The sequence below is a fragment of the Podarcis gaigeae genome, assembly GCF_964106915.1.
Source record: "Podarcis gaigeae genome assembly, chromosome: 5".
Lineage (NCBI taxonomy): Eukaryota > Metazoa > Chordata > Lepidosauria > Squamata > Lacertidae > Podarcis > Podarcis gaigeae.
The window spans coordinates 92,562,987-92,634,340 of NC_139681.1; the positions used below are offsets into that span (position 1 = coordinate 92,562,987).

General features: G+C 45.1%; 1 protein-coding gene and 1 long non-coding RNA gene across 4 annotated transcripts; both read left to right on the top strand.

Annotated features, from left to right (window-relative positions):
• The first annotated feature begins 1,247 nt into the window (after window positions 1-1,247).
• LOC310845114 lies at window positions 1,248-8,779 on the top strand. Its single transcript, XR_014564470.1, has 2 exons — window positions 1,248-1,455; window positions 8,569-8,779. It is a non-coding gene; the product is annotated as an uncharacterized lncRNA (long non-coding RNA).
• A 5,073-nt stretch (window positions 8,780-13,852) lies between these two features.
• Window positions 13,853-47,136, top strand: SENP5 (SUMO specific peptidase 5). Of its 3 annotated transcripts, none has more exons than XM_083739453.1 (10): window positions 13,853-13,908; window positions 26,857-28,370; window positions 30,150-30,255; window positions 30,398-30,545; window positions 33,630-33,677; window positions 34,299-34,376; window positions 40,857-40,994; window positions 41,738-41,821; window positions 46,057-46,107; window positions 46,242-47,136. In XM_083739453.1, exons 2-10 carry the CDS (start codon window positions 26,888-26,890, stop codon window positions 46,350-46,352), a joined length of 2,247 nt encoding a protein of 748 aa, XP_083595579.1. In that variant the 5' UTR covers window positions 13,853-13,908; window positions 26,857-26,887; the 3' UTR covers window positions 46,353-47,136. The 3 variants fall into 3 exon arrangements, 2 of the variants coding, with proteins under 2 accessions (XP_083595579.1, XP_083595578.1); XM_083739452.1 differs by having other exon boundaries at window positions 13,865-14,074; XR_014564339.1 differs by lacking the exons at window positions 46,057-46,107; window positions 46,242-47,136 and adding an exon at window positions 42,669-44,957 and having other exon boundaries at window positions 13,886-14,074; window positions 41,738-42,522.
• The last annotated feature ends 24,218 nt before the right edge of the window (window positions 47,137-71,354 follow it).

Below are 71,354 nucleotides of genomic sequence, written 5' to 3' on the forward strand. Positions count from 1 at the left end.
TGGCACGTTCGCAACCTGCAGTGTTCGCAACCCACAGTGCTGCATCTACGCACACGCGGATTGTGATTCGGTGCTTCTGTGCATGCACAAAGCACGATTTAACGCCTCTGCACATGCGCAACCACCAAAACCTGGAAGTAACCCGTTCCGGCACTTCCGGGTTTTGGCAGGTCGGTAACCCCCAAAAAACGCAACGTGAAGTGTCTGTAACCCGAGGTACGACTGTAGAGTTATTCATAGAAGCCACGACTGGTGTTTGGAACAAACTAGTTTGGTTTAACAAAGTTCACAGAATTAGTTCAAGAATCTCTGAACTACGATTGAAAGTAGGTCCCGTAAGTCCCATAATGTGAAATAAGTTCATTTTGCGGTTGAACTTTGAGCGGTTTCCGGTTCATCTTCAAGTTTACTTGCTTACATGTGGTGTGTTCCTCTTTTCATTTCACCTCACACCATCGAAGCCAACGTCTAGGGCCCTAGGGCCCTTCATCCCCCTCCCCCACAATAAAACATTTGAGGGGGCCACCCCCCCACAAGTTAATGGCCATTGCCATTCAAATGGTGTGTGTGTGTGCCACATCGTGTAATCCGATTATGTGGTGTGGAGGTTACCTGCCCCGCCAAATATTTTGTTCAAGTTGGCATCCCTGCCTCACACTGTTACCCTGGCAACCTTCTGTCTGCCCAGGCCCAAGAATTCCTCTCAAATGGGCCATCAACACCTTTTGACATGTTAATGCCTCTATCCCAGTTGAGGTTCTGGCTTGAAAAGGAAGCTTAGCTTGTATTTTTCCACTGGCCTCTAATCTTCCCTTCAATACTCCAAATACCGTATTTTTTGCTCTATAAGACTCACTTTTCCCCTCCTAAAAAGTAAGGGGAAATGTGTGTGCATCTTATGGAGCGAATGCAGGCTGCACACCTATCCCAGAAGCCAGAACAGCAAGAGGGATTGCTGCTTTCACTGCGCAGTGATCCCTCTTGCTGTCCTGGCTTCTGAGATTCAGAATATTTTTTTACTTGTTTTCCTCCTCCAAAAACTAGGTGCGTCTTGTGGTCTGGTGCGTCTTATAGAGCGAAAAAATACAGTAATCAAAATCCTACCATTTATTAATTTCTAGGGTTTAGAGGGGTGTCCCCCACTCAACTCACAACATGTTGGATCCCTCCGCCACCCTGTTGCATCACCTGGCTGGTGCCCCCCCCCCACATCCAGCACGTTTAAACTGCTCATTATGATGACGGATGTGTGTCTCTGTGGCTTCTGAATTCTGCACTGAGGCCTGCTAAGCTCCCTGGTCGGATCACACGGTGGTGGAGGCATCTAATGAACGGCCAGTGTGTCACTTCCGCCCCCGCCACCCGCTGCCGGCAAAACACAGAGCACACAATTAGAGATGGAATCGCCTTATTACCATGATAATCGGCTACAAAATAAAAGTGTTGGAGCAGAAGGTAATGTAATATCCAAGTGTTACGAGTCTCCAATTCAGGGACGCTATTAGGAGGAAATGGAATAATCTTCCGTTTTTTGAAAAAAATGAGGGCAGCTCGACTATGAAAGGGAAGGTCGTTTGGCTTCTTGCCACAGAGATGGATCGAGGGACATTTACTGCCACTACTTAACATTAATTTAGCTCCTGCCTTGGTCTTGAGAATGCAGGAAACAGAAGCAGGGCGGGGGAAAGAGCAACCTTCCCCTGGAGATAGGTAGCTGCTTATCACCAATAGTCTTCCTGCGTTCCATTCTCATCTTGTTTCGTCCCTTTTGCATTGCCTCCCTGGCCCAGATAACCAACTCCATGCATTTCTCTCGCACAAATAACCTCTCCTTCTATGAATTGTATGCTTGAGCATTTTACTCGGGCATTTCTTTGTTATTAATAGTCATTGAGTTTGCAGGATCATAGAAGGGCAGAGTTGGAAGGAACTACTTAAGTCATCTAGTCCAACCCCCTGAAATGCAGGAATCTTTTGCCCAGTGTGGTGCTCGAACCCGCGACCCTGAGATTAAGAGTCTCATGCTCTACCAACTGAGCTATCCCAGACCTGCATGTTTTCCTAATATGTATTATGCCACGCAGTGGTTGATTGGGGGGGGGGGGGATGCTCGCAGCTTAATACTGGGCAGTAAATTGAGTGCTGGCACCAGATTTATTTTTATTTATTTTTAAAAAATCATGGTGTATTAGATTTCTTACCTGCTGATGGGCATCTGTGGGCGGGGGCTCATTCAAGGAACCTGCTTCTATTCACACAGACTTGCTTTATATAATGTATATCGGAAGGTTGGCAGTTTGAATCCCTATGACGGGGTGAGCTCCCGTTGCTCTGTCTCAGCTTCTGCCAACTTAGCAGTTTGAAAGCACACCAGTGCAAGTAGATAAATAGGTACCACTGTGGCAAGAAGGTAAACAGAGTTTCTGTGCACTCTGGTTTCCATTATGGTGTTCTGTTGCACCAGAAGCGGTTTAGTCATGCTGGTCACATGACCTGGAAAGTTGTCTGTGGACAAACGCCGGCTCCCTCGGCATGAAAGCAAGTTGAGTGCCACACCCGACAGTTGCCTTTGACTGGAACTAACCGTCCAGAGGTCCTTTACCTTTTCCTGTAATATTACACCAAGATAATATATGCAAATGACTTTAAATACCCTCCAATGTTCTGTGAACCACTCTGAGATCTTATGATGAAGGGCAATGAATGAATGAATAAATGAATGCTATATACATGCTAGCTATTATAATCATAATAATCATTTTCTTCCTACACAGGAGTGCTTTCTGTGCAGCAATTTTATCACCTTTACAGCACCCTCTAATTATTTCCAGCCTACTCCAGCTATACCTCTCTTTGGGGCATTAAAGCAGCCTTCTTGGTTTAGGGTAGGGTTCCCCAAACTTGGGTCTCCAGATTATTTTGGACTACAACTCCCATCCTCCCTAGCTAGCAGGACCAGTGGTTAGAGATGATGGGAACTGTAGTCCCCCAAACAGCTGGAGACCCAAGTTTGGGAAATCCTGGTTTACAACATCCACCAACCCATCACCGGTGATCCAGCTCAACAGCTGTTCGGCAAACAGTAAATCCCTTCCTTACTTTATTTGGTAAAGCCAGGCACTAATTCATCCTTTTCAAGGGCAAGGTACAAAGAAAGATCAGAAGCCCTCTTGCAGTCCCCATGTTTACAGGTATGAATCCAAACTATTGGCCTGGTTTACACATAACACTTAGCCCTGGTTTATTAAACCCCGACCGGCAGCTAAACTCTGGCCTCTCTAATACTAACAAACCTTGATCTGTAGCTATGGTTTGTTGTTGGCTAACACATCTTGGTTTGTTTATGGCTTGGTGTTGCGTGTGAACCCTTCCTTAACCATGGCTATCCTATTCCAGAGGTTGGCCAATCTACAAAGGTACAAGGCGAGAGCTGCTGAAAATTGAAACAAACTTTGAAGAAACAAACCATGGTTTCTTTTGTCATCTGTGGGATGGCTCCTGATTAACTTGTTTGTAAAACAAACCACAGCTTAGCATTACGTGCAAGCCAGACCATGGCTTTCCTCTGCAGATTGTTACGAAATGCACCATCCTTTAACAAGCCCCCACCCGCAAGAAAAAAGAAAATAATGCTATGCTATGCCATGCCATAACATAACATTACAGCATCCGCAAAAATGGCAGCTGTCCCTTAGAGATGCATGATCCACACAGTGCATTTCAAACCATCCCCGTAAAATGTTTTGCTACACTAAAGGTGGCAGATGCAGTCCTTTAGGGTGAGTTCATATTTCTCTCTCAGCGGCGCGACCATACATCACAGTGTCTCTGTTCATTTGGGTCCCCGCTTTGAGAATGAGTCATCTTCCTCAGAAGCACTCTGTCGGCAAAGAGAGAGAGAAGGAAAGAGGGAGGCAGAGAGAGAGAAGAGAAGTGAGTTTTATTAACCACCAGAGAATCCACTTTTAGGAGCACACTTTTAATCCCAGGCTCAAGAGCCGGCTATTAATACACTTCAGCAAGGAAGAAACAATTCTCAGAACTGCTGGATGGTGAAGCGATGGCTGCTGTATCTACCTAATCCATGGCACACACACACACACAGAGAGAGAAGATTTTATCTGGGGGAGAAGCTCAGCGACAGAAGCAGCGAAATGAGAACACTCTTTCCAATTTAAGGTTGTTTACCCCCCCATCGCGTTACACCTTCCAAGGGCTGTCTTATGAAGCCATTAGTCCATCTAGCTCATGGGTAGGCAAACTAAGGCCCAGGGGCCAGATCCGGCTCAATCACCTCCTAAATCTGCCCCACGGACAGTCTGGGAATCAGTGTGTTTTTACATGAGTAGATTGTGCCCTTTTATTTAAAATGCATCTCTGGGTTATTTGTGGGGCCTGCCTGGTGTTTTTGCATGAGTAGAATGTGTGCTTTTATTTAAAATGAATCTCTGGGTTATTTGTGGGGCACAGGAATTGGTTCATTCCCCCCCCCCCCAATATAGTCCGGGCCCCCCACAAGGTCTGAGGGACAGTGGACCGGCCCCTTGCTGCAAAAGTTTGCTGACCCCTGATCTAGCTGGCTGGTGGCAGCTCTCTGGGGTTTCAAACAAGAGTCTTCTTCAGCCCTTTGCACATGCAAAGCAGATGCTAGTTTATTGGGAATAGGATTTTCTCAAGGCCGGCTCTTTCATCAGGCAGAGTGAGGCAGCCATCTCAGGTGGCAAATGCTAGGGGGTGGGCAGCAGAGGCAGCTGTTTTTCCATAACCCCCTGGCCAAAGCATTCAGTTAAAGGCCAGACTGTGTGTGCCACGAAGCCTGGTCTGCCCCTTTAAAACTGGCCCGCTCCCCTCAGGTGCAGTGAAGGAGACTATTCCATTGACTGCCCTGACGTAAGAGTCAATGGCCAGTCCAGTCAGCTTCTGAAGGAGTGAGGACCAAGGGTCCACCTGGGAGAGCCAGACTGAAGCCATTTTATAAGAAGCAAGCTAAAAGCTAAAAACTATTTCTCTCCTCTGCCTGCACACAGCATTTTTGTAAATGCAGCAAGTGTGGTCAGAGCACTTCACACCTGCTCTAGTCGTTGACCCAATTCCAGTAAACACACCGAGAATAGAGCGAACAACAGGAAGATGTAGCCCACCACAAAAATAAGGTGAGAACACGGATGTCCAATGTGGTTTTACAAGGAATTGCAAATAGGTCAAGAGGATTATAAGCTTACAGCGCCACCTAGTGGATAATGCAGCTTGGAACCGAAGGGCCACCATCAATTCTTTAATTGGTTGAGCTTCAATGAATATGCATAAAGGGGAATGTTTAAGGGGGGTGGGTGAAGGGGCTGAACTTTGCTTTGCCCAAGGGGATAAAAACTGTCTGCCCCTGGTGTTCGGGGGCATTCTCTCATTTTTGCTGAATGTACCCACTTTGCTTTGCTTGTCTGACAAATAAACCAAAGTCAATAAAACTTCTTTTAAAAATATTGCTGCCTGGATTTTTTTCCATTCTGGTCTGGATTCTGAAGTCTCCAACACTTCTATGCCTGCCATGGGAGAGTGAAGCGCCATCTTTGCTTCAGGTGGCAAAATGCCATGAGCCAGCCCTGGTTTCCTCCTGCTCTCCTTCAGAATTGTCTTAGGCTGGGTAACATTACTGCTTACTCTGGCTCCAGGATACTCCCACCTCTGGTGCATGAAGCCATGTACTCAAGATGTCACCCACTGTCCAAATCTATCTATTTTTGAGAAACGCCACTGCATGATGTGTTCCCCTTCAAACCAGCTTCCATCCGATTTGAAAAACGAAAGCCACATTCACTTCGCGGTCGTTGAGGTGTGTACATTTGAGGCATTCGTTTTGCAAGTATAGATGACAGCACATGTGCAGGTGGGAGCGTCGTGAATAGGAGTGTGGGATGTGTGTGCGTGCAACCAAACAAGTAAGGCACATTGCGTGAAAACACTCCCAAACCCTCTCTGGGCTGGCTCCCACCCCTGGACAAAAGACTCACCCTCATTTCAGAAAATCTCAAAGTTTTATTTAAAAATTTAGTACGTGATCTTGGCCTCAGCTCAAGGTTCAGGTTACACAGTTCAAAGGTGCAGGGACAGAGAATAAGATACATGACCAGGAGTAAGTGAAGACCGTGTCCCAACACATGACCCGTGCCTCCTGTTCGACTTAAAGGAATGGGGTAGGGTACATCATTTGTGTGGGTCCTGTCCCAAGAGACAAGACTGTGCTTGCAGTCATGTGCCCTCCCCCCCCAGGATGTGTGTATCTGTTTGTGCCTGTGATGACAACAATGTGCCCTTGGCAATGAGACTCAAGTCCAACCCTGTGAATTGGTCTGTGAGCATTTAGAAAAGGATGCTGTGACTACTAGGACCCAGCATGGTCTTCTCAAAAAGAGTAACAGAGTTAAAAACAGAGTAATAAGCTGGGTAGATCAGGGGAATGCTGTGGACATAGTATATCTTGATTTCAGTAAGGCTTTTGACAAAACCCCCCCATGATTTTCTTGTGGAGAATCTGGTAACATGTGGGCTGGATGAAGTAACTGTGGATTTGTAGCTGGGTGACTGACTGAATCCCATTGTGCAAATGGAAATTGTTTTACTTGCACCATTATTTAGTGGAATATTGTCCATAGTGTAGATGTGACCCCATGGACCTCTATATCACCTCCTGCAAGGAGCAAGCAGCGGGGAAACACATGACCTGTTCTGGAAGGAATCTCTATGAACTAGCTCCTTTGGCAACAGATTGCCTGTACGTGGCCATAACAGAGCCAGACATGTTTGGCCTCTTTAGCAGTCTCTTTTTGCAGCCAGAATCACAGGGTAGTGGATAGCTCAGTCGGTAGAGCATGAGACTCTTAACCTCAGGTTCATGGGTTCAAGCCCCACGTTGGGGGAAAGATTCCTGCATTTCAGGGGGTTGGGATAGATGATCCTTGCAGTCGCTTCCAACTCTATGATTCTATTATCTATACTCTGGTTGGAGGGGACCCCCCAAACCCACTTAGCCCAACCCCAACCTCATCACGAGATATCCTTTTAACAGCTCCGCATTTCCATTTAGATGAGGTTTATTCCCCAGGCTGCTCCTTCTGCCACTGCCGTAGTTCACCTTGTCTTTGAGATCAGTTTGCAGATATATACTGGGCCGCCGATGCATCCTGCGCACATAAAATAACTCCCAAATTCTGTGCTCAAAGGAGAAGGGTGGAGAGATGCCAAGCAGTTTATATTTGGAGAAAAAGAATATCCACAAGCTTGAAAACCACACAGACGAGGTTAGGATCAGGAATGTTGATTTCTCAAAGAGAATTAGAGTCAGAGAGCTTGGCTGGAGCAGACCTGGGCTTCCAGAAGCAGGATCACTGAGATGGTGTGGGGCAGGGCAGCGGTCCTGTGGTTTGGGTGCACCAGCAGGAATCCTGGATGGGCTCTGTTGGCATTCCTGCGACGCTGCTAGGGGGGACCAGGATCATGATGATGCCTCGTCTCACCAGCCTTTCTTGGTTCTTGGGTATGTCCATTGCAGATGTCCCAGCTAGCAGCAGAAAGAGGCAGTGTCCCATCCCAAATGACTACCCAGAGAGCAAGAGATGATGGGGGCAGCAGGAATCTGATGCTGGTCACTGCCGCACCCTTCCTTTCTTCTTCAGGGCTGGGCATGGGTTTGTTTCCCCATGCTCATTTTATTACTTTTGGTTTTAAATGCCGTACCATCTTTTTCTACAACAAAACAGTGCTTATCCCCAAGTAAATATGTTCAACATCAGGGCAGCAGAAGCAGCCATGATAGTGCTATGATTCGAGGGAGTTTCAAATGCAAAACTGCACATGCTCAGAGTATTTATTTTGCATTTTCTTTCTTTCTAACATACCAAGGAATGTTGAAGTAGAAGAGAAATGTTAATTGTGCACTTTGCAACTGAGGCCAGGGTCTAAAACGACCTAGCTGCAGTGCTGGAGTCAGAGAGCCTTTCCTCACCCCAGACACCTGCATGAAATATCTGCGTTCATTAGAAAATAAAGGACAGCGTTTGGCATCCTTCCTGCATGTTTACCGGGACCCTGAGGAGACACAGAGGCAGCTTGAGATCACAGGGAACAACTCTTATCTGATCTTTCCCTGCAAACACTCGATAATAGACAGCCCTTGAAATTTCTCAGTTGTGCTCTGAGGCAAGAATCAAACTGGATACCGCTGGGGTTTCCTTTGTAGAATAATAATAATGCTTTAAAAGGTCAAATGCATATGTGAGAATTCCCCAAGAAAGTCAAGAGTGGCAAAAGATGAATGGCGTTAATCTAACGGCAGAGGAGTAAATCTCCTGTTTCGTGATGTTGATATTGCTATTGATGCTAGGATAACATTTCATCTGAAAGTCATTTTATTATCATTTGGGGGGGGGATTGCGCTGCTGGGTATTTTTTCTTTCTTTCTTCTCTTTTTCCTTTTTGCTGTTGTTTGATACGTCTGTTTTGTGTGTGTCTGTGTGCCTGAAAGATGGAACTGTCCTAAGTGTTTGTACCTTTTCTTTTATGATCCAAATAAAGTACAAGAACAGAGCAACAGCCGCAAGAGCCCAGAAGATGGCACTGGAGTCGTGTCTTTCTTCCTCAACTTCTCTGGGAAACTGATTCCAGCGATAGCATTTTATGAATGTTAATTGCTTAGCAGCACAGTGCAGGACCTGTATAGATTGGGCATCTTCTCCAACTGATCTATCCACCTGTTTGAGGAGATAATAAAAGGCCCTAACAATAAGCATGTTTCAAGGCATCATGCATGGTTTTCTTAACATGCTGCTCAAACATCAGTTTTGCTCTCAGTTTCTTAACCTGCAAATCAGCACAGAATGTGCTTCCAATGTCTTTGTTGGTGTTTGCTCACTTCTTCGGCTGAGCCTAAAATCCTATAGATTCCCAGCTCTGCTTGGGAGTTGCTGGGGAATGAACCTGGGACCTTTTGCATGAAAAAGAAATGCTCTACAACTGAGCCAAAGCAATTCTGAGTGTACATGTATGGAATTGCACTGCACGTGTTCATCTTCCACATGTTGAAATCATGCATTCAGGGGGCTGTAAAGAGCCCCCTAACAATGTGTACCTTGTAGCCATCTTTGTTTGAATTCATTTTTCTGCGCCCATCTCCCTTTATGTGCTTGTTATTTCAGCTCATGGTGCTGTTATTAAAGAGTTGACCAGATATATAATGCCAAGGACAGGGGCTTTCATTCATCATAAAAAACCTAAATTGTCTCGCTTTCTCCACTGGTGATGTGATGTGTGTGCAATGTATGGAGAACTATCATGAGGGTTGGACTGGAAGACATCTTTGGGGCATACCTGCAAGTGCCCTGAAAAAAAATCCCAGTTCCCCCAGCGAGAGCATGGCAGCCATTTTGGGCACTGTGATTTTGCAGTTTCGCACCAAGATCTCGCTCCAAAAAACGCTTTTTCGGGGGCGCAATCTCACACAGCACCCCAAACGTATGTGGTGCAAACAGATTTTTATTCTGAAAGTGCAGACCCTCCAAGTGTATCTATTTTCTAGGGATGTCCCTGATTTACAGAAGCCATTCCGGTTTCTGATTTGATCCCAGAATGTCCCGCTTTTCCTTAGGAGAAATGTTGGAGGGAATGGAGTTATCCAACCCCTGAGCCAACTGGAGGTAATCCTGTATAGGGATTTATTTATTTTTGTAGTGTTTAAGTCTTTATTATGTTTTTATATGTGTTGGAAGCTGCCCAGAGTGCTGGGGCAACCCAGTCAGATGTGTGGAGTATAAATAGAAAAATTATCATTATGGAATGGGATGTCCTTATTTTCATCGAGGAAATGTTGGAGGGCATGAAAGCGTGGCCCAGAGGAAAATAAGTTTGAGCACCATAGAAAGAGAGGCTGCTAAAGTGGTCAGACCAGTCTCTTTGTTGTTGTCATTTAGTCGTGTCTGACTCTTCGTGACCCCATGGACCAGAGCATGCCAGGCACTCCTGTCTTCCACTGCCTCCTGCAGTTCAGCCAAACTCATGTTAGTAACTTTGAGAACACTGTCCAACCATCTCGTCCTCTGTCGCCCCCTTCTCCTTGTGCCCTCCATCTTTCCCAGCATCAGGGTCTTTTCCAGGGAGTCTTCTCTTCTCATGAGGTGGCCAAAGTATTGGAGCCTCAGCTTCACGATCTGTCCTTCCAGTGAGCACTCAGGGCTGATTTCCTTCAGAATGGATAGGTTTGATCTTCTTGCAGTCCATGGGACTCTGAAGAGTCTCCTCCAGGACCATAATTTAAAAGCATCAATTCTTCAGCGATCAGCCTTCTTTATGGTCCAGCTCTTACTTCCATACATCACTACTGAGAAAACCATAGTTTTAACTATACGGACCTTTGTTGGCAAGGTGATGTCTCTGCTTTTTAAGATGTTCTCTTTGTTAAGCTAGCATTATATGTTAAGTATCTCTTGCAACGAGTAGATAGATCTGACTGGTTTGCCACAGAAACTACAAGATGGAGATGCTCAAAGAAGCCTTTGATGTCACTGGTGAGTGTAAGGAATCAATTGTCCATATCGTCTGGAGGACGGGGAAAAACAGAAGCCTGAATCTGTGCTGAAACCAACGGCCTCCCTAGAAACCTAACGGGAGAGCAATATCTGCTGAAGTCCTAATACAGTGAGCACTTATGTTCAGCCTATATCTATGAGCACATTAAACCATATATCATCAAGACACCACCATCTCCAGTGACCTTCATTCCAAGGAAACCACACTTGAGGTTAGTGCCGGCACCCCGAAATCTCTCGCCGCTTGGAGATTGGGGGTGTCCATCACAATACGATCTGAAAGATAAGAAATTGCCATGAGGCACTGTGATGTGATGAGCAGAAGGACTCTGATTGCCTGTTAGTGGCCTATTCAGCCTTGACCATGATAATGAAGTCACCTCCAATTGCACTAAGAGCCACAGATGAGAATTTCCTATGTCTTTTGTTATAACTGCAACTCACTTTGGAATGTCTCTGGTTGTGTGGAATGATGTATACAAATAGTGAATTAAGCTAATCCTGACCCCAGCGGGGTGGGGAGTTATGTGACCCCCCCCTTAATAATCAGTTTTTCTCCCCAGAGGAATCTTGGAAAACTAGTTCTGGGCAGAGGGGAAAGGATTTCAGACAAAGAATTCTCAGTACCCACATCGCCAAACTACAATTCCCAGAATTATTATTTTTTTTTGGGGGGGGGGGAGTTTTGGTACGAGGTTGATATAAAATTGTAGTGCACAAATCGATTTATTTATTAGGAAATGTATATCATACCTCTCCATTCCAAGAGCCCCCAACAGATACAAAATGTACAATGAAGCAAAACAAATACAGAGAAACCAAGAGTGCAAAAACAGAGCAACGCTAAAGCCACCTATTGCATTGAGGTGAAAATGAAAAGCAACTCAAGTACAAGATTAAATAAAACCAGAATGCAGGAGTAGGGAACCTGTGGCCTGTGCCTTCAGCGCCAGCTAGTAGCATGGCCAATGGTCAGGGATGATGGGAGTTGGTAGTCCAGCAACATCTGGGGAGGGAGCACAGGTTCCCCAACCCTGGCCTAAAGGTTAAAAAGGAGGGAGCTAATCCTTCCACAAGGTTGGTGCCACTATGAAGAAGGCCCTGTCTACGTCCCGGGCAATGTTGCAAGTTGAGGGCAGGCAGACTCTGTCATTGAAATTCTACTCAATATTGATCCAGAGCAGATTTCAACATATAGTTAGCAGATTAAAAACTTAAACATGTTGCAGGATTCAACCCAAAATAGACCAGATGAAATTAATATTCCATCCAGCAGAGCTTTTCTGGTACTGAAGGCAAATGAGCATAATGGACACAAATCCATTATGCCGCCCAGAGTGGCTGGGGAAACTCAGCCAGATGGGCGGGGTATAAATAATAAATTATTATTATTATTATTAATAATAATAAATTATTATTAAATCCAATACGTTCAGGATTGGCACTTTCTATAAGAAATCCAGCTGCAGCAGACTTCACTTAAACTTACAATAACTTATAATAAATCTAAACCTTAACACTAAGCATACTAGGTACAAAACACTACACTATTATTATAGTCAGCATGACCTTGGCAGAAGAGGTAACAGAACCAGTTTACATCAGCTGTACTCATCTTCCCAGAAGGAATAACCCAAACATCATGAACCCTGCTGCTTATTTCTTTCATGCAGAGAAGCTTCCAGAACCCGCTTGAAATAAGTAGAATAGGAAAGATCTCCACACATCAGAGCCATACTTTCTGCACTAAGAAATGCAAACTGACAGACTCGTGGTAAAAGATGGTCCTTCAAGAAAGCAGGAAGGTGGGATATAAATGCATTAAATTAATAATAACAATAATAACAATGATTGCCATGTCCTGGGCCCTGCTAAGCCTGTCAGCTTTTTATTTGCATGTTTGCGTTTGGATCTGCTGGATCATAATCCTTCCTGTTCCAGCATTCGAATCCAAGACACACACCATTGAGAGGGTGTCAGTGTTCATTCTTTCAAAGTGTACCCTTGTAGCTTCAAGTCTGTAGCACCAGCTGCTTTGTTTGGGGTGCAAAGGGGGCAGGCTTCCAAACTGGCGCTGGATCTGCTTGCCATGGTTGCAAGTCTCAACCCTCTCCCTACTTCTGGGCTCCATCCCACAAGGGGCACTTTCCTCTTATTATTATTTCTTGTGCAAGATGGCTTTTCTGAATGCTGAAAAGATTCTTAGCATGAACTGTCATCCTGACAGATGCCAATCATCAAAAGAAAACTGCCTCGCACATCAATCAGGAGGGAACAGATTTTGCCCTGCAAGCGCAGCTGCTTTGCAACCTTTGTCGTCATCATTTTGATTTCTCTGCAAGAGAAGGAGCTGGCCTGATCCAGTTTCTATTCACCATTGCTGGTTGAACCTTTTTTGACTCAGGGTTCCTTTTGAGGGCCTTAATTTCTTTAGAGGTGCAAACCCATTCCTGGAATGTATCACTTCGGGCAGCTGTTAGGGGATCGCATATCATAATGCTCCTTTATTAATAATAATAATAATAATAATAATAATAATAATAATACATTCCTGAGTAGACTGAAGGCAGCATCCATGGCTGACTGGCCTACCCTTCACTAGCATAGTGCAACAGCTTGCTAAGTCACTTGGACTCTAATAGTACCCAGGTAATTTTAATAATAATAATAATAAAAGTAATTATTAGCACGTTTAGTTGCCTGTTAATCCAGTCCTCCAGGCGACGCAGAGCAATCTAATTAACAAAAAAACTAAACACAAATTAGGTGGCAAAATATCAAGCCAGATTAAATGCACACCATCAGCACGAAAGTAATGACTAATTAGTCGAGATTAATTTAATGATTATTATCTTTAAATGACTAGAGATAATGGGCTTATCTCTAAATGCTTATTTTGCTTTGTTTGTTTTTTCTTTTAAGAAGTTATATTGATCTTTAAATCCACCGTCGTCCCTCCGCCCCCAGCAATTAATATGTAAATATGAAGGTGGGGTGGAAACCCACCCATCTCCTAGCAACGAGAAACCAACCGCGCACGCGCACGAGAACGGCCGAACCTTCCTCCCCGCTTGCTTCCCCCCAACGCATGCGCACTCCTCCTCCCTTTCCCGGACCAAAAAATGGTGGAGCCTAGCGGCTCATTCCTCCTCCTTCTCCCTTTCCCTTACCGCCCCTCCCCTTCAGTACCTTTCCTGCACGCATGCGCAAACAGGACCGGCAAAGAAGCCGCTCCTAATCCCCTCCCTCTCACTTCCTCCACCCCCGCCTCTCGATCCGGAAGCTCTCGTCGCGGGAGAGTGACGTGTAGAGGCGCTGGGCCGGCCGCTGCCGTGTAGGTTGTGGGAACCGGACCCACGTGAGGTGTCGCCGAGCGGCTGCCGTCGCCGTCGCGCTCGTGGAGTTGGGAGGAGGGGGGGCGGAAAGAGAGAGGGAGGCGGGTGTTTGCGGGGGGCGGGGAGAGGCCCCTTTTCGCGGCCGGGATGCGCCAAGCGACAAAGGTACGGGCGGCTCGAGGGGCGGGTGGGGGGCGGGGTCCGTGTGTTTTGTTTCCCCTTCTCTTCACGCCCCCCCTCCCCATGTTCTCCTCAGAGGTGAGGGGGCCGAGCAGGTTCGCAGGGGGTCGTGCCTGAGGGTGGGGGGAGGCTACCTGGCCTAGTCAGCCCCCCTGACCTGAGGGGCGGGGGGGGGGGCGGCCTCCTGCTGGAAACCTTTCGATTCCTTCCTCATAACGGTGGTGTCTTTTTGCGGGCGGGTGGGCTCCCCCCCTTTTTTTTTAGTTTGGAAAGAAGGTGGGCCAGACGACGTGATAAGTTTTTATGCATGGCCGGAAAAAGCTTTCCTTTCTCCCTCCCCCGTCACCGTGCCCCCCCCCCCCGAGTATGTGGAAGGGCTTTCTTTTGTCTTCTGACTGCACGCCCTTGGGTCACCACGTTTGTCGTTGCAAGGGACCACGAGGGCTATCCAGCCAAACCCGCTGCAATGCAGGAGTCTTTATCTTTTTGCCCAACGTGGGGCTGGATAGCTCCATCAGTAGAGCGTGAGGCTTTTGGTCGTGGGATCGAGCCCCGTGTTGGGTGAAAGATTCCTGCGTGGCAAGGGGTTGGGCTTGATGACCCTCGGGGTCACTTCCAACTCTCACGGTTTTATGGTTCTCTGATTCAAAGAGTCTCATGCTCTACCAGTTGAGATTGTTGTTATTATTACTTTCAATAATAATAATAGAAGAACCTGAGGCTATCCAGTCTCAAGATAAAAGAAAGCCCTTCTGCACACACAGGGGCATAGTTAACCCTGGGATTCACTTCTGTGGGAGGTAGTGGTGACCCGAACATGGCTTTAAAAGATGATAAGGCAGAGTCATGATGTGGTGGGATAAGCCTACTAGGCAACCATGGCTGTGTTCTACCTCCCTTTTCAGAGGCAGCATGTCCCTCAGTGACATTTGCCTCTGAAAGGGGGGGGAGTTGCTGTTGCAGCTGCGTGATGTCTTCAGGCGTCCCCATAGGGGCATCTGATTGGCTGCTGGGAGACCAGGATGCTGGGCTAGATGGACCATTAGCCAGATCCAGAAGGGCTCTTATGTGTGGGAACTGGCCTTCTTGGGGAGGGGTCAGGCTAGAGTAGAGAAGGTGGCTGCCTTGCTGCAAGGTCATCCTTCAAGAGCAGCCTTTCTCAAATTTGGGCCCCCAGATGTTGTTGGACTACAACTCTCATCATCCCTGACTACTGGTCCTGGTTGCTAGGGATGATGGGAGTTATAGTCCAACATCGTTGGGGCACCCAAGTTTGAGAAAGGATGTTCAAGAGGGTGCAGCACTTCTCTCTTTGCAAAGCAGTTGAGGTTTTCCCATGGGAAGGGGGCCGTTGAGATGTGTCCGGGAATTTGCTGTTGCTAAGCAAGTGGGTGCATTTCTTTAGTGCTACTCCTGGGACAAAAATGTTTTGTGATTTTGCTGGCTCTTCATTAGAGAGAATGGGAACAGTTAAAGGTGGAGCGGCAGCAGAAACTAATCATATGGTGAGAGGGAAAGATGTGGAAATAATGTTTATATCCTACCCATCAAAATATATGACATTCAAGAGAATATAATAATATAGATAATAAAAAATAACTACCCCCAAGTGTTGACAACCTACTTACTTATATTTGAGATGAGGGGAGATGGAAAGATGAATATGAAACGAGGGGTGACTATGAGGCAGTATGCTTACGTGTGCCTAGACACACCGACAGGTGAGAATGTGGATTAAGATGCTAAGTCAAAGGATTCACAGGGAAGGTGAACTTTCGGGAACATCCTGAAGAGAGAGCGAGTACTATGAGCATGCAGGGAGACTGATGCTATGAAGTAGTGTGTAGTGCATAGCAAGGACTATAGGGTCCATAGTTTTATAGGGTAAAGGAGTGTATGAAGGGATGTGGGACTGAATTCCTGTATTCTGGTTTTATTTTTTTTGCATGAGATAAGCGAAAAAGCTTTCCTGCATAGTTTCACCAAAGGCAGAGATGTTTTGCTCATGCACACTGCAAGGGAAACAGCTGAGTATGTCCTCAGATACTTGCAAACATTTATGTCCTCAGGTGTATTCAAGCATTTGTTCTTCATTCAAAGAAATGCTAGAAACAATACCTTTATCCCTAGCTCATAATACTAGTACTTGAGGTTATCAGTAGTATATTCAGGACAGACAATTAATTTTTCCACACATAATTTTATGCAATTGGGCTGCTACGAGCTACTGTGGTGACTGCTAGTTTAGATGGCTTTAAAGGGGGTTAGAGAGCCTTATTTTCTATAAATTGTATTTCTGGTTACTGGTCATGATGGCTGTATGAATTCATCAGATTCAGAGACACTCTGCCATTGAATACCACCTGTCGGGGAGTGGCAGTGTGAGAGGACTGTTGCCTCCATGCCCTAGTTGTGGACTTCAGAGGCATCTAGGTGGCTCCTTGGGAAATGGAATGCTAGAACAGTGTTAGAAACAGATATATGAAAGCTAGGAGCTAAACGGCACCTTAAACCTAGGTTAAGGGCACAGCAATGGAATGTCTAGGTGTGCTTTTTTATAAGAAGAATACAAAGCTGAAAATGAACTGCAACTATTATGTTCATTTTCACATGGTCTAGTCCTTCGCCTTCCCACCCCCCTGATATTCTTAAGAGGGTCTCTTCTCCAGTCTTCAGAGAGTAGGTGGAAGTGAGGAGGCAGAAAAAGGTCATCCTCTCCTTCCACTCTGCAGTTTAAATCTGAAATCTTAGGCACAGTACTGCATCCAAAGCTCAGAAACTGCTCACACTAATGAAATTCCCTGTCATAAAATGCTCCTAGAACAATGTGAGTTTCAAACACTCCACTGGAATACATGGGCCTTTGATCTAATCCAGCACAGCTTTTCTTATGTCCAAACTCGTTTATCTGAAGTTTGCATCAATGAAAGTTTACTCTGTGTAGAGTTGGAAAGGACCCAAAGGCTCATCTAGTTCACCCCCCTGCAATTCAGGAACCCTGCCTGCAGCCATCTGTGCATGGGCTCAAACCACCAACCTTCTACTTAAGAGCCAGCTGCACTGCCCCATTGTGCCACAAGTGGCTTGGTAATGTCTCTTTGACCATTCCCAGGGTAAAGAGCCTGGTCATAGGTGGGTAGAGCTGGGTTCTTATGCATGTTGTTTGTACTGAATATACACTAATACCTTCAAGAAGTATTTAGACATGAGCAGAGCAGGGAGCAATTATCTGTTGGCATTATATGCGATGTAAAAACAACAGTCATAATCTCAGTGACCCCTTTGTTCCTTAGTCTTGGTGGAATTCTAGAAAGTGTAGTGAGTTCAGTAGTTATAACCTAATTCATACTGAAGCAAAATGCAAATTCTACATAATATCTGTCATGCTTTCTTCAGAATTGGATAGAAACGCTACATTTGGCTAAAGTAGCGTATATTCAACTCATGTTTGTGTCATAATGTATAATTCCAAAAAGGCCTTACTCTTTTTGTAGCTTCTGTTGAGGAATTCTAACTTGGCTCAGAACACCTCTAAATCCTTGTTGATTCATTAAAAGCTTTTGTTGCTCAATGCAAGGTGTTTAATTGGCTTCATAATCTTTACTTGTGCAAGCTGTTCTATGCCTGGCCAGACTACTTGTCCGTGTTGCCCAATATTGTCTACTCTTGACTGGCGGTGGCTCTCCTTGGCATCCAGCAGAGGTCTTTCCATAATATCATATATATATTCATACATATATATATATGAATGAGACTTCTCTACAGTAATTTAACCTCTGCATTGCTGTGCTTTATTGTTTAAAAATGTTAAGAAGTTACTCGTGACTTCTTTATGAGTTACCATTGAGGTCTATGCAGATCAGAGATCTTTTAAAACAATAACAATAATAACAAATATTATGAAAAAGTAACTTCAGTTACTGTTTGGTAGCAGTTCTGTAGGTTGGACCTTGAAGTACTTATAAGCATTCTTAAATTTGTGAAGTGTGTATTATAATTCAGATGTGCTTTGTTTATTGATATGTCACAGCAAGCCTTTGAGTTTTAAGCAATTCTTGATTAAACTAGTGAGAACAGGAAGTTTCAAAGCAACATTTGCAAGATAATATGCAGAAATAATAACGGCATCAATAATGGAGTGCTTGTTGTTGTTTAGTCGTGTCCAACTCTTCGTGACCCCCTGGACCAGAGCATGCCAGGCACTTCTGTCTTCCACTGCCTCCCGTAGTTTAGTCAAACTCATGCTGGTAGCCTCGAGAACACCGTCCAACCATCTCATCCTCTGTCGTCCCCTTCTCCTTGTGCCCTCCATCTTTCCCAACATCAGGGTCTTTTCCAAGGAGTCTTCTCTTCTCATGAGGTAGCCAAAGTATTGGAGCCTCAGCTTCAGGATTTGTCCTTCCAGTGAGCACTCAGGGCTGATTTCCTTCAGAATGGATAGGTTTGATTTTCTTGCAATCCATGGGACTCTCAAGAGTCTCCTCCAGCACCATAATTCAAAAGCATCAATTCTTCGGCAATCAGCCGCCTTTATGGAGTGCTACTTCTTTTCAAGTGACCTGCAGTTCTGTGCATTCTTGGAAATATTTTTTTCTGAAATGGAGGAGTGGGTTCTTCTGAGTAAATTTGAATAGGATTGGGATGTATGGAAAGTACAGAAAATCAATTGATGGAAAGGAATGAGACATACAGAGTCCCTGCATTCCAGGATGCCCTAGGCCAATTTATACAGCTTATTGGAGGAGGGAGGAACAAGATTTGGGATCTTGCTAGTTTTAAGGTGTTTGGACAGTCTTGGCTCTGCTTTTCTGTATTTCCTTCCTTTTACAGGTCTCCTAGTTTCTTATTTGAAAAATCCAAAGGACAAGAGTTATATAGTTCTTTTGCAGACTATTATCGGTGTTGGTATGAGAACTTTACGCCTTTCAAGTCCATGTGCAGCGATGAACTACATGGCAGTGCGTCTGTGGTGGAGATGATGCAGGTGGGAAGAAGACAAAGCTGATGCAAGTTGTTCTTCCTGACTCCATAATCTGAGGCCTAACATGTAATTACAAGTCAGATTCATCTGACTTCAGGGATGTATCTAGTTTACACAATAAAGACTGCTGAAAGAGCCTGGCAAAATGAAATTATTTAGGTGTGAACAACTAGATCTTCAGCAATTTAGAACTTGCGCAGGAGTCCTATACTTTGATGATCATGCTTTTCAAGGTACAGGAGAAAGGTGTGTGAAACTGAGAAGGAAGAGATTGGGAGAATGGGGATAGTAGCTTCTATTGAGCATCCTTGAATGCAGCACCCAAGCGTATTGTATACCTGAGTAAACAAATCTTTTTTTGGGAAAAATATACTTTATATAAAATAACTTTTAGTGTTGAGAACTTGGTGCAGAAGGCAAGAGTGCATAGTTCTTCACCAGCAGAGATTGATTAAGCAAGAAGTGCACTACCAGTTTTGCAAAGTACAGTGGTGCCTCGCAAGACGAAATTAATTCGTTCCGCAAGTCTTTTCGTCTTGCGAGTTTTTCGTCTTGCGAAGCACGGTTTCCCATAGGAATGCATTGAAAATCAATCAATGCGTTCCTATGGAAACCGCCTTCAGACCAGGTCTGGGGACAGTCTGTCCCCCGACCTCTTCTGAAGGCCGACGGGGGGGCGAAAGTCTTTGCTTCCCCCCCCCGCCTTCCCGGGACAGTGGAGACTTCTCCGCTGTCCTGGGGCGATTTTAAAATGCTGGCGGGCGGCAGCGAAGCCTTCGCTGCTGCCCGCCAGCATTTTAAAAACCCCGGGACAGCGGAGGACTTCTCCGCTGTCCGGGGCGATCTTAAAATGCTGGCGGGCGGCAGCGCTGCCGCCCGCCAGCATTTTAAAATCCCCCGGGAAGGCAGGCAGGGGGGACAAAGACTTTTGCCCCCCGCCCGCCTTCAGAAGAGGTCCAGAGGGCTCTCCAAGCTGCGGATAGCAGCCTGCTGCCCCGCGTGAGGGGCAGACATTCGCAGCTTGGGGAGCCCTGCAAGACTTCCCCTGCAGGGCTCCCCAAGCGGCGAATGTCTGCCCCGCGCGAGGGGCGCTCTGCTTAAGAGCGCCCCTCACGCGGGGCAGCAGGCTGCTATCCGCAGCCTAGGCGGGAACTCTTCTGAAGGCTGGGGGGAGAAGGGCTTTTCTTCCCACCGCCAGCCTTCAGAACAGCCTTCTGAATGTTGGCGGTGGGGAGGAAAACCTTCCTCCCACCGCAAGTCTTCAAGACAGGTCTGGGAACAGAGGAGAAGCACTGCGCACCTTCCCCTCTGTTCCCGGACCTGTCCTGAAGGCTTGCGGTGGGAGGAGGGCTTCCTCCCCACCGCCAACATTCAGAATGCTGTTCTGAATGTTGGCGGTGGGGAGGAAAAACCCTCCTCCCACCGCAAGCCCCGGGAACAGAGGAGAAGCGCTGCGCACCTTCCCCTCTGTTCCCGGACCTGTCCTGAATGCTTGCGGTGGGAGGAGGGCTTTCCTCCCCACCGCCAACATTCAGAATGCTGTTCTGAATGTTGGCGGTGGGGAGGAAAAACCCTCCTCCCACCGCAAGCCCCGGGAACAGAGGAGAAGCGCTGCGCACCTTCCCCTCTGTTCCCGCACCTGTCCTGAAGGCTTGCGGTGGGAGGAGGGCTTTCCTCCCCACCGCCAACATTCAGAATGCTGTTCTGAATGTTGGCGGTGGGGAGGAAAAACCCTCCTCCCACCGCAAGCCCCGGGAACAGAGGAGAAGCCCTTCGCGCCTTGTCCTCTGTTCCCGGACCTCCCACCGCAAGCCTTAGGACAGGTCCAGGAACAGAGGAGAAGGCGCGCTGCGCTTCCCCGCTGTCCCCGGAGATTTCCCTATGGGCTTTCGTCTTGCGAAGCAAGCCCATAGGGAAATTCGTCTTGCGAAGCCGCTAAAAAATCGGAAAACCCTTTCGTCTTGCGGGTTTTTCGTTTAGCGAGGCATTCGTCTTGCGGGGCACCACTGTACCGTATTTTTCGCTCTGTAAGATGCACTTTTTCCCTTGTAAAAAGTAAGGAGAAATGTGTGTGCGTCTTATGGAGCAAATGCAGGCTGCACAGCTTTCCCAGAAGCCAGAAGTTCTGGCTTCTGGGATTCAGAATATTTTTTCTTTTGTTTTCCTCCTCCAAAAACTAGGTGCGTCTTATAGAGCTAAAAATATGGTAAGTTCACTGTGAATATCATGAAGATCTGAAGAAATTCTCTTGCTGATGCAGTGAACAAAATAATAAAGCAGTATGAGGAGTCTTCAGTTATTTAGGGTGGGATAATAACATGCAGCGCCCCTCTCACCCCAAAATGTTTGTGTTACTATAGAGTAGTCCTCCCCACCCTGGTTATATTCTGTATGTTAAAACCTCATTCCTCCTCTGTGAGCAGTGTTACATACTTGAATATGTTTTAGTATTTAAACCCATTTTGATATTTTTTTTTGATTGAATCGGGATTTCCCTATGGCAATGGTTATTGTAGAGGAAGGATGAAAAAAAATTCCCACCTGCGCTGCCAGTCAGAAATAATATTTTTTCAGTCCGTTTTGTGCTAGCAGTCTTATTTGTGCCAAGCGTTGCATGGGAATTATAAGACACCCCCCACCCCAAAATAAATCAGTGCAGTTTTGAAAGGTTTAGTTTACGTTACCACCATGATTCAAAGCTGTGTCCAAATATATCAGAGCATGTATAAAAACCTACCCATTGATCTTGGGAAGAATCATGCCAAATTTGGTTAAAAGATGTCCAAATTAGTAGCAAACAAAATTTCCCGAATATGTGTTAGATTATGTTGATTATCCTCTCCTGGAAGTTCTGCTGCACATATACTTGTTTCAATACTTTCTCATTTTCACGATGATTAAACTACTTTAAGTAGCAAAAACCGCTGATTAGCAACTGTTTTCTAGTCACATCTTTCCAGTTTGCCCCCTGGCACTGAGTAAGTTGTCCACTTCTGCTTTTGGAGTTTGCCTTTGTTGCTTTTGTCACTTGCCAATGATGCGGTCAGCCCTTAAATGTTGGTACTGTACTAGAATAAAATGTCTCGTTTGCAGTAATGTCTTGTGCAGCACATACAAGTCTCCTAAAAGCAAAACACTGATCTAGTTTTAACTTTTAAGTGTGTAAAATGAATTGATTTTGTGCAGTTCATGGTGTGTCAGCTAGAACTCCTGATGCTCTGCCCTTCTGTGGAAAGTATATTTAAGCTTTTATTGTCACGAAAGCTTCCAAAAAAGAAAAAGTGTGGACGAAACTCTAGGAAGGCTTCAGTAGCCTCTTTGAATGTTCGGAACTTTCCATGCATAAGAATTCTGCTGCTCACTGTCGTCTGAGCAGTGAAAACAGAGGCTAATGAGTTGAATTTTCTGTTCTGTTTGTGCTTCTATCTTCATGCTTTGTTGCAGTTTTTGATACTGGCATGGGAATGGGGGAAAGAGCAGCAGCAAGCCATTTTAATGTTAATAGTATGTGCATACTCAGAACCTTTTCCCCACCCCTAAGCAGAGTTAGACAAAACAATGCCCCTTTCCAGGTATTGTTCGACTCCAGTGCCTATTGTTCTTGGCCATTGGCTATACTGGCTGGACCTGATGGGAGTTGAGAATCTAAAGCAACCAGGCAGGCAGTGTTAGAAACCGGGATGGAAAAGCTGTTCACCACATGGCTCCTGGAACCTGGGTTATGGCTGCAAAAACAGAATGGCTAGTTGCCTCCCCCCCCCCCCAATGTAGCAGCACTCTCTATTTATTTTTTGTAAAGAATTTATTTGGTTCCTTTTGCAATTAGTGGTATTTGGAGGGTTGTAACCAGTCATAGCAAAACAGGTTATACAGAGAGGCATATATAGGACAGTAACACTCAGTGAAATTCATGACTGAGTGGGGATTTGAACCCGGGTCTTCTAGGTCCTAGTCCTACAGAGTCCAGTGTTAGAAACTTAAGATATATAAGGTAGGGGCCAAATGGCTCCTTGAACAAACGTTTCAGTCACCGAAACGGAATGCTTAGTCTTCTTTTGCAAATGATGGACAGATTGTGATTGATTCTCAGTTAAACATCTGGATAGTTCAGATGACAGCCTAGAGCTAGGTTAGGAACTTTGAGAACTCAAAGAAGAAAAGTCACTTAATCCAGGGACAGTCCACGCACATATATATTGGCCTATTCTTACCTCTCTTAATGGTGACACGGACCATTCATAACATAATAATATTCTTCACAACTGTGAGCAGGGCGGTGGGGTAATTGAAGACAAGCTACACTAATTAGCTATATTTTCTTCACTGCTCCTGCTCAGTGTGCACAGAAAAAGCGTTTTGGCTCCTGAAATTCATTCTGATTGTTCAGATAAAATATAACTTGATAGAATTCTACAGGATGGGGAAGAAGTGTGTGAAAACAGTCAGGATTCAATGATTTCCAGAAATGCACCTCCAGATGGTGGAGATGCCAGGCTCTTTTGTTGCCTATAAGAAGGCTATTATCATGCCTATGTACTGTCTTATGGTTCTTGTTCTCAGTTTGATTCTGCAGCAATATATAGTCGTGATGCCTATATGCTCCCTCCAGGTTCAGACAATATGCCTCTGAATACCAGCTGCTGGGGAACAGCTGTGAGAGAAGGCAGTTTTATCAACGTTCTACTTTTGGTTTTCCCACATGCTTCCCATATGCTTTTGGTTTCTCACTGTGGGAAGTGGGATGCTGAACTAGGCAGGTGTCTGGTCTGATCCAGTATGGCTCTTACATTCTGACATCTAATGCTCCTAATGCCACACCGACTCCGGAAGAGAGCCCTAGCTGCACCGATTTTTAAGAGCACATGTCAAGTGACGGATCACATTAAGTTTCATAGCATGGCAACCTTGAAAGGTAGCTTATTTGAGCCTGGGAAAATATATCTAGCTGAGAGGCAATAAGTTGCTTCTTGTGTATTCAGAAGGATATGTGGGGTGCTGAGCACCACTGCCTTTGCCCTTGGCTTTTCCTTCCTTCCTTCCTTCCTTCCTTCCTTCCTTCCTTCCTTCCTTCCTTCCTTCCTCTTGCTCTCAAGTGTGCAACAGAAACTATTTTTGATCCTCTCTTGCACTTTCATCAGCAGCTGCACATTTCGAAAAGTACTGGGTACTCTCCAAATGTACTTTTCATCTCACTTCAGAGATGCTTAAAGGATTACTTTTTCACCGTTTCTATTCAGCGAGCCACCTGCCTTCCTTCCAATCGAACCTCTTCAGCAAACAGGCATTGACAGTTCCTGAAAGCATGACTCTCATTCTTCCTGTAGTCTGTTAAGCTTCCCTCCCTTGCTTTTCCGTTACCTTCCCCTTATTTCCTTCCTTCAACTTTGTTCTGACTTTTGTTGTATTGAGCTATGCACTAATCAACATACACTTCTCAAGAGGTCCTCTTTACTGGTTGCCGATTGCTCCTGTGTCTAACTGTAACAGAATAAAACAAAAAAAATTCCTTCCAGTAGTGCTACTGGAAGGAATTTTTTTTGTTTTGACTATGGCAGACCAACACGGCTACCTATCTGTAACTGTAACAGAATAAGCTTTCATTGTTCATGCTCTTGCATTACACATCACCATGGCAGTGGGGTTGAACTGGAGGAGACTTGAAGGAAAGGTCTGTAAAGGACCCAGGCAGCATAAAGCCAAGGTAAAATAAAGTGGCCAAGAATGAACAATCTGGGTCACAGGGAAGGGCTTAAGTTTCCACTGTCACATCAAACTACTATCTACTTCCTGGCAGAACTACTAGTTCTGCTTTTGTCTCCTTTATGGTGGACAAAAGCATGACATAGTTCTTGGAAGAACAGTACTTGTCCAGGTGTTGGCATGTTTGGGGGATCTTTTCCAGGGTGTTATAGAGCCCTTTATGCATCCTGATCCCTCAGGTGACTTGCCCTGAAGTGAAGAGTCATTTCTCCTTGCCCAGACTCCCTGTGCAACTTGGAAGCCTGAACTTTCAGTAGTTCCAAATTTCACAGGGGACCCTACCTGTTTGCTCCATTTTGCAGATGTTTGCCTCCAATATATAAATGGAGACGAGGACTGCCAGGTGAGGCAGAGCTAGCTTGTTGCTCCGCACTCTCCCTTCCACAGATCTAAAGTTGCGGCGGTATCAGAACACACAAATAAGGGGCAAGTTAAGGAGCAAAGTGAACTGAAGGCGCTAAATGGGATTTTTCCAGCCTTGCTCACAATGTGTATTTGCAGTTTTATAGTGATCTTTTTTTAAAAAAAGATTGCGTTAAGTTTATATCTGCAAATTCTAAATACAGTTCTTCAATGAATCAACTTAATAGCTAAACCTGTGCACTAATAACTAATTAAATACAACAATTCTTGTAAATCTTCTTTAAATATACTAATTAATTACTTGAAAAGAGTAACAGAAATCCAATTCTTTTCAAAAGCACATTTTAATTTTAATTGGGCTATTTAAGCAGACTGTAACTTTCAATCTATCCCCTTTGCTCTGTAGTTGATGCTTCCTAATTTTGTTTATTTGTTAGCTCTTTTCTGAACCACCTGCATAGTTTAATTAAAAAAGCAAAAATGAGATCCAACACAATCTTATGTCCTGTTATTCTTATTACGGTCTCTCCCCCCCTTTTTTTCTTTGAAAATTGCCATGTCCACCACATATGACAATTTCTGTTCTTTTTTCTGACTGCTTCCTAATTCTGTTTAGCATACTTGGGTTGTCTTCTCTTTTTTATTATAATAATAATAATAATAATAATACCAGTTACAAATAGCCTGCAACACTGTGCAGTTTTTCACTATGCTGAAAAAAATAAGATAGTTCAAACTGGCTATGGGTGAGGTTATACACTACATAATAAGTATTTGGTGTTGCCTTTCACAACCTGGTACTCTCTAGAAGGTTTGGATCACAGCTCCCAGTTGTGCTGGCTCAGTCTGATGGAAGCTGTTCCCTCCAGATGGGGAAGGCTGGAATAATGCCTCAGGTGTTGGAAACACTTCACAATTTCTCAGTAACTCTGCAAGGTAGGCTAGCATTGCTGCCATATTGAGATGGGACCATGACCCTGAGCTTAGTGGCATTTTGAGGACATCTGCGCCTGGAATGAGAAACTGTCCTGTATTCCTAGCCACTGCTCTCCCACCAGATCTTCAAGGAAAAGTAGCTTATATCCCAACATGCCTTTCTCATTTTCCCCCATAACCTCTTGCCTTCCTGGCAGCACAGTAGACATCTGGTTCATAGCTGTCAACTTTTCCCTTGTGAGGAATCCTATTCGGAATAAGGGAATTTCCCTTAAAAAAAGGAAAACGTTAACAGCTATGATCTGGTTTGCAAAGGGATGCAAATACACATGCAGAATTGGGGGCACATTGGGGACTGGAGGAATAAAGGAGTGGCTCAACAAATTGGGGCGGAAGTCACAATTTGAACCATGTAAAGTGTAGCTAGGGCGAAATGGGCATCTTTAACACAGATCAGTAAGCAGGAGAGACTTGAGTTCTTCTGCATTGCACCGATGAGTAAGGGTGTGGTTGCCTCTCGTCCAATCAAACAGCAAGTTTTTAATGACCAGGAAAGAAGCCATAGTCCCTGGTATGTCTCTGCAGTCTCCCTCAGGAAACTTACCTTGCTGCATGCAAAAAACGGGTTCTGAACAGTTTGTGTTGCTGGAGGGCTTTGAATGATGGAACTTTTTAAGTTCTCTGTGGTGTAACTTGTTTCTTTCTTGTGTTTCCTTTGCTGTTGCAGCTGCACTTCGAGATCATAATGCAGCAGAAAAATGAAAGAGCATAGGAGAAAAATACAGCGGAGAAGTCGGTTGCTGGCCGGTTATCGAAAATGGACGGTGGGATTTTGGGGGCTGAAGCAGTACTGCTTCCAAAGGAACCGTCTTTCTCTACTTAAAGGAGGGAGGCGAGGCACTTGGACACCTGTGAGCCTGAAACAAACTAAGCCCTGCAGAAGCAAGAGTCTTTGGCTCCAGAGGAAGTGGGCTCCTGAAGTGTTCCTAAATGCAAACCCCCAGCAAGTCATACCTTTTGAAAACTGCACATTTCCACAAAACATACACAGAGGCTTCTTTCCTTGGTGCAGAAGTGGAGGACCTGTTACAGTGGCAGAGGAGCTGGGTAGCACATCCTTTCAGAGCGAAGAACTTCTGAATAAATTTTGCAGTTTAACTGTTGACTCAAAGCCTTCTCAAAGCAAGCAACACAGCACGGTGACCAGCAATACTACCTTCCTGGTAAAAGAGGATGGTCTTGCTCGGAAGGTGGGCGAGAGCAATAACAGTGGCGTTGAGGTTCTGAACAACTCCAGAAGGAAGTGCTGCTGCCAAGGCCTGGAGCAAAATGGAACATGTGACCTCCTGACTATTAGGAGGAGGCCTAGATTTAAAAGGTGTACTTTAAAAAACAGATCTCTATTTATGATGTATAAGAAACTTTCTGCGGTCAAGTTTTGGATTAGAATCGCGAAATCTCGTCCCAGGTTTTGGAGAGGCAAGACGTGCAAGTTGAGCATAAGGAGGCCGAGCTGGGTGGAGAAAGTAAGCAGAGATTGGCAAGAGGACCTCCGCCGAGGAGTCTCTGGGGCCTCGCTTCCCTCTTGGAAACTGAAAAGTAAATCTCCCTGGAACGTGTTCAGCTTGTCAGATATGAACAGTCATATGCCAGGACCATTGATTGAGGAGAGTCAAACACACCTGCCTGACGCCTGCCTCACCCAGGGCCCACGCTTGCCCTGCAGGGAGCTCCATTACAAGGAACTTGCGCCCAGAGACCAAAATGGCATCGCTGAGCCCTGCGTGCCGGAGTTGCATGGAGCAGAAGCAGCATGTGGAGCACAGCCTACTCACAAGGAGGAAGCACTGGACAGCTGCTCTGATAGTTTCGTCTCTGTGACGGAGAAAGAAAGCTCGGTTTTAGGTCCAGGAGATGGAGGAACGAATCAGTTTACGGGTGCCGGCGAGACAGTGCTGGAGCCCTCCAGGGTGGATTTGGGCACAAACGACGGCTTTGCTAATGGGCCTGCTTCCGTGGAGCTGGCGCAAAATGAGGACAGTGGTCAGATGGAGGTGGAAGGGCCCATGAGCATGGACGTATTTGGCGCAGAGCTCTTAGATCACCCGTACTGTAAAAGCCCTCATGATGAGCCTCTGAGAGGAAGCACAGGACAGAAATCAGGGACCCAAAAGAGTGGGAAAAGAAGCAGCCAGAGAGCTTCTTGCGTCACTGACGAGCAGTTGGCTGTGTGGCTTTGTGGTATATAGCAACACTCTTAATGCTTATTGCTGGTTTTGTTTATTTATGCTATGAATCTGGGTGCTGTCCCTGTAGATTATAATGACATTTTATGCACTATTGTACTTCTTGCTATATTTATTGTGGGTTTGAGATTAGGATGTTGCACACACAGCAGTTCAGCTGGCCTGTCCTTGTCGTTCTTGTGATCCTCCAAGCCACGTACTGTGGCTTTTGCAGGAATGCAGCGAAGCCCTGGCTTTTGCTTGCCTGCCTGGGATTGCAAGAGCTGCAGTCTTAGTATACCTGATGGACCTTAGTAATGGCTGCTGGGCTGTGTGAAGCTTGATGGGTTACAGATCGTACAGGTCTGCCCTTTGATAGCGCAGTTGCATGATAAACCAGTGGGTTGCAATCACAGTGCATTGGTGGTGGTGTTTCATTTGATGGGCTTGTTATGGGACGAAATTGAGACTGGCACAATTGGGGGTTGGAGCCAAAATCAAGAGGCAGTTTAACTCTTCAGAACGCTTTATCTGCTTATTGTGGCCCCAGATACTTAGGAGAACCCAGACTGGAGGCTTAATCTCAATACATGCTAGAGTTGCCCGTCTTCCATATTGAAATAAGAATCTGAGTGCTTAATGAGATGGGTAATAAAAGGAGTGAAGCTACTTGCTGACTGTGAGCTCAGTAGATCCGTATCCCCTGTACTCACCTCTTGGCAGCCCAGTGTAGATTGGGCTGTTGGTGTGTCCTAAGTGGTATCCAACTGGCACAGGCCAATTCCATTCTGGAATGCAGGGGTGATTGAGTCCTTGGCTTGTAGCAGTTCCTGCTAGAAATGTTCCATGGTGTCGGTGGTTACTTGGCGTGTACAATGGGTTTAAAAATATTTCTCCTTGTCACAATGTAAGTAGAGGGTGCCCACAATTTTGAAACGGATTTGGTGTGCATTCCCATGACTCTATTCTCTGAACATCTAATTGATGTGGGTTGATTTCAGTCAGGGCCAGTATAGCACCTGCCCTGCATTCAGACCCTGGAAGGTTCATTTTTGCGCTTCTTCCCCTCCCTGCAATTATCCCCAACTGGTCTTTCAAAATTTAAGATGTTAAGTTTCGAGAAACGCAGTATGATTGCTGCCATCTAAAGGGCTGCGTATTCCACGTTTATTTTTTGTCCATGCGAACAGAACCGCAATTTCATCCAGATGTTAGGGGTACGTATCTCTTCTCCCAAGCCATGTAATGTAAATTGATGATGTGCTGATTGGAAACTCTTTCATCTGCCTAGAAATGCTATACACCAAAGGTGCAATTAATTAAGCACTACAGCTGTATGCCACGCATCCCCCCCCAAAAATTCGTTTCACTTAGGCTGCAGGAAGCCTCATATCTGGGCAGAGATTGTTGCATGCTTCTCTTTTGGGTTGGATTTAGGATCACAAGTACCCCGCTTATCAGGTTTATTTTAGGCAAGCCCTAGAAACCATTTTATGCTTCTTGGGTGGGTGCTAAGCCCTTCACGAGCGCATGCTCGCTCTCCCTCACAGTACTACAGAGAGACAGTGGCTCTGCAGAAAGTGTATGTCTATGCTCATTTGAACAGGGGCCCAAGTCTGGGACTTGTCATTGCGTCATTGTCAACCTTGTACGTCAATTTTGTGCTGTTCCAATTCTGACTTGAAAATGGCTCGTAGAAATTCAACCATAGAAATAAGGCATCTGATTCCTGTGCAACTGCTGCTCCTATGCATACTTTTTCTTCTTCAAAAAAACCCCTCTCTCTATTTATAAGGATTCCTAGATGAAGTAATGAAGAAATATGGCAGTCTAATTCCACTCTGTGAAAAGGATGTTATGGGAAGATTAAAGGAAGTCTTTAATGAAGACTTCTCCTATAGGTTAGTAGCTATCTCTTAATTCTTCGCTCTGCTTATTCACTTTCCGGATTCCACTGGCTCCCTATGGCTATGCAGAGCTGCATATCAAATGTGCTGGGATAACTTTGCATTGTCTTATCTCTTTCTTGGCTGCCTGTTCCAGAAAGCCATTCATCACCAAGGAAATCATGAAGTATCAGACGAGGCATCCCAAATCTTCCACTTGCAATTTCCGGGTCTTCTATAACAAGCACATGCTGGATATGGATGATTTGACAACGTTGGATGGTCAGAACTGGCTAAACGATCAGGTGAGAGCAATTGCAGATTCTGCTGCTTAAAATGGTGCTTTCAGTCACACCTTCATGGTACTGTTGCCTTGCTTCCAGGTTGAAGGGATGTTGGGTTTTCTTTGGAGCAGGGTGCAAAACATTAACCTGCTTCTATACTGTCTTCATGGATCTTGGCCTAATTGTGGGAAATGAGTTCTAGAGTTTAGAAAAGGGTTATCCAGTAGAGGCATCTGCAATGCGAGAATTCCCTGATCTTCAGTAACGTCTGTTAAAACTCCCATCCAAGGTCATTTTTTTTTTTAAAAAAAACTTTTTTAAAAAACACATTTATTCAAAAGTCTCTCCTACCCAGTTGGCATACTGCTGGAAGGGTGTGTGATTTGGGAGGGAAGGAACCACTCAAGTCACTACTAATATAATTGATTGGTGCGTGTTTGTGTGTATACATTCAAGGGTGTTCCCAGGTCCATATTTGTCACCAGAGGTTCAGGTGATCTCTCCAGTGAGGAGCACCTATTACCAGCTTACATGGATATACCAATAACCCCTTTCCTGAACAGGGTTGGCTTGGCCACTGTCATGTGTGCATTAGTTGACCTCATGACTGGTTGGCCCTATACAGGGGTACCTCTGGATGCGAATGGGATCTGTTCTGGAGCCCCTTTCGCATCCAGAAGCGAACGATTCGCTGCTTCCGCGCATGCACATGTCATTTTGACCGTCTGCTCATGCACGAGTGGCGAAACCCAGAAGTAACACGCAACCCGAAAATACTTACCCCGAAGCTACTTCAACCCGAGGTATGGCTGTATTATGGAATGCCCTTCCATGGGGGAGATAAGCCAGTGGATCTCTGAGTTGAGTATGAGGAAGTTAAGACAGGATAACCTCTCAGCTTCGTTGGAGTTCATCCTAGTAGATCTTGCTATGGAATTGCTCCCTTAATCTGGTTCTGGGTTCAAATTGGTTAGATGGCTATGGTGTAAGTAAGTGGCTTGATTTGTACAGAACTAGACTGTCTAATTAGAATTGGAATGCTGGGTTTGAAACATGTAATCCAGGCTAGGATTAGTGCATCCTTCAAAATTTGCATTCTTACTTAGCGGAATGAGAAAATGAAGCTTGCAAAGATGGTTGACTGCAACAGTAGAATAAGACAAAATTGTAAAGCAAATAACCATGACTGCTTCCTTCTCATACTTGTCTGCTACATTCAGTGGTGATTCGCATCGCTGCCTAAAAATGAGATTTGAAAATTCTCTAAGACAAGATGTGAGCATGGAACTTGCTCTGTCTGTCGGTCTAGGAGGTGTGTGTGGAATATTTACATCCTTACACCCTATCTTGTGTGGTCAGGTCTAGATTCCTGTTATACCAAATGCTTTTGCATATTTGTGGAAACCTGTATACAATGTAAAATAGTAGCCTCTTTCTGGATTGAGAAGAGAATTTCTGATTCTGCCCATCAAGCCAGCAAGTAACGTGCCCAGCCTTTGAAATGTGCCAGATGCAATTTGCACCTGGCAATCGGCCACTTGTGACCAAGTGAAGATGCCCGGGTGCCAGGATGGTGCCTGACGTCTCCACCACCTGGAGCTGCATGCCTGGGGATCCTTGGATCTTGACTGTTTTCACACACTAGCAACACATCCTGTAAAATTTTATCCATTATATTTTATCTGCACAATCAGAATGAATTTCAGAAACCAAAAACTATTATTGAAAAATACGACCTTCGAGCTCTCTGGCCCAAAAATGGCAACCAGGCATTCTTTTTTTGCAGCTGTAATCCTGGTTTAAGGAGGCATTTTGTGCCTAGTTTATACAGTGGTACCTCAGGTTACATACGCTTCAGGTTACAGGCTCCGCTAACCCAGAAATAGTGCTTCAGGTTAAGAACTTTGCTTCAGGATGAGAACAGAAATCGTGCTTTGGCGGCGCGGCAGCAGCAGGAGGCCCCATTAGCTAAAGTGGTGCTTCAGGTTAAGAACAGTTTCAGGTTAAGTACGGACCTCCGGAATGAAGTACTTAACCTGAAGTACCACTGTATATCTGAGTTTCTAACACTGCATGTGTCAAATCTGCTACAATACACCCACAAAGTCATTTCCCTCATGCCAGGGTGTAACTGCAGGTCACAAAGTGTCCCTTAATCTCCATGGATACATACAAATATGTTAATCTTCAGTGAGCTACCTGACTTAATGAAGAAAGGCTCAATTAGCTCACGGTTTTCTCAGGTCTGGCTCTCTGAGCTTCATAGAGGTAAAGCTGTGCATATTATATCTGGTCATTCTAAGAATTACTGTGCAACTTTAAGAATTGTTGTGTGGGTTTGCTTTATTCGTTGGTCTTTCCTCCTCCCCCCAGGCTGATTTTGTGTTGTGCAATTTAGATTGTAAGCCTGTAAGTAAGTTTGTACTAATCATATGTAAGCCACTCTGTGAGCCCTTTTGGTTGAAAAGCAAAGTAAAAATGCTTTAGATAAAATAAATGAAGGACATAGCAGCATTGTAAACTTGTGATTGTAATTGGAGGAAGAAGGACCTCCTCTGCCATAGAAAACAGAGACATGTTTCCCTTATTTTTTTGTGGAAAAATGTTGGGAGTACACTGGTATGAAACTAACATGTGCATCTTTTTTTAAAGAGCAGAAACCACACCTCTTGCAAGATGGAGCAAGCTGCCATTTGGGGCAGTCTTTGTTTTAAAAACGACACTGTGGGTGGGTGGAATTCCAGTCCTCACTGTTGCAATCTTGTATGTGTGGGGGCAGTAGCTGCTGCAATCCCAGAATCTGAAAAGGTGGTAGAATAAACCTCCAGAGAATAAAACTTTCAGTCTCCAGTGTAACTCATTGCCACTAGCAAAAACAGAGTAAATTCATTCATTCTAAATCGTTCAGGTTGCAGAATTCAGGTTTCTTTGTTGTTGGATTGTGCAGAATCTATTTTCAATGTGCAGTATATGTATCCTTGCTTCTAGCAATGCATTCAGAGAATGACCAGATACACTGAGCATTGCAGAGGAGCAATTCACAAATATAATGTGTTTTTCCTCCCTAATAAAGTTTCAACTTTCTTCTTCTCTAAATTCTTTCAGATTATCAACATGTATGGCGAGCTAATAATGGATGCAGTCCCTGAGAAGGTGAGCTTCTTTTACTTGGCTCTGTATTATGCAACAGTAGCTCAATTGGATAGGGGAAAAAAGGTGGCTTAAAAGTATTAGTCCTAAGGGAAAATGGAGAGGGGCAATTATGGGGGCAGCTATTCCTAACTTTGCACAGGGGGAGGGAGTAGTCAATCCTTTAATCTGCTGGGTGTTTATTTACATATGAGCTCCGCTCTAGATCACACACTGGCTACGTATGGACATTCGTCTACTATTATTTAATTTATATATTGCTTACACGCCAAAATTTCATGTAAGCAGTTTACAACTGTAAATCAACACATAAGAAAGAGACACAATAACAAATCCACTGGAGTATTAAAACATCCTTAATTAAAATATGCAATAAAACTAGCATAACAAAACAGTTAAAACAATAAAATCGGCCTTCAGATTCACACAGCATGGAATATGAGCTGAATCCCCCCTCCTTCACTAGTTTAGAGGTTTTTACTGTGGTATAAAAATGCCCTTAATAAAATAAACATTTCTTAGTTGGGGTGCAGCAGATCTTGGTTTGCATTCAGCTGGAGTTCATTGTGCTAGAACTGGAGGCTTTGAATGTGATCAGTCATCGACCTCTTCTGCCTTTTGTAGGTTCATTTCTTCAACAGCTTTTTTCATAGACAGCTGGTAACCAAAGGATATAACGGAGTAAAACGATGGACTAAAAAGGTAGGCTTCTGTGTGCTCTGAAAGCCCTTAACAGCTGAGTAATACTGAACTATTTCGAAGAATGAATTTGAAATGAATGCACCGCGCCGAACCCGGAAGTACTGGAATGGGTTACTTCCGGGTTTTGGCGCTCGTGCATGCGCAGAAGCACTAAATTGCGCTTTGTGCATGTGCAGAAGCACCGAATCGCGACCCGTGTGTGCACAGACACGACGCTGTGGGTTGTGAACATGCTTCCTGCACGGATCACAGTCGCAACCTGAGGTTCCACTGTATTGCTAAATTATTGGGCGGAGTTCAAGATTCTTGTATTAATTTCCAAGTCCTTAATTTGGGTCCAGGATATCGTAAGGACCATCTGATTCCTTATATTTCGTCCCAGTCAGCTACTCCGCAATGACTCAAATGCATGGCTCATAATTATTAGACACATTGCATTCATTGTAGTGGATGAGAGCCTGTGGAGTTCCTTCCCAGCTGAAATTAGACAGGCGCCCTCTTTGCAGAACTTCAGGCACATGACTGAGACTTCCTTGTTCCAGCAGGCATTTTAAAGTAGCATTTGGTTTTATGATAAGTTTTTATTGTTTTATTTTTAAATTCAACTTTATTTTTTTAAAATGTACATAACTTAGAAGGGCTTAGGATTAAATGACATGTAAATGTCTTAAATAAATGAGTGTCTTTAGCTGCTTAAGATAGATCTGAGAGGCCGTAGTTTCCTGATAAAATACAGGTTTTGCATGAAAGACGGTCCCAGGCTCGGCTGTAGAATATACATAGCCACGAACCAAAAGCAGAAGCGAGGAAAGCATATTTGTGGTAGAAGTGCTGGTTGCAAGCGTCGCACACAGCTGGGGAATTACCTTCTGGCATCACTGACCTAGTGGAAATACCCTTCCAAGCCCCAAATAGTAAACTATCTTTGCCAGATAGAATGTTCCTCTTTAATATGGGGGATGGAAAAACCTCTGGGTAACAGGAAAGACTTCCTATATCCAACTTAGTTGACTGATTAAAATATTTAGAGAGGTGTGAAAGAAAGAAAGAAAGAAAGAAAGAAAGAAAGAAAGAAAGAAAGAAAGAAAGGGTCTAGCAAGCTTCAGGATAGGAAAAAGATGGCCTCCTTAGAGTATACAGCCTTGGCTTTTGTTCCTCAACCTACAGGAAGCTCAGCAACTCAGCACTATGAATTATATATGGAGCAATGTAGCAAAGTGTTTGGGCTGAAGTACTCCAGAGCATTCTAGGTGTTTGCTTAAATCACAACTGAGCACTGAAATGGGCTTTGTTTGCAGAGAGGCTTAAAGTAGACTTGAGATGTTTATTAAATGTTTATTTAAGGCACATCCTTAAATCTTGGAAATCTTGAATAAAAGCAGGTTCCTTCTATTGATCGATCAATCAATAAGCTTTCAATTTTATTTATGTAAAAATACTTTTGTTTCTCAAGGAATAACTTACATACAGATTAATATTAGCAAAGCTAGCCCTGCTGTTAAACTATAAACTAATCAATGCCCCTACCAGATAGGTTGAGACTTTTCTGTGCATATGAAGAAGCATGTTGATCATTTCCCAATAATCCTATGTACTTGGTCACTTGGAGAACGGAGTTCGCTATCCTTATGTAGGCAAAATGGCACCATCTATGTGCAAAATGAAGTACTGTCAGGCTTTGGGAAACTTAAGGCTTGCAGGTAGGTAGCCGTGTTGGTCTGCTGTAGTCGAAACAAAATAAAAAGATTCCTTCCAGTAGCACCTTAGAGACCAACTAAGTTTGTTATTGGTATGAGATTTTGTGTGCATGCACACATCTTCATCTAAAGCTCATACCAATAACAAACTTAGTTGGTCTCTAAGGTGCTACTGGAAGGAATCTTTTTATTTTGTTAAGGCTTGCGGACATATGTTGCCTTTAGGACTTAAAGTGGGGGAGAGACTCCAAAACATCCAGCAAGAACTGAGCTTGCTTGGCTTGTGTGTGCAATACTGACTGTTGCAGGGGGAGGAAACTGAGGTGGAGGCATGAAAAAGGGGTGCAGCTGGTTGGCACAATGAATGAGAGCATTCTGCACTCCCAACATTTTTTGTTGGTGGGGCCCACTTCTGGAATGTCTTGCCCACTTTCGAAACATAGGGTTGTATCCAATGTTTGCCCCAAATCAAAGTCACTCAGCGGTAAACTTGTTCCGCTCGCGAAATGTTTTATTCCAGCGGGATGTTGTTGTGCAAGAGGAACGCACCAAAAGGTTGCTGGTAATTTCGTTGCGCAGTCTTGTGCAGCGAGTTGCACAATCCTCTGCAACGAGTTTCTGCTATTGCAGTTGTTGCATTGGCGTCCTCTGCTCAACATTAAAACTCACCTTTGTGCTAGTCGGCAGAGAACTTTAGATGCGGCCCATGGGCACTGTATATTGACTCTGCGAAGACGGGATTGCTCTAATCTGCCCAGTGACTCTCAGGCCTTCCTTCAGCCTGTGCATAGAATTCTAGAGCCGGAAGGGACAGTGAGGTCATTCAGTCCAACCCCCTGTAATGCAGGAATCTTTTGCCCAGTGTGGGGCTCGAACTCACAGCCCTGAGATTTAGAGCCCCGTGCTCTACCAGCTGAGCTATCCCAGCCTTTGATCACGAGCATTTCCTGTTTGTTTTGCCACTTTGTTCCTGTGAAGGCAGGGCTGGGTCGGCCAAGGCAGAGTGAAGCAGAAAGAAGCAGTGCTGGAAACAGTAGGCAAAGTTTTAGATAAATGCACAGCTTCCTACAGTCCTATCCTTAGCTCATAACTGATATGGCTTCTTGCTGGTAGGAAAGACGCTCTATGCTATGGGGATATTTTAAAAGCATGCCCTCTGTAGGTAAAAATGGAAAGTATTCAAAACTGTATGTAGAGTGCAGCAGGTGTAAATGAAATTGTTTTTAGTTGATAACATGGATCAAGTGGTCACTTGGTGGGAAGCACATGAATTATCAGAGGGAATATTGATTAAATCAATTATTTAAGTCAGCCTTTATTTTTATTTTTGTTGACTTGAAATTGTCTTGTTTTTGAAACCTTTGCACCCTCTGATGCTGCCACAATTTTGTTCCCAAGCTCTCTTTGAGTTTCAGCTGTCTGTCGTATTTTGCTTTGGCAAAAATGTGATCTCCTCAGTAGCTACTGAGTGTGATCTCTTCCATCCCTCCTCCTTTTCTTTCTTTCTTGTCTTTCTTTTTTGAGATAGAAAGTCAATCCTCTTTTGTAAGGATTCATTTAAAACGGGGCCTCATAAATTGAAATGTGCTGTTCTGCTTCTTGGAATGAGAAGCTAAATTGGATTTTGTTACTTAGCTTGCATACTAGATCTCTGCTTTTGTTTTGTTCGTGCCTTGTGCAGCATTTCAAAGTCTGCAGCAAACATCTGTTTCACCTGACTGAATTTTAATTAAACTTGGGGTGCATTCACTTTCCATCTTTTGCCCCAGAATAAGAGTATCTGATTTTTGATGCTTGTGATAAGATTGCTCTCACTTCCTCCTCAAAGCAAATGTTAATTCTCACCATGACTGCAAGGGGCTTGTATATAAGAATGGCTAAGGTTAAACTATGCACCAGGAAGCCCCCCATTCAAATCTCACCTCAAGCCTCTTCTTTTCAGCATGTGTGCCCCACCTGTGATATGGCAATGATACTGACCTACCTTGTAGGGTGATTGTAAGGACTTCACCAAAATAATGCGTGCAAACAGCTGCAAGCGCTCTCTGCAAACGCTAAATATTACTCCCTCCTTACATTTTAGCGTAATCCTCTCAGGTGGGTCGAGCAAAAAGATAAATGGTTCACTCAGGTTTAGAACTGAGACTTCCTACATCCAAGCCCAGTATTTTATAGTCGTGGAATCTTAGTAGTTTGTACCTGGTTTTTCTACTTCCCACACCTTTTGGTGGGAACGGGTGTCTTAATTGGTTGCTGAGGAAAGCACCTCAATTGCTTTGAACTGAAGCAGTTTCTCTTAAGTGAAAGCAGCAACGTGGCAACTTGCCTCTGGCCATTCACGAGTTGGCATCTTGGGTATTGGGCAACTACTTCATGGGATGTTATGTGCTTGGTGGGGGCCTTTCTGCTGCTCCCACCACATGAGCAAGGGTGCCTGCCCTGAGAAATTCCTTCTTTCAGGCTTTCCTCTGCAGGCGCGAGAGCTACAAACCTCCTTGCAATAGATGAGAACACTAGGAGTGTACCTAATTCTTTGCCTTTCGCAGTTGGGCATTCTTGCCGGTGTGTGCACACCAGGTGCAATGGGACGGGCATCCCTTTCCGTAGAAGTGTGCTTCTTTTTTGTGTGTGCATGAAACCGTAACTTAGACAGTTAGGTCCTATTCATCCCTTCCATGTTCTTTAGCAGTTTTGCTTGCAGTATCAAGTATTAAACGCATGCAGCCTGCCTTGCAGAAATGTTTGTCCTATCCATTAAGCTGCCATCCTCATCACTTGCCCAAGGCTGTTTCCACCTCTCTATATGCCTTCGACATCTTCACTTGTAGGCTAGATGCGGAATGCAGAGCTCCTTCGTTGTCTTTTGGCTGCGTTGTGCTGCTGATGCTGCGTGTGTTCACGTGCGGAAGGCTGTCTCTTAGGAATGCTAATTTCATGCTTAAAACCCAATGCCATCTCATAGCACACTTGTCAAAAAAATATTGATTTTGAATAATTCAGTATGAAGAGATGTAAAGCAGTAATGGCCGCGCTGCGTAAAAATAAATAAATTGAAGCATCTGTTTAAATAAGCAAATGGCATCAAATAAATTGCATCTGGGGAGGAAAACGGAACCCAAAGTGAATGTCTATAAGCTCTAAGGCTTAATCTACATAAAGGAGCAAATTTGAAGCAGTAGAATGGACTTTATATCGCAGGGTGGGGGTGAGAGTCATATTTTCCCAATACCCCTTGCAAGAAGAAAACCAACAGAGCAGAAAGTGGGCTGAGTGAGAACCTTTCTCGCTGACGTGCTGCTTTTCTTACTTTATTTTACCGTGTTGGGAGTGTTTTATGTGGGGAGCATTGAAAATGCCACTTTCTTCGACCTGTAGCCTTTATAGGGCGTGGATCAGGACTCAACTAGTGGTAGGAATGGAGCTGGCTTGCGAGGGATTGGAGGAAGAGCATTTCACCTCTGCTTTTCCCACAAATACTTGGAGCAGTCTTGGAAACAAGATCTTTCCTGTTGGTACTGCTCTGTGCAGTTACGGTATCACCAGAAAGGCCTTAGCCCATGGATCAGCCTTTATGCTGAGCGGGTCAGACTCCTGCTGAAAGCGGTGGGGCTTCCATTTGCTGCCAAACTTAGAACACTGGATTGCAAAGAAATAATTGGGTGTGTTCTCATGCATGTATGCTCTTACCTGTATAACAACGACGACAACAACAATTATTTATTTATACCCCGCCCAACTGGCTGAGTTTCCCCAGCCACTCAGGGCAGCTCCCAATTGAGTGTTAAAAACAATACAGCATTAAATATTAAAAAATTCCCTAAACAGGGCTGCCTTCAGATGTCTTTTAAAGATAAGATAGTTGTTTATTGCCTTGACATCTGCTGGGAGGGCGTTTTACAGGGCAGGCGCCACTACCGAGAAGGCCCTATGCCTGGTTCTCTGTAACCTCACTTCTCGCAGTGAGGGCACCACCAGAAAGCCCTCGGTGCTGGACCTCAGTGTCCAGGCTGGACAATGGGGGTGCAGACGCTCCTTCAGGTATACAGGACCAAGGCTGTTTCGGGCTTTCAAGGTCAGCACCAACTTTGAATTGTGCTCGGAAATGTACTGGGTGGGTATGGCTGGGGCAAGAGGGCTTGCTTCCACTTGGGAAGTCTTGCTTAGTTCAATGTCTGTGTAGTACTTGCCTGGTAACCATTGCTGCCTCCAAGGCTAGTGGGTTTTGTTTTGTTTAATTTGGCTTTGTCAGAAACCAGAATGTGCCACCACTACCTGATTTTTATCACATTTTGTATGCTCTCTTTCTTCTAAGGAGCTAAGGGATGGTTGTTTTGTCGCAGTTAAAGTTAAAGTTAGATATGGTGACTGACTGAAGACTGCACAGTGAGTGGCCGTTTGAACCTGGGTCTCCCTGCTCAAAGTCTGACAAGACAATGGCCTTCCAAGCCTACAATGAGTAGAGTAACTGAAGAGTAACGCAGCTTACACGCTTTTACAGCTGACAACAGAACATTTTAATTTGGCATGTCATATTCAAGAAAAATCGTTGTAGTTGTTGCTGCTTCACTGGCTCCCTGTTTTTTTATTTCATAGTAGAGGGGAAGGAAGAATGTGTCTTATGAGAAATAGGCTGCTCCACCCACTTGCTTTTCGGTGACTTAAATACACACAGGGTGAAACGTTTCCAGGCTGTTCTCTTCCTACGGTGGTTTGGGATCATTATGTCTGAATTGCACGTGACTTTGTATTTTGTGGTGATGGGTGCTCTCTTCCCCTTCACTAGGTGGACCTCTTCAAAAAGACGCTCTTGTTAATTCCTATTCATCTGGAAGTCCACTGGTCCCTAATTACTGTGAATCTCCCTAACCGAATTATTTCGTTTTACGACTCTCAAGGCATTCACTTTAAGTTCTGTGTCGAGGTAAGAGCAACTTGTTGTTACAGCTGTTCTACTAAACAGCGTCGGCCTTAGAAAAAGCACTTAGCGCCCCCCCCCCCAGTCCTTTCACAGGGCTCTGATCTACACATTTCAGGACTCTTTGGCCCAAAAGAGAGAGCACTGTCAGTGTGGAAACTGGCCCAGATGTAGTTCGGAAGTTGTTGTGCGAATTAGACTCTGATCTTCAGGCAAGTGACATACCAGTCTCAAGGATCCCAGGCCAGGTGCTATATTGTTTGGTAGCGTTTCCTTGTCTTGAAGCTTGTCTTGCAACTCTGCTGCAGCCACAGACCCTAGGAGTTTATATAATTTCAAGACTTGCTTCTCCAGCAGTACATTTCATGCATACCCCACATTTGCGAAAGCGACAGTTCCTATCCAGTGTATCTAAATTAATCCTAAATAGCTTCCAAATAGTTTATGCCCTTTATCAATCCCACTTCTACCCCACTCCCTTCTGTAAAGATCTCAAGGCCCTGTGTATGATGTTTATTTCATTTTTTACCTTTTGCGTTGGGCCTGCTTGGTGTTCTTGTGAGCTTGGGGTCTCCCAGCTTCACACGATGGGCAATTGCAGAATTAATCCCAGTCTCCTCCAGTCCAAGCAGAAAACTCTCTTCACTGTACCCACAGGTATCCTCTGCAGGGAAGCACTCAGTTAAGATGTTTTCATAGCAGTATTCAAATGCCCCTTATTCATGTCCCCCATCCCCTCTTCTTTAAAGAACATACGCAAATACTTGCTGACAGAAGCTAGAGAAAAGAACCACCCCGATTTCCTTCAGGATTGGCAGACTGCTGTTACAAAGGTAAGGACCACCTGTGTGGTTTTTAGAAAGAAGGCTTTGTTGAGTAAGATGAAACACGCAATGTCCAATGGAAGCCAGAAATCTCCACCTTTCCCCAGGAAGCCCAGAGAGCGTTTGCTATGAAAACCCTCAACATGTGACATGTTACCACCAAAATGCAGGGACGGAGAGCCTGTAGCCCTCCAGATTCTTGGGGACTACAACTCTCATCAGCTCCACCTGGTGTGGCTGATGCTCAGGAATTATGGGAAATGGAGTCCAGGGACATCTGGAAAGCACAGTGAGCAGTGACCTGTCTGGTCCAGCATCCTGGTCTCATGGTGGCCAACCAGATGCCTTTAGGGTTCCTGAGCAGTACCTGAGCACGAAACACTCTCCCTCCTGCATTTTCCAGCAACTACTATTCAGAAGCATTGCTGCCTCTTGACAGGGGAGGCAGAACATAACCATCAGGGCTGGCAGCCAGTGAGAAGCACTTGGGGGGGGGGGTTGGCTTGCCACAAGCTCTACCTGCGCTGCAATGACGCCTCTTGCTTCTGCGTGAGAATGGGGAGGGATTCCCAGGGATTCAGCTGCAGCCAAACTAGTTGCCTCCATTTGCAACCAGGTGGTATATACTGTATTTTTTGCTCTATAAGACACACTTTCCCCCTCCTAAAAGGTAAGGGGAAATGTGTGTGTGTCTTATGGAGTGAATGCAGGCGGAAGGCTCTGCTCAGCGCTCCCTTTAAAGAGCCACACACACACTCCGTACGCTCTTTAAAGGGAGCGGCGCTCTTGGGGAAGTCTTAGCCGCGCACAGCCTCTCCCGGGCAGGGAGGATGAAGGCTCCCGCTGCCCGGGAGAGGCTGTGCGCGGCTATCGCTTGCTGTCCTGGCTTCTGGGATTCAGAATATTTTTTCTTGTTTTCTTCTCCCAAAAGCTAGGTGCATCTTACGGTCTGGTGCGTCTTATAGAGCGAAAAATACAGTAATTCTGATGAAATAAATGAAATCGTGAAATGGAAAAAAAAAAATCTGTGGTGGAGGTGGAATGGGGAAATTAGAGTTGAGCAGTATTTTACGTTCAAAACCGCTGTGGGTTCAGTTCATGGCTTTGCTAGGATGGAGTTAGCAGATTGTAGGCAACGGCGTGTTGCATGACCAAAAGAAGCACATCTTATCTGAGGTGCCTGGGGGGCTGCTGCGGTGAATGGCAGGGGGATTTAAAAGTGGTGGAAGTGACACCCCCCCCCGATCTACCAAGACATCCACGTTCCTCCAATACGACAGCCGCTTGCAACCAGATGTAGTCTGGCAGTGATAAAAGGGAACAACTTGTGTGAAGTGCAAACGAGGGAATTTGTGACTTGCGTAACCATATCCTGTAATAGTTCTGAAGAGATAAAATGGGTCATTGAACATTAAGCTGTCTCCCAATGGCTTCCTGGTACAATGAGGCATCTTGAGGCTTTATTACTGCATGAGGAAGTTCTCTCACTTCTCCTCCACCCCCCCCCCTCCAAAAAAGGGACTCTCTGCAGCCCTGGGGGCGGGGAAGTAGTTTGAGGTCCAGGACATAACCTAACTTCTGGAGTGTCTGGTGATTTTTATGTCTGGAGAATCTGGAAGATGTGCTGGTAAAGCTGGAGTGTAATCGCTGCAGGGAGCAAGAGATTCAGGACCTATCCTCGTGTTGTGTTTTTCAAGTGCACACCTAAAAATAACAGAGATGCAACTGTGGCACCTGCCTTTTTAAATATACATTTTGAATGTTATTGTACCTAAAACTGCACTGTTCAAAAATATAGATTTGACAGGCCCCGTGCTTACAATCTACAGACTATTTGCACCATGGAGGAAGTAAAAGGGGAACCTATTTAATTTCATATTACTTGTAAGCCAGTTTGGTACGATTCATATCCTGAAAGATGGGATATAAATAATTGTAGTACGTTTGTAGGGAGTGGCTCCAGGTGGTGGATCGCTGTCCTACTTGGCCCAGCAGACATATTGCCGAAGTCCTCCTTAAGAAACCCAGTTCTCTCCTTCCTTGTATACTTATGAAACAGGTCTCCAGGATTCACTGGGGGAAGCTTGCGTGGACGTAGCAATTTTGGGGAGGGGTGGATGGGATAATGGCACACACCAGCCAGACCTGCGGAGGGGACCTTGGATGCAGGCAGGTGGACTAGTTGCCGGGGTGGGGGGTGCCAAAGCATAGTAAAAACTGGGGGCTGTAGAATGTCATTTGGTTGCAAACACAGACTTGTCACTTCATGCATTATGCCACTGTTTATCAAACTTGAGTCCCCAGCTGTTGTGGGGACTACAACTCCCATCATCCCTAGCCAGGAGGACCAGTGGTCAGAGATGATGGGAGCTGTAGTCCAGCAATGGTTGAGGACCCAACTTTGAGAAACACTGGCATAATGCATGAAGCAGCCATTGAGTAGCCCCACTAAGACCCAGCCAGAACTTACTTTTCTTCTTTCCAACACTAGACAGTGCTTGTGGCCATGTTGGTGAGGATTAGGCCTGTGATGTTCAGCTGCTTTCTGTGCCTCTTTGAGCACCTGCTACAGATTACCCTGAAACACACTGACTTGGTGCCCACAGAACCGATGAGTAAAAATGTGTCCCGTACCAAGCCTTCAAATCACTGGCATTGATATGCAGGCTAATCACTCTAAAATACTTCCATTTGCCATAGCTTTATGCCTTTGTAGCTTTCTAAAGCTGTTAAGGAGGTGGGATGCAGAAATCTCTCCCTCCCTCACCCCCCCCCCCATGAAGCCTAGAGACAAATGCTTCTCTGATCTGGCACATTTGGGCTTCCGCGGGCACCAGTGTGCAAGCACGAAACAAATTCTTCCTGTGTAAAGCCGATAGCAATGTTCAAATATTTACTCAAAATAATTGAGGAGAAACTATCCGACTGAGGTCATTAGAAATTCGGTGCTGGGCTGGGAGATGTAATTTGTTTTCTATTATAAAATGCGTATTTGTGTTAAATTACTTGGCCCGATCCATGCAAGGATCTGAGCACCTCCTTGAGTATAGAGTACATGGGCGGTGTGACACAGCCCGGTCTGTCCTGACCTCTTGGCTTTGATTTACTTCAGAGGACCATCCCCTAAAATAAGCTACACTCCCTTAGACCCTGCCAGAATGGCCAGTGGTCAGAGATGGTTGCAGGTTCCCCATCCCTGAACTGTTAGAACTGTTTCCTTCTCTCCAAAATGGAAAAAAGAAATGTTTTGCTGTTGAATTATAGCTGAATTTCTGGTTGATGTGGATATAGACTTCATCCCAAAAGGTCCTGGGACGAATGCACCCTTGCTCTGGGATCCCAGGGATTTCCAATCTACTTGCATGTGTCCCACGCCCCCTCCATCTGTTCCAGAGGTTTGGGGGAACTTCCAGGACAGATTTAGGGAGCAAGAGCAGAAGAGTTCTCTGTGCTGACAGGACAAGGGAGTTAGTGCTGTGTTGGGTTCCACCTTCTGAGTCTGCAGATGCTGTTGCTCCTGCAAAAACATTCCTTCCCTGGCACAGTGTAGAAGTGATGAGGCATTGGTTTATCTCTCTCTCCCTCTCCACATTGCTGCTAGGAGTCACTCCTCTTTGCTGGCTCCAGACGAGAGCGAAGTAGGGAGAGTCGAGATGTGAGACACTGCAGAAAAGTATGAGAGCGGTTGATCAGCAACCGCCGGGTACACCTTGCTCGCTGCTACTGGATCATCCTGTAAGCAGTCAAGCGAGCACAAGTGGTTATCTGCCTGGCCTGGAACAGGTGTCCCACAAGCCCAGTTGGCAAAGGGCTTGTGTCACGAAGAGGAGTATATAAGAAAAGTGGTTTCTGGGTCAGCCCAAGGCCCATCTAGTCATAGACTTGTAGAGCAGGAAGGGACCATGAAGGTCATTTATTCCAACTCCCTGCAGTGCAGGAATCTTTTGTTCAGTGTGGGGCTTGAACCTGAGATGAGGAGTCTCATGCTTTACCCAACTGAGCTATCCCAGCATCAGGTCCAGCCCACTGTTCTCTCAGTGGCCAATTGAATACCTGCAGGACAGCTCTCTTCCCACCTGTGCACCCAGGGTTCTTTCTCTTGAATCACCCTTTCGACAGGTGTGGCTAGGAAATGTAGAGGCTGCTCCTCCAGCTTTCATTTGGAGGAGAGTCTTGAATGGGGAATCATTCTATGGATGTTTGAATTTTTTTTGCGTTTCCCTCCACCCCTCTTCCCCTTCTAGTGCATTCCACAACAGAAAAACGACAGTGACTGTGGAGTTTTTGTGCTCCAGGTAAGGATGCAATCGTTTTTTATATTTTATTCTTTTTGTGTGGGCTTCCTCCCTCTTTAGAATCTTCCTTGTAATAATGTTCGGTTCTGGTTCCTAAGCCTCTCTCTCATTTCTCTCCCTCTCCCCTCCCGCAGTACTGCAAGTGCCTCGCCTTAGACCAGCCTTTTCAGTTCTCCCAGGAAGACATGCCTCGGGTGCGAAAAAGGATTTACAAGGAGCTCTGCGAATGCCGGCTAATAGACTAATATAAAGGAAGAGAAGGAAAGAAAAGAAAAGAGAGAAGCTACTCTAATTTCGAAGAGCCCTGGCTGGTATTTTGTGTACTTGAATTTTCTGAGAAACTTCCATGGATTTCAAAACGAGTCTTGGCGGAGCAGTGTGGCCAACACAATTACCTCAAACATTTTTTCTGACATGCTCCTTAACCGGCGGACCTGCCACAAAATATTCCCGATGTCAGTCGTTGGTTCCCCCCTCCCCCCTTTTCTTTTCGTTTTCTAATGTTCTTTCCTGTATTTAATATTTATTATCTTAAAAACGCATGCGCATAGGCAAAGCATGCGACTAAACGAGAAGTATAAAACTGTAGAATTGGTGCACCTTTTGAAATGTAGCTAGAAACAGAAGAGAATAATACAGGTTAAACTTTTTTGTCTGAAAACATAAAAAATGCATGTTCCATTCCCCTCCCCCTCTGATGCAATAATGCTTTGAATGTACAAAGAAACCCAATGCCATAACGAGAGCAGTTACAACATTTCTTTCAAAAAAACGACAACCTGAGACTATTCCTCCTTCAGCCTTTTTTTAAAAAAGCCCTAAATCCCCATTATATTGGGAAGAAGAGGGGTGTGTTGGAAACTGGCCTATATATTTGATTTGTGGAAGTCCATTAAAGTTTTAAATCATTGCAACTTGGGGGGAGGGAGGGGGAGAAAATCTACTAGGTGGCTGCTAGATCACCCTACAGTTCAAAAGCAATCCCTTGTACACGAGACTCTTTAGTACTAATAAAAGATGGAGATGCTAGTTCGGTTCGGATTTGGTGGTGTTGCTCCTACGCTTGCTCTGGAAACATCTTCTTTTTTTTAATATGGTCCCATTCTCAGGGTGATTTGTAGGCCACATCTGAGCCCTCTGAGCCTCTCTGCCTTCCTTGCCTTCTCTCTCTCCCCCCGCCCCCAAACTCTCTTTTCTTGTTCCTTGTGTTTGTTGTGGTGTCGGTGACAGGGTCAAGAGGACAACAGCTCTTTTATCTATCTGTAAGTTTTCTTGCTTCTTGGGGCTTGTCCTGCAGGGAGTCTTAAGAGTCACTCTGTGTGCATCAGTGTAGTCCTGCCCCTTTGGCGTGGTCCGCTTGTCCCCAGGCTTAGGACCAGTGTAATCACTTTCTCCGAGGCTGAATTCTCTCTCTCGTGTGTGCGTGTGTGTGCGTGCCAGGAATAAAACTTTTAAATGTGGATAAAGTTACTTTGCGTACTTGAAGAATGTGTGATCTTCTGTTCAAGCTTTCTGGGAAAGAAAGCCCGAGAGTTTTGGATTGGGGGGGGGCAGGGGGCGGGCAGCAATATGCTAGAGTACCTACACTGTGTGAAATTCCCACCATCCTCTTGGGCAAAGTCTGTATGCGTATCTTGAGGTCTAGTAACTTGGCTCCTATTTTTGTGTGTGTGTGCATGGATGAAAGCTGAATCTGCGGGACCCTTCCACCAGCCACAGAATTCCGCAATTTCACATTTTCCTGGTGCAGCTAGAGACGTCCTGATTCTGAGAACCCCGGTGTGAACTTTCCTGGCAAATTGCTGATTTGAAGATGGGTACTGTTAGCAGTTCAAATAAGAGGAGTGGCATTTAGAGCTTCCATTCATTTAGGGGGCGCTCTTTCTACCACCACTTTTTACTGAGAAATCCCTGCATGAGAAATCCCCGTCAGAACCTCGTAGAATCATAAAATTGGAAAGTACCCCAGATGGTCCTGCAATTCACTTTTCCTATTCTAATAAAAGGTGGGTTCTTTTCATTGCTCCTAAGTTGAAAAGGTTTTTTTCAGATATAATGATGATGATGATAATGATGATAATAATAATAATAATAATAATAATAATAATAATAATAATAATAGTGTATTCTGGCACCAGTTCTTAAAAGTAAGCAGCTGGGGTGGTCACGTTGTCGGCAAATGGAGCTGGTTTCTCAGCAGAGCCGATGGAGTGGCTCTGCTTTTTCTCCTTCTGCAGCAGCCTGATGGAACAGTTGCTTGCCAAGTGACTGCTGAAGGAAGCAGGAGCCTGATGGATTACGTAGTCCTTTTGCTCTGGGAGCGGCCACCTCCCTGCTGCAGTGGCGTCTCTAATTCCATCACGTTCATTGGACTGCTATGCTTGTTCTGCCAACCAGGATGGCTATACAGTACAGGCATATTTCTGTTCTTGCCATCCCATCTCAACTCTGGCTGCAGTGAGCAATAATGTAATTTAGTTTCTTGGCGCTCTGTACAAATGCAGTCACCAACGGTGCAGTGCACAAAGTCCTGGAGACACAAGAATCTATTCCAGAAGCATGTGCAAATATTATCTCCTATCCCCTTAGTAAAGCGCACGTAGCAGATTTTTAAAAACTAGCTTTAACTTGCCACCTGCTGGAGTTTCCACTGAATTAAATGTGCAAGGCTTGCAGACCTTTATTTTGCAAGGTTTCGTGCCTACACTGCCTTCAAGCAATTCATCATGTATGCCTTCTAGTAACATCCTTGTCTTTATTGCATTCATAACTCTTCCATTTTTTTCTTTATATATATATATATATATATATAAAACCTGCCTTGGAGAGGAAATTGTGCGGCGTTGTTAAATATTTCTTATGGGGGGTGAGTGCTAAGAAATCAGGAGATTAAAATACAAAACCATAAAGAGGCAGCTTGTCAGCCCCTTTGCCAGGCACAATAATTGCTATTTATGTGTAATGGCTATCGGCGGTAAAAGAGACAACTCAACATTTGCACTGAAGATTAATGGGTTTTGCAAGCAGCCGTCTAGAAGAATCCTGGCCTTGCATGTTGTCCCCTGAATTTATAGTGCTACAGGTTTTTGTTTTTAAAAAAATCCCTTTGAGGTTAGAGACGAACACTTGTTTTTCCTGATGAACAGTCCTGGCATATTCCCTTTGAAATAGAGCAGTTGCCTAGTTCACACATGTTTGCAGGACTTAAAAGACTTCATGATAAAAAGTTAGTGGCTTCTTTTTTAAAACATTTTTCATCAAATCCTTCCTCCAAGAAGCTTAAAAGTTATACAAATGGCATATTCTGGTCTTTCAACCTCTTTTATACTTGGCAGTGCTTTGAAGTAGGTGATGTTGAGCAAAAATGATGGGTCCTGGCCTCTTGGCGGACTTTATGGCCGTGTGTGGATTTGAATTACGGGTCTTCCCACCTGTCATTGTGTGATTTATCCATTACACACACTGCCTGGGAATTCAGTACTTGAAGAAGGACATCTCACATGGCCGAAAACAGGATTGTAGCTACTCGTCCTCAGCTTGCTGTTCCGAAGTTCTTTAAACATCCTTCATTCTCAAAACTCTTTCTTTGTCTCCCTCCCCCTCTGCCAGACCCATAAGATTCCGATGGTTTTGCTCAAAATTGCCAGTTCTTGAACTAAAATTGCAGCATTCCATTAAGCGGGGAGGTCTGTCCCATACCCGTTAACTTTGCATATAATTAGATCATTCCTGCCAAAATCACGTGAAACTAGAGTTTCTCTCTGTCTTTTGGGGCTGCGTCTTTCAGGTAAGTTTAATAGAAATATTTTTGGGGTTTAGCTGAACAGGGCGTTTCAATACGTTTCTTTATATTGGATATGATTTCCTGTCAGTGCTTTTCAGCTTCAGGGCAATTCCACCAGCAGTGAGTGAAATCTGATCTTAACTTCTCCCGCTTTCCAATAGCTGTCATTACTGGTGTTATAAATTCTAGCTATTCTGTGTTGGGTTAGGATACCAGGTCGTTTATAAGTTCAATGAACATACTGCATGCTTGTTAATGTTAGCCCCAATGTATATGCTGGTATCTGGTATTCCAGTCATTACTTACCATTTTGTAGCATTATTCATCATCATCATCATTTATATCCCACTTTTCCTCCAAGAAAGAAACTCAAGGTGGCATTCATAGTTCTTCACCCCTCCCTATTTTATTCCCACAACAACCCTGTGAGGTAGGTTAAACTGAGACTGCCCCAAAGTTGCCCAGTGAACTTCAATGCTAAATTGCAGATTTTGCACCCTGGCCTCCCATATAATTTTCAAAAGTTTTGCTGTTTTTTTAAACTCCCTACTGCTTTGATCCTTTTCTGAGTTCTCAACCAGCTGTTTAAGAAATATCTTAATTTGAAAATATTCATGTCACAAATTCTGTGTCCCTCAGCGTATTGGGCTTCAGTTGGTTATTTGAAATTCAAGCAGCGGTTGTCTCAGTTCCTGCTTTCTGCCCCTTAGAAACTTGGCCTAGAATACTATCTTTATTAAACTGCAGAAGAAATAAAACACAGGCACTTGGTGGGCATAATTTGGCTTTAAATTTGTCTCTTTCAGGAAAAAAATAAACCCACTGGTAGATCCCTTTAAGTTTCTCATTAGTCCTCATCCATTGGAATTGGAATTCTTACGAAGCTTTTTTTTTTGAGTTATTTTATATAATCTTGTCCTGGTTCATAGCACCAGTCGTGAATTGATTAGCTTTTACTTTGTTTGAATAGGATATTGGATGACAAATACTGTCCATTTTGCTCTCTGTCTGTAGTGACCTTAAAGGAGCTTTTCCAATTTGATTATTTGTATAATCAGTATATAGTACAGCAATGCTCTCTAGTGGTTAGAGCAGTGGTCCCTGAAATGTGTGGTACCACCCTCTATATCGGGGTGGGATTATGCAGGCGGTGCAAATAGCCACCTGGCTATTACAAATGGCTACCACTGGATCAAGTTCATTTATTTTGTTGAACAAATTAAACTAGTTTTAATTGGCTTTTGAACAAATGTGCAATTATGTTAGTAGGTTGTGCAAACCCACTGTTCTGAATAATGCTTTTTTCTATAGTAGTGGGCTTTGGGGAAGAGTTTATGGAACCAAGGGATTGGCAGCCTGAAAAGTTTGGGAACCATTGTTTAGACTAGCGTATTGCACCAGAATAAGATTCAAATCCTGCCTCAAGCACGTAAAGGTAAAGGACCCTGGACAGTTAAGTCCAGTCAAACTTTACTGGTGCGGCACCCACTAGGTGGTGTTGGGCTAACGCAATATTTCATAACCTACCTCACAGGGTTGTTGGGAGGAAAAAACAGTGATGGAGAGGACCATGTATGCTGCCTTGAGCTCTTTGGAAGAAAGGTGGGCTTTAAATGTGTTAATTAGGTAATATAATCATCTAATTATTAGGTTAGATTACCTTGCCAACAAAGGTCCATATAGTTAAAGCCATGGTTTTCCCAGTAGTGATGTATGGAAGTGAGAGCTGGACCATAAAGAAGGCTGATCGCCAAAGAATTGATGCTTTTGAATTATGGAGCTGGAGGAGACTCTTGAGAGTCCCATGGACTGCAAGGAGGTCAAACCTCTCCATTCTGAAGGAAATCAGCCCCGAGTGCTCACTGCAAGGACAGATCCTGAAGCTGAGACTCCAATACTTTGGCCACCTCATGAGAAGAGAAGACTCCCTGGAAAAGACCCTGGTGTTGGGAAAGATGGAGGGCACAAGGAGAAGGGGACGACAGAGGACGAGATGGTTGGACAGTGTTCTTGAAGCTACAAACATGAGTCTGACCAAACTGTGGGAGGCAGTGGAAGACAGGAGTGCCTGGCATGCTCTGGTTCATGGGGTCACGAAGAGTCGGACACGACTAAACGACTAAACAACAACAACAAATTATTAGGTAATAATAATAATAGCGTGCAAACATACACATTGCTGAAGAGGTCTCGGGCCTAAGCAATTCAGGTAGAGTTGCACATAACTTCTGTCCTAAGAATATTTCAATATTTAGCTGAAATTGTGGAAACCGAGAACTGAAGCAGAAGTTCAGTTCATCTGGCTGCCTCCCTAATGTTGGCCCTTTCACTGAGGGGTCTCTGACCCACCTGGAAACGAAGCCTCAAACTTCTGGCGGCACTCACAGCGTTGAATGTGGGGTTGGTACCACCATGAGCACAAATAATCGTGAATGCCTGATAGAAAGGTCATCTGGACGGGGTTGTGCATCATCCTTGGAATAGGCTGCTGAACTTGGTCTTTCTGCCAGCCTTTTCCCCTGATGGGTCTGAATACCTTGTTTATAGGCACAGCTTTGCTTTACCCCTTTTTCGTCACTCAGAGCAGTTTGGACAGTCACACTCAGGGGAAATCATGGCTGAGTTTTGATCAGTCGGCTCAAGACTTTCAGAATTCCCCAAGCAGTGTGTCTGCAGTTACTCCAAAGGGGTTGGCTTCCATCGTTTGCAAGAGCAAACTGTTGCTATTAACATCCTGACCTCCCAAATTTGGTGAAATGGAAGCTGGTGCCCTTTCAGTCTTGCATGTTCTTTTATTGGTGATGGGGGTGCATGGGATTTCTTACCAAAGCACAGACCCCAGAAATGGGTAGGCTATAATTTTATTTTAGAGCGCAATGCTAACACAGTACTGCTGGTAACATCTACCAACAATTTCATACTAAATTTTACAGCTGCTGCAAGAAACCAGGAGATTCCCCCTAGAATTCCAAAAGTACCATTTTACCTTCTAGAGGAATGAGCATTCCTACAGTTGGGGTTTGTAACAAATTGATGGTTTTTGGTTTTTTTAAAAAAATGGAAGATCATGTTGTCACCTTTGAAAATGGCACTTCTTCGGAATGGACTTATGCCAAAGAGGATAAATGGACTATAGCCAACTAAGCTGTACTTTGAATAGATCTATTAAAATCAATGGACCCAAGTCCATTCACTTTAATGGTTCTGTTCTGCGTATGCCTAACATCAAATCTCAGGCAATGTATCAATGTCTATATTAGAACAAGGGCTGGGTTGTGCTTTCACAACAGTTCTCTTTTGGGATGTGAGATGGGGAAGACTGATCTAGCATTTTTTTTTTATCTATAGCCTACATACTATTGTTTGGGCCCAGCACTGTGGTATTACATGGAAATCTGCTGGAAACATGTACTATTTTGAGATAGGTACTATATTTTAAATGGAAAATAAAGGGACCCCTGACCATTAGGTCCAGTCGTGGCCGACTCTGGGGTTGCGGCGCTCATCTCGCTTTATAGGCCGAGGGAGCCAGCGTACAGCTTCCGGATCATGTGGCCAGCATGACTAAGCCGCTTCTGGTGAACCAGAGCAGCGCACGGAAACGCCGTTTACCTTCCCGCTGGAGCGGTACCTATTTATCTACTTGCACTTTGACGTGCTTTTGAACTGCTAGGTTGGCAGGAGCAGGGACCGAGCAACAGGAGCTCACCCCGTTGCGGGGATTTGAACCGCCGACCTTCTGATTGACAAGTCCTAGGCTCTGTGGTTTAACCCACAGCGCCACCCGCGTCCCAAATGCAACATAGCAAACTATAAAAAAAAAAGCAGATAAAACTAAAAAGGATATCTTGAACCAAACTCAGCAGGCAAATTTCTGTTGCAAAATAATTTTTTTAAATGGTTCAGTTTTGCAAGGTTACAAGTAACACAAAGGAAAAGGTTTGCATGGTCCTGTAGCTTATTGTTCCAGTGCATTAGAAAAAGACTGTTTCTCCATATATTACTTTCTGCCCTCTTATACTTTGTCCCAGATGTCAGTTATCCCTGTTTCCCCCCAGTTTTGACAAATCTTGCTGGTTGAAATGAATCGCAGTTAGGCAAGAGGAAGAACAAAGCAACACATTTCTGCAAGTTTTAATGTGTAAGCAGTTTCAAGTGGCCCTTCTCTGCTTCTTACGGCCTGATCCATGCTACATATCACTGGTGTGATACCCGAGTGCTTTTTCCAGCTGGGAAGCGCCTGGCGTGTAAACAAGTGTCAACTGTGCGATGATTGAATCTTCCTCGCAGAGGGATGCGCTACCGGGGATGAAATCCGAAGAACTGTATGGGACGCTGCATGTTTGTGTTTAGGGCAGGCCTCTCGAACTCGTGACCTGCTAAGTCGGGTCTGCTAGGTACTGAAGCACTGCTATACACACACACACCAGTCCTCCTCGCCCCCAGTTCTGGGCAAATTGCCACAGGACTGCACTTTGTAGCACACAAATTGGGCCTCTGACTTGTGATCCTCCTCTTTAAAAGGTGCAAATATATCAGCAGCTGCTTTGAATTCTCAGTACATGCAACGTTTTCCAATCTCGCTCTTTAAAACTCAAAATGACTGAAAGGGAAAATGTTTTAAAACAACAACGCACTCCCCCCCCCCAAAATAAACCCCCACTGCACTTAAGACAGATTCAAATTCAGTTCTTCATATTTAAAGTGGAAGGGTGGCAAGGCCGGTAGAGAAAACTGTGACTTTAACAAACTGCACCCATTTCTTGCAAGCCAAGCTGTCCAAATAATTTGAAGACTTTCTTCCTTCTATGCAAGAGGAGAGAGTGTTGGGGGGGGGGGGATCAAGATCTTATCTGTTCTGTTTCTAGTCTATCTGGGAAAAAAATCAAATGGCGTTTTCCTGCAAAAGCAGCAGGCCTGCAGATAATACATATTCATCGAGACACCATTTGATCTTGGCACATTTTTCTCCTCTTCTCCCTCTAGTGAACTATATTTCATATAACCATAATGATCTTTCTTTCTTTTAAATCAGTGGATTTGCAGAACATCTTGATTTGCTGAGCTGTGTCAATTCTTTGGTTGCTGAAATCAAGTATTTATTTATTTGGGTTAAAGAATAGCCAGCAAGTGGTCCGGTGCCTTAGATCTATCTCATAAAGCTATTTTATGTCCTTCCCTAAAAGTGAGGTGTTAAAAATTCCTTCACTGCTAAGGAAGAAAATGTTTCTCCCCCCAAAAAGTTCTTGTGCGAGACAGAATGACCCTCTCTCTGTCCATACAAGACTCGGGAAGACAATAGATTTTTAAGAGCATTTGTTGTGGTTATTTTTTTAAAATCACCTTTTATTGTTCAATAATGGGACTTGAGTTTGTGGCATACTATTCTGTGTACATCAGCTCATTTAGTTGTTTATAACAATAGTCATTTGGTAGTGTTTGGAGTCAGAAATATTTCTGCCTAAAATAAATAAACATAACCTAAACATACAGGAAGTGAGGCCTCTCCTCACAGTAGGAAGTCTGCATTGCAGGGGGTCAGACTAGATGACCCCCAGGACCCTTCCAGTTTTATAATTCTGTGCAACAGTACTCTTTCCCACCTGTGATTCCCAGTGACTGGCCTTTGAAGGTGCCATGGTTTCGTAGCCATTGATAGCCTTATCTTCCATGAATCTGTCTAATCCTGCCTTTCTCAACCAGTGGGTCCCCAGATGTTGTTGAACTACAACTCCCATCACCCCTAGCTAGCAATGCCAGAGCTCAGGGATGATGGGAGTTGTAGTCCAACAACGTCTGGGGACCCACAAGTTGAGAACTGCACTCTAATCCTCTTGAAAAGCAGTCTGAACTGCTCTCTGTCACAGGTTCCCCCAGCTCACTAAACCCTGTTGCCCCTTCAGCATCCAGCACCTCCTCCCAATCTTCCCCTTGTGATATCTTCTCATTGTCTTGCCACCAATCCCTGGGGCTCTGAGCCTTCCTCCTCTGGGGTTTCCCTTGGGAGCTGGGGTTTCCCTGACTGGTGCCTCCCAGCTCTCGTGGTCCAACGAGAGCCAGCAAGGTGTGGAGGTTAAGAGCGGTGGACTCATAATCTGGTGAACCGGGTTCGATTCCCTGCTCCTCCACATGCAGCTGCTGGGTGACCTTGGGCTAGTCACACGTCTCTGAAGTCTCTCAGCCTCACTCACCTCACAGAGCGTTTGTCGTGGGGGAGGAAGGGAAAAGGAGAATGTTAGCTGCTTTGAGACTCCTTCGGGTAGTGATAAAGCGGGATATCAAATCCAAACCAGTCTCTGACACAGTGGTTCTCCAGGCTTCCAGGCAGGGAATATTTCCCATCCCTACCTGGAGATGCTATGGGGGACCGAACCTGGGACCTTCTGCACACAAGGCAGACACTCAGCCACTGGGCTAAGGTCTTCCCCTGAGCTGCAGCCCTCCAGATGCTGATGGACTGCAACTCTCATCATCCCTGGGCATTGGTACCCAAGCTGGAGTTGATGGGGACATAGGGAAGTCCACTTGCCCCTGCTCCCTACACTGCAGGATCTCTGTTGGTGGCTTTTACTCATTCACACCGAGTGCTCTGAACGAGAAGGACTTAGAATTGTAGAGTTGGAAGGGACCCGAGGGTCATCTAGTCCAACCCCCTGCAATGCAGGAATCTCAGCTGAAGCATCCATGACAGATGGCCATCCAACCTCTGCTTAAAAACCTCCAAGGAAGAAGAGTCCACCACCTTCCAAAGGAGACTATTCCACTGTTGAACAGCTCTTACTGCCACAAAGTTCTTCCTGATGTTTTGTTGGAATCCCCTTGTAACTTGAAGCCATTGGTTTGCATTCTACCTTCAAGAGCAGAAGAAAACAAGGTTGTTCCCTTAAGAACTCAAAACGGCAGCTTATAAACAAAGTGAGAGTCATGGAAGATCTCGCTGTACTCTTGTCACACGTATTGCTGCATTTCACTTTCAGAGACACCTTTGGGGCTTCTGGGTGGTTTTTTTTTTTGGGGGGGGGGGGAGCTGTGTTGTCTCCTTTTAGAAATGTTTAAATATAGTGTAACCAAACAGGTTCTGGGTGATCGAAAGCATCTGGGTTAGGCCACCAGATGTCGCCCAAGTGCTACAAAAAAAGGCATTTGAGTGAAATTCTGGAATGTGGTATTTGTCAAATGGCTAATTAACAGCAAAATCTTCTGATGTTTGTAACCTGTCATATTAGCAGCCAGTATGTTCACTCCTGAAACCTGAAATATGCAAGTCTGTTTTTAAAAGCCTCTTACCATCTGTCAAATCCACCAAACAGGCCTTTGTCTTAAATACACAAAAAGCGTACTTGATTTTTTTTTTCGGGTGAGGGGGAAGGAAGAGGGGGGTGGAAAACTATTTCAGAGTTGTGCTTCCTGCATTATTAACTGCCCCCCACCCTACTGACAAAGACTCCCTATTGCATTCGTTCTCAGTCAGATTTTTTCATGCAAACTCTTTGTCTGGAATAAGCCAGGCTTTGTGTAGCCTGTGATTCTTTATGTTCACAATTTTGTAGAACCACTGTGGAACCCTTGCACTGCAATTATTTCAGCTCCTTATAAAAAAATAGCAATAATAAAATGAAACCAAGTTTCTAGTCCATATGGCACTGCACAGGGGTTTGAAAATGTGTGGAGACAGTGCCTGGTAAAATGTCAGATGAATAGGTGGTGCATTCGGCAATCCCTCCAATGTTCTTCGTAGCTTAGAATCATAGAATTGGAAGGGACCCCAAGGGTTATTTAGTTCAACTCCCTGCAATGCAGTAATATGCAGATGGTCCATTTGGGGATCAAACCTGCAACCTTGGCGTCACCATCAGCATTCTCTAACTATCTGAGCTAACTTCTTGCTCCTCTTTTGAGGAAGGGTCAGTACCTCACTGGCACATCATTGGGTCAGTGCCTTGCATTTCCAGTGTTGAAAATCCTTGAGGATAAAGTCATTGTTGGTTTTTGCAATGCCCTTTCCTCCTAGTGATGCAGAGAATTGTGAGTCTCAGGGTTTCTTCCTCGCTGTCCAATGCATCTCTGGAGCAGCCTCCCCCAACATGGTGACCACCAGATGCTTTTAACCATCACAGAATTGTAGAGTCGGACAAGACCCCAAGTGTCATCTCGTCCAACCCCCTGGAATACACATCGGCCCCCGACCACCATGGCCAACAGTCCCGGGTGATTGCAGTTGTAGTTCATCCAAGAGATGGGTGGGCACCAGATCACTTGGTCCTCATCTAGCCATCAGAGTTGACCCAAGTGCTGCTGAAGAAAATGGCATCCCCGTGATGCTTTAAAACACAAAACCAAACCACACATATTGCTCAATGCACTTACCTCGCATCTGGTCATTCATGCCAAAGCATCTTCTCCACTCTACTCATTAGCGTTTACACATCTTTACCTGTGTTGAAAAAAAGTGTTGAGGTGTTTTGCCACCATGCTGGAGCACTCTAGAGTTGCACACCTCCAGCAGGTGCGAGAAAGGTCTCTGTGTGGGCTGATGCACATGCATTGAGCTCCTCCATGTGAGCCTGATCAGAGGATGCAGAGCTATTTACCACACCTGGTAAAGCCTTTCCCCAATGGGTGGCAGGAGGAGGCAAGGCTGGGGTATGCTGATGAGGCGTGGGGCAAGCCCCACACTTGTTCCTTCAATGTATGTGTGGTTGTTATTGGTTTACCGGTTGTGCTATGCATTTCCCCGTCCCAGGAGCAGGGATTGGGGGCATGTGTTTTGTAATGCTTTCCTGACCAAGGTGGGTGTCAGGGACATGGCTGAATCGGATGCCTGGGAAGAGTCTGATGGAGATGAATGAATGCTAGCCTGACTCTGGAGCCATGGGATTGCAGCCACAGACAGAGCAGGAGTGAGTTAGTTTGGCCCCCCTTCATCAAGAGTTCCCAGAGCAGCAGACTCGGAGAGCTTGCAGGCAGAGGGAGGGGAGGAGATAGATGACATTCAGGGGGTTGCTATGCAACCAGGAGGGAGGCTACGTTTAGAGAGACCTTCTCCCTGAACCAGGAGAGCTGAAAGGGTTAAAATGCAACGGAAGTACAAGAGAGGAAGGATGGGACTTTGGCGCCTTTTGTGTTGTGAAAGGGGCAGAGACTCAGAGTGACAGGGGTCAGCAAACCTTTGCAGCAGGGGGCCGGTCCACTGTCCCTCAGACCTTGTGGGGGGCCGGACTGTATTTTTTTTTGGGGGGGGGGAAGAATGAATTCCTATGCCCCACAAATAACCCAGAGATGCATTTTAAATAAAAGCACACATCCTACTCATGTAAAAACACACTGATTCCCGGACCGTCCGGGCCAGATTTAGAAGGTGATTGGGCTGGATCCGGCCACCGGGCCTTAGATTGCCCAACTCATAGCTAAGAGCAGCAGGCTCAGAGCCACGCTCTGGATGCTAATTGTAAATAAACTTACCATAAAACTGCCAGAGACTCATTAATCCTTATCGGGGCTTGCCTGCCTGCCTGCCTGAGATCATTACAGCGAGTGTCCCCTAAAGCAGGGGATTAGCAGTGGTCTGTGAGCTTCACTTAGGGGGTCTGCAGTGCATCCATAAAGATACAACTCAAAACCAAGCAATGTCTAGCACGGTACGTTACAACTGCTGCAACGGGCAGAGAAACCACAAAGAAGTCTGCCCAGGGGTCAGGAGCTTTTGAGTGGTCCATGGGGAGGGGGGAGTTTGGGAACCACTGTCCTCAATGTCACAGAGAAAGAACTAAATTAGAGGGCTAAGGCTGACCCTACCACTTGGCAGGCTGTAGTAGTCCTATCAGGCAACAGAGGCTGGTCCATTAGGGCAAATGGGGTGCTGCCCCACTAACCTAAACTGGTTTCCACTTGCAGCTGGTCCAGGGGGGTGGCATTGGCTGCCAGTGTCCTTAGTGACAGCATTGCCTCTTGCAGAACTCAACACAGAAGAAGATGGGGACGGAACCAGAATTAGTTGTCCCCACCTGCCATTGGCTATAGTCTGGGCTCCCTGCCTTTTGTCTTCCAGTCCCAGTGGTCACCAGTCACCCCAGTTTGTTGTAGTGTTTTTACTGCTAGGGAGTAGGAGAGGTGCTGCACAAGGCATCAATATAGCATGATCAGTGCCGGGTGCTGTGCTCCTAAATTTGGTGGGGAATCCAGCATCATTTCCTCTGCCTCAGGCGGTAAAATGTCTTCAGCTGGGCTGGCATACTTGTTCCTTTTCATGCCAAGAAAGACTTGCATTGCTGCCCTTAATGGCCAGACCTAAGCAGTCATGAAGTCTTGTTAATTTGCTTTGGCACATGTATTTTAATTGAAATATTATCATGGTTTTATCAGGTTATAATTGGCTTTTAAAGTCTTTTTGCCCATCTTAAGTCCTTGCAAAGGGATAGGTTAGGAGCAGGAATGAATAAAATAATTAGAGCTAATTCACATGCTTGGCTTACACGATAAGACTCAATTGCTTGTAACTCTTACACTGCTTGTAACTTTATTTTACAATGCAGATTTCTTTTTCCCTGGCATGTTTTCCCCCTTCCAAAGTGTGCATTGCAAAGTAAGATCCAGAGATAAATTATTAGGGCAGATAGAGTCACAAGTTGTTCAGCTGCTATCCTAGACTTGCTGTTACAGGCTGATGATCACATCACCTGGTTGCCTAATGAAAGGGGACACGACAGGTTATGATGGAAATTTCTTAGGTTTTGAAATAATCCACAAGCGGTGTCTCCAGTGTGCTTGCTCGAAGTTCAAAAGACGTGCACGGTGTTCATGACTACTAGCTATAGTAGCTAACTGCAACTTCCATATACTGGAATATTCATGGGCCCCAAGAGTTACCTTGTATCAGCATCTGAGTTGCTTTGTGCTCTGCGTCAGTTGCATCTATCTGTATTTTGGGTTCCAAGTTGCACAGCATAAAATGAAGCTCTGTGTTCTCAAATAGGGAATCTAAAATTGGCTACAACTCCCTGCTTCTTAGCCAAAGTGGATGAAATTTGCAGGTGCTGGATCCCCTCAAGAATGGATTAAGCCTACCAAATTACAAATACTCTGGGAACTTTTTGTGGGGAAAATAGAATTTAATTTCCCCCCATAATCCCTTATGTGTGTGTGAGAGAGCAGGGGGTTGTCTCTTTATGATCCCAAAATAAATAAGAGTTGGATGAGAGGTGTGTATTGTTGCTTGAACATTTTTTTTTATAAACCAGCAGCTTCACACAAGCCTCTCTTTCCTGGTTCATGTTTGAGTCCTCCTAAATTTCTCTTAAAAGCTAATAGCGAGGGAGACAAAGGCACCTCACTAGAAAGGGCAGGGAGCCACCACCGAGAATGTCCTGTCATGGCTCACTGCCAATTGGGTAGCAAGAGGAAATGCCTCACCCAAAAAGTGGCATGGATTTACATGAAATTTGCATACGTAAATGTATAAGCATAGATAAACATTTAGAAAGAATGGCTATACAGTCATACCATCGGAAGTTGAACGTAATCCGTTCTGGAAGTCTGTTCGACTTCCAAAATGTTCGGAAACCAAGGCATGGCTTCTGATTGGCTGCAGGAAGCTCCTGCAGCCAATCGGAAGCTGTGGAACCCACTTCGGACATTTGGGTTCCAAAGAACGTTTGCAAACCGGAACACTCACTTTTTTGCGGTGTCCAGGAGCCAAAACATTCAACTCGCAAGGCGTTTGACTTCCGAGGTACGACTGTAATTTATATAGAAATACAATATATATACCATCATAGTGAAGGAGGCTGTTAACTGTTGATGGGACACTTCCAAGGTCCACCACCTGTTTTCCTGCCTTCTGGTTCTTTATCTTTAAAGCATTGGAATTGGAGAGCCCTCAACAGGAGGATGCCTTCAAATAGACAGCTTCACAGCCAGCATAGCTGGAAACAGGATTCTGCCCTGGGTGGATATTTCGTCTGTTCCACCAGGACTGCTCTTAAATATTAACCAGTTAATTATTGTTATATCATATTTTCCTTCCTTGTTCAGGGCCCTGGGCAGCTCACAGCATGCAAAAACGCAACTGTAAAAGCAAAATTAAAACCGCCTTCTAATATGCAATAATCAAAGCATAACACAACCGGCGCTAACAGTTATATGGATAGGGTGACTCTCTACTGCACCCTGAAAGCCTGCAAAGACAATCAGGTCCTGGGATGATGCCTGGTTATGTCCCAATCAAGATTGAGTCATTGCTCCCTGCAAATTATTTACAGCAGTGGTGGTCAGCCTAAAGTCCACAGTCTGATTTCAAAAGGCCCCTGCCATCAGTCGGCTCAGACGTCTGGAGAGAACAATCTTTGCCTTTCTCCCCACTTTGGGTGAGTGGGGAGAAAAGGGGGTGCAAGAAAGGAAGAGTAAGGAAAAAGTATGTATTGTAAGGAGAGAAAAAGAGGTGGCATCCCCACTCCTGGCTCTCACCATTGGTCACCCACCCTACTAGGAGGCCGTCCCCAACAGACTACCTTTGGGGAAATGGGGCCTCAACAGAACTGAGATTAGTTACTCCTCTTTACAGAGATGGATTAGCTCATCCTCACAAATTAGGTCCAATCTGATTTTGGCTTTGGTTTCTGAAAGTTGGGTATTACATTTACAGTAGGCTGTGTTTGGACTAGTGAGTCTTGGCTTAATAAATTGGGCTGTGCATGAGATCCTTTGTATGACTCGGGAAGCTTTCTGGAGTTCAGGTTCCCAGCTTGATAACACAGTAAGCGTAGGTAATTAAAAAGGAGGATTTATTGCAAAAACAAACAGATAGCTCTGGACAAAAATCATTACTCAAGATGACCCTTCTGAAGACTTCTTCCTATGTCGACAGAAGATATTGAACTTTCACCCCTAATGTCGCTTGTTTTGCTTCCTCTCTAGCAGCCCTCCCATTTGTCGACTCCTCAGACTGATTGGATTAGCTCCCACCTCTTCTGACGAACTGTCTCCTTTCCTGTTCGCGCCTGTCTGAACTGCTGTTTAGCCTGTGTCAGATCTAACTCTCTCTGTTCTGCAGTAGGCTGTAAAGTTACACTAGGAGCTGGCTCATTCCTGATAGAAGCCGTAGTTACCTATAGCTTCCTGTTGCATCCGAACCAGGTAAGATACTATGGTTAATACTTCCAAACAAACCAGGATATACGGTTTAAAGCTGCCCACGGATTCTGGCTGGTTAGGAAGCCATTTTTTTTATTTTAAAAAACCAACCAAACCATAGTTCATATTTTGCATGTAATGGTTTAGCTTTGGTTCCCTAACTTGCTTTCCAGCTTCTGCAAAGGGAGGAGCAAGCCACCTCAACTAGGTCATAGATTGATCCATTGGCTAGATCAGGAAGGACTGAAGGCAACAGGAAACAGAAAGAAAGGAAAAAGGAAGGGGCAAATGAAGGAATGGGAAGGAAAGAAGGATACAGTCTAGGATTGTTAGTATGGCTATGTTAGTTCCTGGTCCTTTTTAGTAATATATTAACGGTTGTATCAAACTAAATCAGACTCTGAGTCGATCCATTGAAATTAATGGCCTTAATGTTATTCATGCCCATTAATCTCCATGGATCATGGTATGACAAATGTTGGCTACAACCCTTTGTTGCTGTTCTGAAATGTCTTGGTTTGGAAATTGTATTAGGTCTTTATTTGTTTGGGCATATTCTTTTTAATCTGCTTTCGGGAAACATTTTATTTGAAAAGCAGCCTGCTGTTTTAAAAATAAATAGATAAATACTGAGTGGTGGCGGTTGTCAGCATCCGTCTGTCTTCAAAGTGAGCGGTAGTGCTCAATAAATGTCCTGCACAGCTAGTGTTGGCTCTCAAGGGTGTGAATTCTCCCTAAGAACAGAAGCCCACGCCAAGCAAGAAAGAAAGGGCTCTGCCCACTGCCCCCAATCTTTCGGAAACCCAAGATAAGGGAGCCGCAGTGAGTGACCAACTGGAGGGGAGAAAAGGCAGGAGGAGATGGATGGAGCAGGAATTAATTTTCACTTGGCATTGAAAGATGAACCTAGCAAACTCGCACTTTCTCAAACCATATGTATACCAAAACACAGCAGGCCCTTTGTAATTTGCACTCCTCTGAATTTTGCAATGTTGTTCTCTGGCCAAGTAAGGTGTCCCAAAAATGCACACCCTAGTGTGCATAAAAATACGTATAGCGGTGAGAACAAAATTTTGGGAAAATGTGCCTTGCCAAAATGTGTATATCAGGCAAGATTGCATGTCAAAAATGCACATTCATGCACCCACCCACAATGCTGATGAATTTCCATGAGGACTTTTTTTTAAAAAAGGCAAACCTATGTGGAAATGTGCAGAACTAAAGTTATGATTAGAAAAAAAGAAAGAAACTGAAATTGACAGATTTGCCCATCTTTACCAACCACCAGGATTTGCTCTGCCGGTGCCCAAAATTGTGCTACCTCAGATCAGAAGGTTAATGTGCTCTTTCTAATAGGGGGAGAAGATCGCTTGCCTAACCTTACTGGTTTGCTCTGAGCTCTTGGAGGTGCAGGTCCTCTACTGTGCTCCTTTTGCACCCCCCCCCCACTTCAGCCATCCCCCAGTATTTGTGTTCCTGCCTCCCCAATATTTGTTGGACTCCCATGACCAACCATGGCCCTTCTCCATGCTGGCTGGTGCTGACGAGGAGATTGGAGTCCAACAGGATCTGGAGAATCATAGGACTCCTATCTCTGCCCTGGCTCCTACTCCATCCTGGTGCCCTCAGATGTTCAGGACTGTAGCTTGCAACCGCCTTAGCCAACAGTTGCAGTTCAGAACTTCTGGAAGTAACCAGGCTGGCGCTGCCTAATGAATAGGCTTTGCTCAAGCTTCCAATGTTGTTCACTCTGAAGAGACAGGAGGAAAGCGTCAAAGTGCCTCTGGCCGTAATTTTGTGATGCACGGAATGTAGGAAGCAGCTGAAATGCATAATGGAAGGCAGGGGACGGTGAGGGTGATGTTGCAGACCAGCCCTTGGGGCCCAGAATAAGTCCTCTGACGGCCAGTTGCTGGTTCCTGAATGACTTCTTCTGCACACCTTCCAGAAACAGAGGCAGAAAGATGCCCCCGCGGCGGATGGCGGGTGTGAGAACGTGGCCCGAGCTTTTGCGAGGCGGTCCTGCATTCTCTCAACAAAGCAAAAGGAGGGCGGCGGCGGGGGGGGGGGTGTGTCTCTCAGATACTGTGTCGCATTTGAAAGCCACCTGTCATGTCTTAAATTAGTAAATATGCCCCAAATGTTCTGTTGAAGGTGAAGCGAAATATGAGACTTACACAAAACACATTTTCCTGTAAATTATTCATCCGGTAAAACATCTTTGAACTCTCCAGCGTGAGTGTAACTGACAAGTGTAGGAAAGGGGATTAAGGGGGACGGTTCTCAGCTTGGCACTTATGCAAATTTTATTCACATCCCCCCCTTGCCTGCACCCCCACCAAAGCAGAGCTTATATATGGGCAGTTCTGAAAAGCCTCTCCTTTTATCTCTCTCTCTCCCTGTCTGATTAAACCCCCTCCATCCAGATTCCCCAGAAATACGTGGCTGCAGTCCTGCAGCTCCTCCCCTGGTGGCGCTGTTCACCTCGCTTGAACTCTGCTTCCTTTGCGGGGGGGGGGGGGGTTGAGAGCTAAAACTACTGCCACATAGTGGACAGCGAATGAACTGCAGACAGGGGAGGGCTCCTTATTTGTGTGTGTGTGTGTGTATGTGTGTGGATGGGTATGTGCATGTCTTTAAATCATCTGCACTCCTCCTGATGAGACTTTGAACACATTCTTTGGCTTGCCAGCAAACGGCACCTTCTTATGCCAGGGAATTAGAGATGCTTTGTTATCAGGAGAGAGAGAGAGAGAGTTAGAGTTTTTGGAAACTCTGAGACATATCCAAGCTGCGAAAATAGCAAATTTGCTTTTGAACATCCCCCAATTCCTCCCCCACTCTCCCGGCCATCTCTCCCAGGGAAGGGGATTCAAAAAGAGAGAGGAAGGGGAAATTCTTAAGAGGAAGGGCACGTTCGTTGCATGCCTGAGCTGCTGGGTCAAACTCCTGGCATCTCCAATTAAATGAGGAGCAGCAGGTGCCGGGGAGGTGTGTGGCAGTGACATAACCGGCCCAGATAGACCAATGGCCAGATTGGCGGCTTCATCTGGTCAAAACCTCTGCCCGGGATTTTCCTATCGCCTCGAGAGCACACACATTTCTGTTTCGTTTTGCATTTGCATACTCGAAATCTGTGCATGTCAGAAAAGCAAATGCAAAAAACCCAAAACCTGTTTACACAGAGGGATATCAATAAAAATAAATATTTCACCCAGCTTCGTTTGATTTTACTAAACACACAAATGAGGAAGCAGAGGCTCCAAATACAGGATATGCAGGTTTATGGAACTCTAACCGATTTGGCATGGAAGATCTTGGGAACTCCGTGTTGCACGCACTGCAGAACTTGTAAACAGAAGAATCAGGCTAAACGCTGGCTTTTGTTCGTGCCAGGCATGTCCAACAGGTGGAGCGTGATCTACCGGTAGATCACTGGACGTCTGCAGTAGATCACTGGTAGATCATTGGCTCCCCCCAAAGAAGCTGAACAACTGTGGCTCCCCTAAAAAAAGCTCAACATTTTACCTCCTCCCTGAAAAAACTCAACAGCTTTGACCTGAACCCCCCAAAAGGGGGTAGAACACTGCCGGTTTTTAACTCTACAAGTAGATTGCAGTCTCTTGGGAGTTGACCACCCCTGTTCTATACCTTAAAAGTTACAGGGGTAAAGGGACCCCTGACCATTAGGTCCAGTCGTGACCGACTCTGGGGTTGTGGCGCTCATCTCGCTTTATCGGCCGAGGGAGCCAGCATTTGTCCGCAGACAGCGTCCGGGTCATGTTGGCAGCATGTCTAAGCCGCTTCTGGTGAACCAGAGCAGCGCACGGAAATGCCGTTTACCTTCCCACTGGAGCGGTAACTATTTATCTACTTGCACTTTGACGTGCTTTCAAACCGCCAGGTTGGCAGGAGCAGGGACCGAGCGACACGAGCTCAGCCAGTCTCAGGGATTCGAACCGCTGACCTTCTGATCGGCAAGTCCTAGGCTCTGTGGTTTAACCCACAGCGCCACCTGCTTCCCATGTTCTATACCTTACACACCTCTAATGTAAAGTACTGTAGGGGGAACCAGGGAGGAGAGAAGAGAGCCAACAGATAGCATGTGACATTTGGCTCAGAGCTTGCACACCTCTCATATACAGGTAAAGTACTGTATAAATCTTTTAAAGAACATCACCCTGCATTATGATGGAGGAATAGGCTTGCCTGCACAATGCAGGTGCCTCCGAAAAGGCATCTCTGCACACAGGAACACTTTGCAGCTGCTTTCTGATTGGTTTTGCACACAATGCAATATTGTCCTCAAGCTCTGCACTTTATGTAGGAAAATAAAGGGGAGAATTCAAAGATATCTCTAATGTGGGAGTTTAACCTCCCCTGGTGAGCGGGCAAGGGTCTGTAAATGCTAGAACTGAATGGAAGCCCTAGAAGAATTCAGCCTGAATCCCATAGCCCTGCCTTGCCAGGCCTGGGTTGTTTCTTGGTCACAGGAGAGTGTGACGCGACCTTGGGGGAATTGGCCTGTACATAAATAGATTATTGCAACAAGTGCTTTATGGCAAACAGCTGTGATAGCAATAAAGACGAGTGTGCCTGGAATCAAAGTGAAACTGGAGTGGGTTTAGCAGGAGGACACGGGTCCTGTGAATAGCATTTTAAGGCCAATCACCTTGAAATGAAAGGCACTAGCTTTTTCCTTCTGTAAACAGCAAAATGAAACAAAATGGAGAGGCGGGAGTCCTTTTACGCAAGGCTGGAGTTTGTCAAGATTTCAGAGCATCTGTTCCTGGGGGCTTCTAAGGACCTGGGCATGCCTGCGGTTCAGTGGGAACACTAGATAAAATATAAAATGCAGTCGCTAACAATTGTTCACTCGTTAGGAAGAGAAGGAGAGAGCGCAATGCCTGGAGAACCCTCCTTCCCTCTTTGTTTTTGATCCGTGGCATGGGGCTGCCTTGTGGCCATTAGGAATGGCTGTCAGCAAACTCAGAGGTAAAGGAATATAAAAACAGACCCTCCAAGTGTTCCTGTTTTCCAGGCACAGTCTTGAATTTACAGAAGCTATCCCTGTTTCTGGTCTGATCCCAGAATGTCCCAGTTTTCCTTAGGATGTCCCTATTTTCATCAGAGAAATGCTGGAGGGTATGGAGTTATGCAACCCCCGAGCCAAGGAGATAAGTAACTAGACAACCTTTAGAAGACACCTGAAGGCAGCCCAGTATAGGGACATTTTAAAAGGTTCAATTATGTTTTTTATATATGTTGGAAGCTGCCCGAAGTGGCTGGGGCAACCCAGTCAGATGGGCAGGGTATGAATAATAAAAAAATATTGCTAAGATTATTGTGGAATAGAACGTCCCTCTTTTCGTCGGAGAAATGTTTGAGGGTATGTAAAAGTGAAAATTGAGAGAAAAGATAGCAAAAGCACAAGAACAAAACAGGTCAATTTAGAAGTGGGCCACATGTCTAGGCCTTTCAGGGCCAGCTCAGGACATTAGGCTGTCTGAAATGCTGGACAATATGGTGCCCTCTCCCTTTCCACATGCAGAAGATGGCTGGACTTGGTCTTTTGCTGTACCTGCAGACCATAATCTAGCTTTTGGTGTGCAAGGCAGGCCATGAGGCACACAGCTCTGTCCCCACTTCCGTTGCTGAACTGGCACATGTGCAAACAAATGCTGGAATGTAACAGCAGTGGTGTTCTCACGGTCCTGGGATTAGATCATGCACCGGCAACCTAAGGCCCGGGGGCCAGATCCAGCCAATCGCCTTCTAAATCCGGCCCGCAGACGGCCCGTGAATCAGCGTGTTTTTACATGAGTCGAATGTGTGCTTTTATTTAAAATGCATCTCTGGGTTATTTATGGGGCATAGGAATTCGTTCATTCCCCCCCCCCCCCAATATAGTCTGGCCCCCAACAATGTCTGAGGGACAGTGGACCAGCCCCCTGCTGAAAAAGTTTGCTGACCCCTGGATTAGATCCTCTTACTTCAAGGGGTGGTGCTGTGGGTTAAACCACAGAGCCTAGGACTTGCTGATCAGAAGGCCGGCTGTTTGAGCTCCCATTGCTCGGTCCCTGCTCCTGCCAACCTAGCAGTTTGAAAGCACGTCAAAGTGCAAGTAGATCAATAGGTACCACTCCGGTGGGAAGGTAAACGGCGTTTCCGTGCGCTGCTCTGGTTTGCCAGAAGCGGCTTGGTCATGCTGGTCACATGATCCAGAAGCTGTACGCCGGCTCCCTTGGCCAATAAAGCGAGATGTGCACCACAACCCCAGAGTCGGTCACGACTGGACCTAATGGTCAGGGGTCCCTTTACCTTTACTTCAAGGGGTGAGATCAAGGACTCATGACATACGTTTAAAGTGCTTGAGAGCCAGTGTGGTGTAGTGGTTAAGAGCGGTAGTCTCGTAATCCTGGGTAACCGGGTTCGCGTCTCCGCTCCTCCACATGCAGCTGCTGGGTGACCTTGGGCCAGTCACACTTCCTTGAAGTCTCTCAGCCCCACTCACCTCACAGAGTGTTTGTTGTGGGGGAGGAAGGGAAAGGAGAATGTTAGCCGCTTTGAGACTCCTTAAGGGGAGTGAAAGGCGGGATATCAAATCCAAACTCTTCTTCTTCTTCTTCTTCAACACCACTGGGAGCTGTAGTTTGTTAAGGGTGCTGAGTGTTCTCAGGGGATCTCCAATCCCCTCGCAGAGCTACAATTCTCAGAGTGATTTAACAATCCACCCCTGTTCCCAGGGAACTGTAGTTCTGTCATCTGGGAAGCAGAATGCATGACTCGACGGGTGCTTAATCTGATCCTGCAGGGCCCTTCTTCTTAAGAGTAACTGTGTTCAAGACATGGTTCTATCCGTGACCATTGGGAGTTGAAGTCTAACAACATCTTGAGAGCCACAGTGTTCCCAATTTGAAAGGGGTGGGAGGCAAAAATAACCCCCCCCCCCATAAATTGCAGCATTTCTGTATATTTTCGCCTAACAGTGTGAGACAGCCACTCTAGGCAGCAGATGCTGGAGGGCAGCAGTGACCACCCCGCTGGCGGTTTCTCTTGGGTCACCAGTCATTCCTCTCTTGGAGAATACATCTGTGTGTGCGCCACGTGGCATGTACAACAGTAGCCTGCTGCCCTCGGGTGTGCTGGAGGACGCTGTCCCGTTGCCGGCCTTAAAACAATTCCCTTTGCCTCAGGCAGCAAGATGTCTCAGACCGCCTCCTAGAATTTGGATGGTTTGTAGAGAACAAGCAGACCTGACTTGAACATTTGATATTGTGCCACCAACTATAGATCCAGGGCATTCCCCAGACTGTCAGTATTTTTTCAGGAAGGATTCAAGAGCAGTGCTTTTTTGGGGAGGGGGATGCAGGGGTACACATACCCCTAAACATTTTGTGAATCTACTGGGAGAAGAAACTAAACATTTAATTTTATTTATTTATTTATTTATTTATTTATTTATTTATTTATTTATTTATAAAAATTTTATTAAGGTTTTACATTACAAAAAATAAAGAAAAAGAAAAAATACAAAATAAAAATTGTTAAAAACAATCAATCTTTCCATCACATTATTTTTCATTTACTTGTTTCTTGGACCTCCTCATACCTCCCTTTTTTGTATTCCAAATCAAGTTATTAGTTCAACAATTTCTTTCCCTCTTTATGCTATCCAAATCTTTTATTCTTAAATTATTACAATCCTGAATTTTTACTTATATAAACCCATTTTTTCGTATTCTTTTTAACCTATTACAGCTAGAAACCACTTAGTTCCAATCCAACATTATTCTAAAATTCATTAATTTTGCAATATCTCTAAATAGTCTTTAAATTTCTTCCAGTCTTCTTCCACTGACTCTTCTCCCTGATCTCGGATGCTGCCGGTCATTTCCGCCAATTCCATGTAGTCCATCACCTTCATCTGCCATTCTTCCAAAGTGGGTAAACATTTAATTTTTTTTTAGTTTCTTCCCTAGCACGGTGAATCGTCAGTCCTGTTGCTACCCCCGATGGCGGCCTCATTTCCTGTCACGGTGTTTCCTGAGTCTCAGACGGAAGTGAGCGTTTAATGTGTGAAGTAGGAGTTGAAATCTAGCATGGTGATTGGTCAGTTTCATTGTTACCACCTCCAATGGCAGCTTCCTTTCCTTTCCTGGTGTTTCCTGAGTCTCAGACGGAAGTGAGCTTTTAATGTGTGAAGCAGTGTGGAATGTGGATGTGTGGTATTTTCCCTGATTTGAACTATAAAATGGTGAGTACAGTGGAACCTTGGGTTACGTACTGTCCTCCTTATGAATGCTTCGGGTAATAAGCTCTGCTAACCCGGAAG

Coding starts and splice junctions, on each gene's coding strand:
- SENP5 (XM_083739453.1), top strand. CDS start 26,888: ATGAAAGAGCATAGGAGAAAAATACAGCGGAGAAGTCGGTTGCTGGCC. Junction 33,678..34,298: donor TGGATGCAGTCCCTGAGAAG/GTGAGCTTCTTT, acceptor TGCCTTTTGTAG/GTTCATTTCTTCAACAGCTT. Junction 46,108..46,241: donor GTGGAGTTTTTGTGCTCCAG/GTAAGGATGCAA, acceptor CCCCTCCCGCAG/TACTGCAAGTGCCTCGCCTT.